Genomic DNA, 72,089 nt, shown 5'->3' on the forward strand with positions numbered 1-72,089 from the left:
GGGTTTTGATAAAACCCTAGCCATGTAATAGCATTTTTCATAAGCTTTGATTGTGAATCAGTTTGAATCAATGTATGGATGATTTAGAAGTTTTTAATCATTGTTCTTTTCATCTCTTCAAATATTTTACTCTCTGTGATTGTTTAATGCTTTCTATACATTAGTTTATTTGTGTTTGTATTCAAAGCAAGAGATGAGTCATGCTACGAGAGACGGGTTGTGTTGCTACCGTAGTTTAGAGCAAACGCCTCGTGCTACTTGGGATGACTCGTGCATGTACGTTGAATGCAACAACCCTCTTGATCAATATTTCAAACTTGTAGTTGTGAAATATTGGGTATTTCAAATCGGATTACAATTGATAGCCGATGTTTAATCTCATTTATATGGTTAGTGGTGAATTCTTTGCCCTATGATTTTTTTCCAAAAATTAATATCTCAAACCCTAATTTTAATTGTCAATTTAATTTCTCAATTTTATTTAATTCCTATTTAGTCATAAAATTTCTCAATCTTTTTAATCAAAATTAATTTAGGAATTTAGCAATTGAATTAGTCTAATTTCACATTTGTCCTTGTGGATCGATACTTGGACTTGCCATTATTCTAATAGAATTTGGTATAGTTTAGTGTTTATATTTGGTGTGTGTAACGATCCATTAAATTTTGGCGCCATGGCCGGGGACTTCTGGTGAAATTAGTTAATTTAAAGTTACATTCTTATTTTAATTTTTAGTTTAGAATTTTATGCTTTCATGTTGCTAAGTGTGCAGAGCATTTGAAAGTGGAACTATCACCGAAGTGCAAGTGAAGCGCAACCAAGATCTATATTAAAAATAAAAAAAAAAAAGAAGAAAACCATAGCACTAAAGTGCTTAAAAAGAAGCAAACACTCGCAAACAAAGCACCAAAGTGCTAAAAAGAAAGACAAAGCTCAATTGGAGGTTGGAGACAACGTCTACACGTCAAGCACCCGCAAGACGAGTAAATTATTTTCGTTAAATCGCTGTGAGTATTTCTCCCTTTGGTATTTTGCTTTCATAACTTAGTGCACAAAGTCGGAACTTAGTGTATGTGTGTGTGAGTAGTGTATGCATGGGCGCCGTTCTTGTCGCCCCGAATTGTGGAGTTTGGAGCTTAAACTAGAAAGGATTCTTAAGAAAGTTAGAGCCTTTGCCCGTGTTCCTAGGCTTGAATATTCATATCCACACTTTGAGCCATTAGAGATGGAAAATTCAAATGTCCCGAATGGGCCCAACCGGACCTTTAAGGATTATTTTACACCCACTGCATATACATCACCATCATGTATCCAAGTACCCGACACCACTACTGCTCATTATGAGATTAAGTCCAGCACCATACAAATGCTCCCATCATTCCATGGACTAGCTCATTATGATCCTTATAAACATTTGAATGAATTTCTGGAAATTTACTCTACAGTGAGGATCCAGAATTTCACAAATGAGGCCTTAATGTTGCGATTGTTCCCATTCTCATTAAAGGACAAAGCGAAACACTGGCTGAACTCCTTACCTGCTAATTCAATCACAACTTGGGACCAATTACAGCAATGGTTCTTGAAGAGGTACTTTCTCATCGATAAAACCAACCAACTTAGGCGAGCCATCACCAATTTTGCTCAAATTGATGGCAAGCAATTTCATGAGATGTGGGAAAGACTTCGTGACCTTCTCCAACAGTGTCCCCACCACCAAGTGCCTGATTGGCAACTTGTGCAGACCTTTTACTATGGCTTAACTGAGCCTCACTGCCAAATGGTGGATTCCTCTTGTGGTAGGACTTTTATGTCCAAAAATGATGCCGAGGCATGGCAATTGTTTGAGAACCTAAGTGATAATTCCCTTCACCATGCCTCTACAGCCCGACAAAGTCCAGCAACCAGTAGTTGGAGCCCCGAAGAGAGGGGGCATTTATGAGGTTAAGCAAAACCTAGAGTTTGCCCAACAAGTAGAGGCATTGTCCCACAAAATGGACCAATTATTAGCTGCAGGACATGCCCCTACATAGCAAGATCAGCCTCAATTTCACGAGGCATGTGTTATTTGTGTGAGCCCTGCTCATGACTTGAGTGAGTTCCCTTCGGCATCACAATTTTTAAAATTAGTCCAAGAGCATGTGAATATGACTCAAGGATTCTCCAATTTGGGTAATGACCCATACTATAACATATACAATCCGGGATAGAGAAATCACCCTCATTTTTCATGGAGACCTCCTTCACAAGGCACTTCTTACATCTCTCTACCACCAAGGCAAAATTTTAATAATTTTGCCAACCAATCTTCCTACGGACCACCACAACCTTACTGACCCCCACAACTTTACCGGCAACCACAACCCCCGTCTGTTCCTCAGGGAAACTTTGCCTTTGAGACTTAGGTGTTCGAAGTTCTCTCAGAACTTAAGGGGTTAGCACAGGTAGTTCACTTCCATACTCACTCTATTGTCAAGCTAGAGGCCCAATTAGGTAAAATGACTAACAACATGAATAGAAGGGAGGAAGGAAAATTACCAAGTCAGACTGTAGCCAACCCTAAGAGTCAATACGCCGCAGAGGGGTCAGGTGGGAATGGAAAGCACCATGAGCAGGTGCAAGTGGTGATTATTTTGAGAAGTGGGAGAGAAGTAGAGCCTCAGTTAGTTGCGTCTGATGCAACTAGGGCTAAGAAGGGTGACCACAGTGTTACACCCAATGCGAGAAAGGATGAGGGAGAAACACCTAAGAGGGATGACTTAGTCCCTAGCACTTCACACGAGCCTAAGGCACCATATGTGCCTAAGGCACCCTTTCCCCAATACCTTGATACACCGTCCCCTTTTAATAAAAAGGCGACATCCATGGAAGCGATAATAGAGGTCTTTAAACAAGTGAAAATCAACCTCCCCTTATTGAAGGCAATTAAACAAGTACCCTTCTATGCTAAATTTCTGAAGGACTTTTGTACGCAAAAGTGTAAATCTAGGAAACAAGTGTACCAAAAGGTTATACTCACGGAGCAAGTAAGCTTCATCTTGTTGAATGACACACCCCCTAAGCTTAAAGACCTGGGTGCCCCAACCATTGCATGCATTATAGGGGACCATTTTATTGATAGGGCCTTGTTAGATTTAGGGGCTAGTGTCAATTTGTTGCCATACTCTGTGTACGAAGAATTTGGGCTTGGCGAGTTGAAGCCCACTACTGTTACTCTCAAGGTGCCACGTGGCGTGATTGAGGATGTGCTAGTTAAGGTCGATATGTTTTATTTTCCTATTGACTTTTTGGTCTTAGATATGGAACCGGTAGCCAGTTCTAAGAAACAAATCCCAGTGATCTTACGTCAACCTTTCTTGACTACGGCCAATGCATGCATAAATTGTCATACTGGGATTATGGAAGTTTCATTTGGGAATATGCAAGTGAAACTTAATATTTTCCAAGCATCCCAACAACCTCATGAGAGAGAGGAGTGCTTATTTGTGGATGTTGTGGATGGGATTGTGGAGGAATCTTTACTCTCCATTCTTGTAGAGGACCCTCTAGAGGCCTGTCTAGCTCATTTTGGGTTTGAAAATTTTGATATTAACGGGTCGGTTGAGAAGGTGAACGCTTTACTTAATGCTTTTTCTACCCTAGATTTTCCTTCGTAGAAAGCCCAGTTTGAGTCACTTCTTCCTCTGTCGTGAGAGCCTGCCATACTATCTTTAGTCACATCACCTACACTTGAGTTGAAGCCACTCCCGGCCGCACTCAAATATGCATTTTTAGGGCCAAAGGATACTTTACCTGTCATCATTGCATCTGACTTAACTATTGAGCACGAAAGTCAATTAATGAGTGTTCTTGTGGCACATCGGAGTGTTATAGGGTGGTTTGTGGCCTTCTCATGAATTGCAACGGAGGCTTAATCTTAATATGAAAGAGGTGGTGAAAATGAGGTATTGAAACTGTTAGATACGGGTATTATATACCCCATCTCGGATAGCAAGTGGGTGAGTCCCATACAAGTAGTGCCCAAGAAATCAAACATCACTGTTGTTGAGAATGAGCGAGGAGAGTTGGTCTCCACACGAACCACTATTGGGTGGCGAGTGGGCATTGATTATAGGAGATTGAATTCCATGATTAGGAAGAACCATTTTCTTTTGCCATTTATTGATCAAATTCTTGAGAGGTTAGCAAGATAAGGTTTTTATTATTTTCTTGATGGCTACTCGAGGTATAATTAAGTCCCGATGTACCCTGCTGACCAGGAAAAGACCACATTTACATGCCATTTTGGTACTTTTGCTTATAGGCGCATGCCTTTTGGGCTATGTAATGCACCGGCGACTTTTCAACAGTGTATGATGGCTATTTTCTCTGACATGGCAGAGAAATTTTTAGAGGTTTTCATGGATGACTTCTCTGTATTTGGGCCGTCTTTTGGAGAATGTCTCCAAAACTTAACTAAAGTCCTTATTCGTTGTGTGGAGACAAATCTGATTTTGAGTTGGGAGAAGAGTCATTTTATGGTTCGTCAGGGGATAGTGTTAGAACATATTGTGTCCCCTCAAGGTATAGAGGTTGACAAAGCTAAGGTTGACCTCATTGCAGGCCTTCCTCCACTCAATTATGTGTGTCAAGTTAGGTCTTTCCTAGGGCACGCAGGTTTTTATCGTCGATTCATCAAAGATTTTAGTAAAATATCTCGTCCTTTGTGTAGTTTACTTGCTAAGGACGCACATTTTATCTTTGATGAGGCTTGTATTAAAGCCTTTGAAACATTGTAAGCGGCTCTTTCTACTGCCCCTATTATGCAATCTCCTGAGTGGTCCCTTCCTTTCGAAATCATGTGCGATGCATCTGATTTTGCCATCGACGCCGTCTTGGGCCAAAGCGTGAATAAAGTGCCCCATGTCATATCCTATGCTAGTTGTATTCTTTCTGATGCTCAATTAAACTACACTACCATTGAGAAAGAGTTACTAGTTGTTGCCTTTGCCGTAGATAAATTCCGATCCTATCTCTTAGGTTCTAAAGTCATCATCTTCACTGATCATGCCGTTTTGCAGTATTTACTATCAAAGAAAGAGACCAAACCTAGATCGATTAGGCGGATTTTACTCCTTCAGGAGTTCGACCTAGAAATCCGAGACAAGAAGGGATCCGAGAACGTAGTTGTGGATCATCTATCCTGCATCTTTATTGAGCACACGAGTGATCCCTTAGCCTTGCACGACTTGTTTCCGGACGAGCAACTTCTTGCGGTTTCACACGTGACCCTCCCATGGTTTGCTCATATAGTGAATTACTTGGTAGTTGGTCAAATTCTGAAAACTTGGTCTAAGCAAGACAAAGACCGATTTTTTTCACAAGCCAAGTATTATTTCTGGGAAGACTTGAAATTGTTTAAGTATTGTCCGAATCAAGTGATTCGACGTTGTGTGCCTGAGAGTGAAACCTATAGCATTCTCACCTTTTGTCACTCTCATGCATGTGGCGGCCATTTCAGTGGGCAGAAAACGGCCGCCAAGGCTTTACAATGTGGGTTCTACTAGCCCTCTATCTTCAAAGATGCCCATAACTTCTGTAGAGCTTGCGAGCGTTGTCAACGGATGAGCTCTATGTCACGGCGAGATATGATGCCGATGACCCCTATTTTAATTGTTGAGATTTTTGATGTTTGGGGCATTGACTTTATAGGTCTCTTACATTTTGGTGGCTGTGGACTATGTCTCCAAGTGAGTAGAGGCAGTGGCAACTAGAACGAATGACCACAAGGTTGTGGTTAAATTCCTCCATGAGACTATTTTTTGTCATTTTGGGTTTCTACGTGCCATAATTAGTGACGATGGCAAACATTTTTGCAACCAATTCTTCGAGGCAATAGTGCGCAAATACTTGATCACGCACAAAGTTGGCACTCTCTACCATCCCCAGACTAGTGGTTAGGTAGAGGTATCTAATAGGGAAGTTAAACACATCCACGAGAAAACTATGAGGCCCGATAGGAAAGATTGATCCACTAGGTTAGTTGATGTACTTTGGGCCTATCGTACTGCATATAAGACACCCATTGGGATGCCTCCATATAGGATTGTGTTTGGAAAACCGTGCCATCTCCCTGTTGAGTTAGAACACCAGGCTTTGTGGACCATTAGGAAATTCAATTTTGATATGGCCAAAGTCGGTGACCATCGAAAACTCCAACTCAATGAGTTAGAGGAGCTTCGCAATGATGTGTATGAGAGCTCTAAAACTGACATGGCTAGGACTAATGCCTTTCATGATAAACATATTTCTCGTAAGTCCTTCAAGCCTCACTAAAAAGTGTGGTTGTTCAATGCCAAATTGTGGTTGTTCCCGGGTAAACTCCGGTCTCGATGGGATGGCCCATATGAGGTTATAGAAGTCTTTCCGCATGGGGTGGTTGAAATTAAAAATCCACAAGATGGTACGACATTCAAGGTCAATGGCCAAAGATTGAAAAACTATGTGGATGGTATTGAGAAAGGGAAATGATTGAGGTTGTCCATTTGACGGACCCAATATATCTTCTGTAGTGATTACTTTGAGTCTAGGAGACTTTAATTCCTCTAAAGGTGTAATTCCTTTGGTGTTTGCCGTGCCTGAACGGCATCTGACGGTCTGGTATAGCCACCTAACTGTGTTTGTAGTGAATTCCTAGGAGACCAACTTAGATGGTGAAAACTAGAGTTCGAATGGAAAAGCCTAGAACGCAAAGGTTTGGAATTTCCGAGACTAGAGTCTGGTTTAAATACCCAGGGGTGTGGAGATTGCTTCAAAACCAGCCCAACTTGAACTCTGTATGGCAGCCCCATAGGTTGAGTTAGCTTTATGCGTCTCGATTCTAAATACCGAATCAACCTAGTCTGTCACCCTGTTGGAGAATAGGGACAGTTACACACACTATTAGGGAGAAAAGTAGTACCCCGTGGTTTTCACGTGAAGATTATAGTTTTGTTGCGCATTTTGATATTTTTGATTTTTTTTTTATTATTTTAAATGTGCATTGAAGGTAGAAATTGTTTAAATTTTTATTTAAATGGCGATTGGGTTTTTATTAAAATAAATATAAAAAAAAATTTGGGTTGTACTTGGGTTTTTTTTTTTTTAAAAAAAAAAAAACGACAAACCACACGTGCAGCCCAAATGGGCACACGAGCGGAGGCTCCAAAATGGATCGCACGAGCGGGGTGGCTGGGAGCACAAGCGGCCCAAGCCAATTGCCTACTGCTTTCACGCCGCAGGAGCGGCCCAATTTTGTCGTTGGAGCAGCCCAAAAATAGGCGCTTGAGCAGCCTAATTAAAAAAAAAAAATCCACTGCATGAGCGGAGGCCATGGAAGCATGAGTGGCCCAGGTCCAAAAACATTCTACGCAAGAACAGTAGGAGCGGCCCAATCCCGCCGCTAGAGCGGCCCAAAAATAGGCGTTCGAGCGGCCCATATGGGCACACGAGCGGCCTAATTTTTTTTAAAAAAAGGAAATATATATATATATATATATATCAAGCTGCAGATTTTGTTTATTTATGTTTATTTACTTATTTTATATTTTTTCAAAAAAAAAAATTGTTGACAAACCCTAGATCCTCTCTTTTGACCATCACTTTCCCCAGGACATTATCTCTTTACCTCTCTTCTTCTTCTTCTTCTTCTTCTTCTTCTTCTTCTCTCTCTCTCTCTCTCTCTCAACACCACACACGCACAAACTCCATCCACACCACTATCACCAACTTCTTCTTCTCCTTCTTTCTCACCACCATGTCACTCTGGTGCCTTATTTCCTCTCCGTCCGTCGAATCTCCGGCAACCACCATTTTTTCCGGCGAATCATCATTCTTTCTCCCTCTTTCTTCGCTTTTTCAAGGTAAACTTTCCTTTTTGTTTAGATTTGTAGGTTTAGGAGTAGATAAGTATAGTTTTGTTTTTATTTTTGTTCAAATCATGATCTATGGTTCATCCTTAAAAAAAAAAAAAAAACCTGGGCGAGCAACAAACAAATCTACTGCACGTGTGGCCCTCTTCGGCACACGTGCGACCCAAAAAAAAAAAAACCCCTCAGAAATAAAGGTAATAATCATAATAATAATTTAGCTTATTTTTATATATTTTAGTTGTTTAGTTTAAATTGTTTAATTAGTGGTTCTTGTTAGTTTAATTGGGTAGTGGGTTGTTTTTATTTTTATTTTTGTTTAATTGTTAAGTTAGTGATGTAGTTTTATTTTTATTTAGTGATTTAATTGTAGTTTAAATGTTTAGTTTTGATTTTTATTTTCTGAATTTTTATTTTATTTTCTTCTACTAACTTAGATTATTTTATTTTATTTTCTTATTTATTTATTCATTGTTGTTCATATGTGTGTTTGTAAATTTGTCTCATGCTAACTTAGTGTAAGTTAATTTTCTATAGTTAATTTAATATCATATTAAATAAATAAATAAATAAAATTTGGTGGTGTGATGACAATGAGGTTTTGAGTAATTTGTGCATACATGTCGTATTTGATGAGTGCTAATATAATGGTTCCACATTTTTGGTTGTGTTGGTTGAATTATTTTGTGCAGATGTCTTCATCATCCTGCCGAGCACCCAAACGGCCTCGCAATGCCAACATTGCATTTAGGGATGTGCCAACCGATGCTTGGGCCAACAAACCAGTTGCCTGTGATACATCCTTTGATGTGGAATACTTCTGATGCCATCAATCCACAGCGTGGAGTGTCCGGCAACTTGAAGACTGGGGCTTCTTGGGCATCTGCACCGTCACTGAACCGGCATATCCTTGCATTGTGCGAGTATTTTATCAAAATATGTACACCAGTGACGAGGCCCCGGAAGCACTTTTATCCCTTATTGACGGGGTGGAGTTAGCCGTCACGCGAGCTTCCATTACCGAGGTCCTAGATTGTTCTATGGATACTATCAATACAGAACAATTCCTGATATTCACTCGGGAACTCACTATCCTGACACTGGTAACTGAATTTTATGAGGGGCGACAGGATGATGACAACCGTACTAGCATCTGGCGGGCTAACTTACCACGCCTTATTCTCTTCCTCGATGTGGTTCTCAAAAAGAATATCATCCCTCTAGGCCACAAGGAAGAGCGGCGAGGGGACTTCATCCGTGCCTTGCATCGATTTGATTTCGGGTTTTGGGTTGACATCCCTACTTTAATCTACAACCAGATGAACCGAATCCTTAATGAAGTCAAAGTGCGCAACACCCGGTTCTACATAGGCCCTCCCTTTCGCTAACCTCATCACTGCGCTTATAAAATCCCAAGGGGCAAACCCCCTCAAATCCAATGAGGTTCAGCTTCTATTGCCCACACTTTATGGAAAAACCCACTGGCGGCAAACCACTGCTCACCTGCCGTTTCCACTACTCCTTTCCGAAGCCCCAGCCAATCCTAATGATGCCCCGGTAGAGCCTGCCACCACACCAGCACCAGCGCCAGCACCATTCTGTATGACGAGGGCGCAATATCAGGCTCTTTTGGATAATCAAGCTGTTATTTAGCAATCGGTGGCTGATCTTCGAGCCGACTATCAGGCCTATCAGGATTACTCACAGACGGCATTTGATGGGTATCAACAGTCAGTTACATCTCTGCAAACTGACTTCTACGCATACCGGGACTTGAGCAAGCAACGATTTGATCAGCTTGGCGCTAGGGTTCATGATGAGGCGTTCGAGACCCGGACACTGATGCATGCCCTATTTGAGCAACATTTCCCATCACCGCCGGATCCACATCAGTGATATTTGTATATTTTCTTTGTTTTATTTCTTTATTTATTTTTTTTGTTTTATTTTATTTTTCTTTTCCTTTTATACTGTACAGTTCCAAAAAAAAAAAAGTGTGTGTGTGTGTTTGGGTGTCCTCGCCTCGCTGGATGTGCGCCTGTGTTGTCTGGTAAGATCCGCTCTCTCATTTTACTATCTTATGTACAATTGCTTACATTGAGGACAATGTTGTATTCTAGTTGGGGGGTTAGGGTATTTATAATAGCCATTCATGTTTGTACTTGCTACACTTGATTGCACCACTTCACTTAATGTTCACTTTGTACAAGTATGGTAATGATATGAGCATATGTTAATTGGGGAACATAGTGGGCTTGTATGAAAAGGGTTTATTGGGTAAATACTCACATGTGATGTTTGCACTAGGATAGTTGTTTGTGTTTGTGGTATTAGTACACTTGTCATGAGTATGCCTTGATTCATATGAACACACTATCATAGCAGTGACCTCTTTATTATAATCCCTAGTGTACATCATTGATAATGGCTAGGATTGCAGAAAAGAATAAATAAGTAGCCAAGATTCTTAAAAAAAAAAAACAAACAAAAAAAACACAAACAACACTTCACTTGTTTAGGTTCGTAGCCTTTTTAACTGGAGTTATTAAGCCCGTAGGGGTGTCTCTACACCTAGTGCCCTAAAACCGTCTAGTTTGGGAGTCATTGGCCCAATACTTGCTACATGGGTTAATTAGAAAGCTTAAGGGACTTAGACATTGCACAGTTAAGGAAAAATAAGGAGAATGACTTGTTCGAATTCGTAACCTTTTCAACTTGAGTTATTAAGTCCGTAGGGATGTCTTCACACCTAGTGCCCTAAAACCGTTTGGTTTGGGAGTCATTGGCCCAATGCTTGTTACATGGGTTGGTTAGAAAGCTTGATGGATCAGGACATTGCACAGTCATAAAAAAATAAAAAATAAAAAATATATATATATTTTTTAAAATCTTGGTTGCAACAGTTTAGTTTTTCTATATATATTGGGTGTTATTATAAGTTACACTGGGCTATTATAGTGAACAATTAACTAATATATTGAGATTGCACTTTACACCGAGGGTACTGATGATGTGTCTACTAGCATGCACAAGTACAGGGGACTTTACTTTTGTATTAACTGTATTGTGGTTTTGACTCAATAGATTCGTTTATGCTTGTCCGCTGTGCCTTCAATAACGCATCATGTCTTCATATTACACTGTAGTGGCACATAAGTTGATTGTTAGGTGGAGTAGTATGGTTAATTGTTGTTGAACGGATATGAATATGTTGATATTTGTGAGTATCATTTCTGAAAACGCTCACGAGACTATACTCGTCCACTGGAGGTACCCTTGTGATTTAAAGGTTTGTTGCATATGCTAAATGCAATCGTGATCCCTACGAAAGTGGCTTAGAGTTATTTTACTTTTCTTATTTATTTTGTTTTGCTTGAGGACTAGCAAAATGTAAGTTGGGGGATTTGATGTAGGCCGAAAAGTACCCCATTGAGGCCACTGAAGTTACATTTTTAGTCTTTCAATATTGGTTATTTAGTGGAGATGATGTGTTTTGTGCAAGTAACACGCAAATTCAATCAAAAAGTGCGCGAAAGCAGATTCTCCAAGTAAGAAGCGAAAAAATCCGAGCCAGCCAGACCACCGCACGTGCTCTCAAGCCCCACCACAAGTGCGGCTCACTACTGCTCGAACGGCCCACCTAGGGACGCATGTGCATAAGTTTGGGTCTTTTTTTGCTGAGAATAAAAGGAAGAAAAATGGGCAAAATTATGGTTTAATATTTATTCTGGAGAAAAGGGAGACTAGGGTTTTAAAGAAGTGATTTCTTCTCAAGCTTAAAGGAGATTTCCATGGGGGCTTCTTCTTCATCCTCTTCCTTTTCCCACTCCTCCATGAGTGGCTAGACTTCTTTTCTAGGGTTTTGATTAAACCCTAGCCATGTAATAGGATTTTTCATAAGCTTTGATTGTGAATCAGTTTGAATCAATGTATGGATGATTTAGAAGTTTTTAATCATTGTTCCTTTCATTTCTTCAAGTATTTTACTCTCTGTGATTGTTTAATGCTTTCCATACATTAGTTTTCTTTGTGTTTGTATTCAAAGTATGAGACAAGTCATGCTACGAGAGACGGGTTATGTTGCTACCGTAGTTTAGAGCAAATGCCTCATGCTACTCGGGATGACTCGTGCCTATACGTTGAATGCAACAACCCTTTTGATTAATATTTCAAACTTGTAGTTGTGAAATATTAGGCATTTCAAACCGGATTGCAATTGATAACTGATGTTTAATCTCGTTTATATGGTTAGTGGTGAATTCTCTGCCCTAGTATTTTTTCCAAAAATTAATATCTCAAACCCTAATTTTAATTGTCAATTTAATTTCTCAATTTCATTTAATTCCTATTTAGTCATAAAATTTCTCAATCTTTTTAATCAAAATTAATTTAGGAATTTAGCGATTGAATTAGTCTAATTTCACATTTGTCCCTGTAGATCGATACTTGGACTTACCATTATTCTAATAGAATTTGGTATAGTTTAGTATTTATATTTGGTGTGTGTAACGACCCATCAATCACGAAGACCGCTCAAATGCACACTTCAACACTCGAGCAGTGTGAGTAAAGGCTGTGCAAAACATATAGGCTGACTGCTCGATCGCAATGTTGACCGCTCGAACAGTAAAACTTGTTTCACAGAAGTTCAATTTGTAAACAGAGATACTGGATGCTCCTCTTCCTAGAAGTTCAGCTCAATCTCCATACATAGTCAGTGAAGTGGCGAATATGAAAGTCTTAAGATCATAAATTCCTTTGCATAGGCACAATTTGAGTTAGATTCGGATCTAAACATTCACATCCTCACTAAAATATAACAGCAAATAAAATTACAACTAAAAAGATTTTTGTTAAACGGGATTGCCAATTACAAAAAGCTGATTACTGAAATCGGTTGAAATATGAACAGAAAATGAAAATTTCAGTTATTTATTGCTTAAAGTTTTGTTCATATTCTGTGAGATTTTCTTTAGAGTGCTTGAGATTTGTTCAAATTGTTTCAAATTTGTTTGAAATTGTTTGATTGATTGTTGTTGAATTTGCTGAATTTGAGATTTGTTGAAATTATTTCAAATTTGTTGAGATTTATTGATTGTTGTTGATGGATTTTGTATAATAAAAAATTAAAAAAAAAAAGTTGTTGAATTTGGGTAAATTAAAAAAAAAATTGAGTTGGTTGGTTTTACAAAAATTTATCTGTTTTGCTAGGAGGGAGGGAGGGAAACAATTGGTTTTGGCTGAGTTGCCACAAATGGCAGCTGCCAAAGCTTGTGTCATTGGAGTAGGGATGGCCACGGGGTGGGTTTGTCATCTCACCCCCTGCCCCCTTCTACAGGTGGAAATTTCCAACCCCATCCTCACTCCCACGGATACTCGTAGATATCCGACCACATTTCAAATGGCCAAAAAAATTGAGAATCATTTAAATCTTTAACACGCCAAATAATTTCTCTTGTTTCTATATATATATAGTGAGACTTTTAGGATTATTATTTATTTATATTTAAACAGAACCACAAACTTATAATATTTCTTTCTTATATCTAATTATATTATATAGGGCGAATTACATTAACAGCCTCTGTAGTTTGGGGTTTGTGTCACTTTGGTCCCTGATTTTTCAATTGTGATACATTTGACTCTAAATTTCGAACCTTATTCCAAACAAGGACAATCAAAGATATTTTAAGGGCAAAGTCATTATACAACTTATTTTGTGTTGATTAACTTGTATGTTGTTTGAATTGTAGTGGCCTTTTTTTTAATGAATAATACTGAAACTTTCTTGATTATAAAGTTTTGTTTGGTTTATTTTTTAGAATCTATTTTCAGAAGAAAAAAAAATTAAGAAGCTAAAACTTCAATTAGTGAAAAAAAATATTAAACACATTGTTTTCTATATAATTTTATCTTTTGGGAGGGTAGAAAATAATTTTTTTGATATTTATTTTTATTAAATTAGTTTCAAGTTTTTCAAAAGTCAAACTTGGCGACAATTTCGATATCATTATTAAACCAAACTATTAAATCAAAAAAATCTAAAACTAAAAACATTTCATATATGAAACATATCAATTACACATTAAAAGACTAATAACTATCAATTACATGATAACCATAAAAAAATATCAACAAAACCAAACACACATTACACGATCATCATCCAAACACATATTTGATAAAATAAATAAATAAATATGTAAAAGATTTATTATTTTTATATAATTTTATCTTTGGTGGATAGAAATAATATTTAAAAATTCAAAATTAATTTTTTGACATTTATTTTTGTTAAATTAGTTTATATTTTATCAAATTGACGACTTTGCCCTTGAAATGGAGCAACAATATCTTCAATTGTCCTTATTTGAAACGAGATTCAAAATTTAGGGTCAAATATATCACAATTAAAAGGTCAGGGACCAAAGTAACACAAGTCCCAAACTATAGGGATCGTTAGTGTAATTTTCCCTATTATATATGTACACATATATTTATATATATTATTAATTATATCGGATTGGGTTTGGATCGGGGGAGGCAATACCCGACTCCGCCTTACTCCCATTGCAGGTGACCAAAATATAATCCACTCCCGCCCCACATAAGTGTCGGGTCGGGTAAAATCCACCCCATTCGGGCATGTATTGGCGGGCCCCCGCGGATCGGATTAAAATGGTCATCCCTACATTGGAGCACCACTTTTCAAAACTGCTGCTATATTATAGCAATGGTAGCTCCAATGGCAAACCATTGGAGATGTTTTAAGGGTCTATGGTATGTATATGGTTTTAAAGTTACATACGGTTCGATTGTAATCCGGAATCATGAACTTAAATCTAGAATAGATCCGCGGAGATCGATTCCCTAATTTTTCAAGCCAGAACCAAATCAAGGATTCAAAAAATTAATCCAAGCTTACCGGATTTAACTGGACTTTTTCAAATTGCGAATTTTTTGATTTCCTTACTCAATCCTAAACAAGGCCATTGAAGCAAAGGATGTCATCCATTTTTTATTGTTTGCATTAAATAACACTCAACAAGCATAAGCTTGCAATTGCAATATAGGTTTAATTTGATTAATTTATGTACTAGTAGAAACACCATCGATAATAATCTCCACCAGCAAGATGGATCAATATCTCATTATATATTCACCAACTTGTAATTTATGTTAGTTTACTTATTTATTATTTTATTTTGGATGAAAATTGATAGTGTTTTTGTGTTAGAAGAAACATACAACATTGCCACCTCATTAGAGTGACTTGCATTATTCCTGTTGGCTATATATTTTGTATAGGCCAATCGTAACTTAACACGTGGCTCATAAAGGGTAATTTGGAGAGTTAATACAAGCCTCTAGTCAGCGACAGACACCTGGTAGTCTATATTGCTAACAATGGATTTGTGCAGCATTGGTGCAGTTAGAAGGCGCAAGATGACGTGCTTCAACGGTTACTCACAATTTAAATTCAAATTCAAGAAGGAAATCCAACTGCAAGAATGGCGTAGTGGGAGCAAACTGTTCAAGGCCATGACCAGTGATCATGAAAGGGTATTTCGACGGTTAGAAGCCTACTTCGATGGTTACCATTAGAGAGTATAAATAGAAGATAGGGCCAATAGAAGGAGGCCCAGACTCAAATCTAGAAAATCAGTTATTTACTTTATATTTTTCTAATTTTTACATATCTTGTTCTTCAATTCCTGTACTGCACGTTAATTCTTAGTAGTAGTTCCAAGTAGTCTATTGCTGTAAAAACCTTCAAGGTTGTGAGAGTGCGAAGATATCATTGTAAGTTCATATCGTTTAATAAAATTCCGTTCATAAAACTATTTTTATCTATTATCATCTTTAATATCTTTAGTTTTCTCCTAAGCAAAAACTACCAGTAAAAGTTCTCTTCATTGAGACTGAAAGAACTTCAACACAATCGTCTGATAATTAGTTGGCAATTAAAATTTCTGTAAAAACTTATTGATCATTGCTGGCACGCTTAAAATTACATTATTAACCTTCAAAAGCCAAAAATCCAACATATATTTTTTGGCACGCCCAGTGGGACCATAAAAAATGGCTAGATGACGAGTAATTAGAGAAAATAACCATCTCAAAGAAGGGGTAGAAGGAACTAATATAGAGGAAAATATTGAGCCACATCTTGAAAATCTGTCTGCTTCAAACAATCCTTCACAGTTGGTTAAATAAACCATTACTTCAGGGTATATAACCCAAGTCCAGAATATTGGGCAGGGCTAAGAAGCTGGCCTTTCGACTGTCTCATCCACACCACTAGTTAATCAACGGGAAAGTTTAGTGAATATTATGGGACAACAGTTAATGTATACAATGGAGAGGTGGACATTATCCTTTTTGGATTGAATGCATACATATCAACCACCCATCATTAGACAAGTTGAAGAAAACATAAATCTGCTTCAGTAGCAATTGGCTTGAAATAGACAGCCTACACAAAATAATGGACAAAATAATGGTCAAACCAGTAATCAAACACCTTAAAGACCAGTACCAGTGCCTCAGTCATGGTATGAGCCCCATCATAGAATTCTAATAGGCCAAAACATGTCTATACCTACTAACAAAGCCATAAATATTGATGGAATAGGGTTAACATAAGGGAATGGAAAAACATATACTAATCCCATGTTCGAAGCTATACCTTGGGGGGTTGGATAGGATTTCTGCAATTGGAAAAGAAACAATGCTAGTTCCTCCTCTAGCGGTTCCTTTTTGCAGCGCCTTTTGTAAGCCAGGCACCTACCCAAAGGGGTCAGCCATATCCTTAGGCTTACCAGGCACAACAAGGATAACCAGCCCTAAATATGTCTTTACCTGGACCAAGGTACCCCTAAGCACAAGTGGTTCCTCCAAACCCAGTGTTTGCTCTCCTAATAGTGGCTCAATTAGCACCAAACATAGTAAGAGAGAACATAACTCAAATTGAGATGCCCCCCTTTATATAGGTGGGGGGGTGTGATATTTGTTTGGGCTGGACCCATTGTAGGCCTTGTTTGGGTTAGCCCCAATAAGCTGATATATTTTTTTTTCTAGCTCCCACAATTACCTCAAAACTTTCATTGTCTGCGGTAGAAGGAATGAGAGTTTTTCTTACCGAGTTACACTGTTCAAATAGCTATTAGGTTTTTTTTGATAAAGAATACTTTGGATAAATGAATAAAATGTATGAATGGATGATTGCATGAATGCATGTATGCTTGAATGTATGTATAAATATACGTATGTCTTGAATGTATGGATAAATGTATATATGTCTATCATAAGATAGGGGAGTGAGCTAAAACCTAGGAAGGAATATAGTATAGACATGTTAAATAAAGGATGGCGATCATAGGACGAATTATGTCACATGAGTTCCAAACAAATCATAACGATGGGCAATAGTATTGCTACCCCCGGACAAGAGCCGTAGGCCGTAGTATTATGACCACCGAGCGAAGGTGTAGGCCACAGTATTATGACCCTCGGGAAAGGGTGTAGGCCACAGTATTCTAACCCCCGAGCGAGGGTGTAGTATATTGCCAAGTGCGAAAAGCGCTTCAAATATGGACTTTCGTGCCGAGCTAGAAATATTTATATGTGCCGAGCACGGAAATGATTGCCTGAACCACATAATGTAGATTAAATAAGGTAGATATATCAGCTAAAAAATTGACCACGGTATTATACCCCCAGGCGAGGGTGTAGACCTGCAGTATTATAACCCCCGAGTGAGGGTGTAGGCCGCAGTATTCTAAACTTTGGGCGTAGGTGTAGGCCGCGGTATTTTAACCTCCAGGCATGGGAATAGGCCTTTACTGATGGCGCTCCGTGCCGAGTGCAAAGATTACGTTGGACTCGGAGACTTTTGCTGATTTTAAGTGGCAATCAAGTGCCAATATTGCAAGGATTTTGAATAATGCATCATGTGTCAGTGATGGCCTGTACCGAATGAGGTAGACGTGTTAATCACAAATAATATTGTTCCACTTGTAAGGAATTTTCAAGTAGATATCCTTCCAACTATTTAATTGTCGAGTAAATTGTGGGCCAATTAGTATTGCTGGGCCAATTAACATTGCTCGGTTTGCGTTTAGTCCAATGTAAACTTGCTCCATTGCTTTTGAACGACAGGTGTTAGTCGAAAAGAATGCAGATTGGATGTGCCCCATTGCCCTATGTTGCGGGGCAAATTCAGCTTTGGTAAAATGGTGATGTGCAAATATATGCAAATTGCCGACTGCCAAATGCGAACTGCCGACAACCAAGTGTGTAATGTATTGCCCCAAAACTGGCGCTTGCTTAGAGCGGTGTGAAAAGGAGTGGGAGTTTGTAACTCAAGTAAATGTCGTTGTAATGTTTGGACCAAGTTGGCCGAGTATGCATGCAGAGCAGAGGTGTCGAGATGATGATCGGCTGATATGCTCCAATTGGAAAGCGAAAAATTGACTGTGGGCAATAAATGGCCAAGGTAACGAAATGAATGATCGGGGAAGACAAAAGATTATTTCCTCGCCCCAAGACCTTGTTGCTGAAATTGCATGCCGATTGGATATGATTTGACCGTTGATTTTTCATTTAATGTTCCCAATTGGCTGAGGTATTTAGCTCAATATGCAACTCAAAATTTGCAAAATTGGACCATACGAATGTGTTCAGAAGGGTCCAAGTAGTTGGAAATGACTATGGGATCGCTATAATCAGACTCCTGATGGCGTAGTTGTAGCCAAAAATAGAACTGATGGTTCAAATCAGTGGAGACTAGTGCTTCGCGAAGCACTGGATAATTGCTCATATATTGCTGAGTTAGATGGCTTGGCTTGGCATGACATATCCTTGTGTATATATTTTGCACATTATATATTTGAACTTGATTGTGCTACTATGATAGGATGTAACTTAGCCGCAATGCGTGGAATAATTTCCTAGGTTGGCCAACTTATGTCGTTTTCTCCAGCAGAATGGTGACATCGTTGGCCAAACTTCGACAGGCTCGTATGGCTTCATTTTAGCTCTGATTTTGATGCGATTTGTGGCGTTGGACTCGTCTTGATGAGGACTTCACATTGGGATAGTCAAAGCTTGAGTTAGACAACACTAAAAAATGTCAATTTCTGGACATTTAGTCAGTTTCGCAACTATTGGCGGCCTACAATTAGTTCTTGGCATTATTAGTCGGTGTTTGTAGACTCTGCTAGTCAACGTGAACCTGCTGGTAGGCCACGAAATTCTTGCTCGCATTGAGAAAAATGTAGACCCACTTGCTAGAGAGAGAAAATGGGTACGTAAACGCAGTCGGCGACACTTTGGTTGGCCGAAGCACTTGGTTCTCGGCAATGTAGTTCAGAAGGGTGTCTGAAATGGTTTGAGAGACGAATTAATAAACAGGGGAAAAGGTCGTGATTGAATGGCTGGTTAGTGTGGAATGGTTGCCGAGTAGTGTGAAGGTCCATACGTGGACATGTCGAATAGGCTCTACAAGTTACGCCACCACGACTGGGTTGTAGGGATATCGAGTTGTGATGTACCGATGGGCAGCTTGGGTGAGTTGTACTGATGCTGAGAAAGGTGGAAGAAATGCCGAGTAGCCTTGTACGAGGTATGGCACTGCCGAGCAGCTTTGTAGCGTTATAGCTTTGCCAAGTACTCTTCTAAGAGTTGTGGTACTGCCGAGTAATGTTGATGAAAAATGATGAATTAATCATGGTGCTAATAATGATGCAAAATAATGTTGCCAAATAAAGTGGATGCACTACCAAATAATGTTGATGAATTAAATAATGGCCCAAATGGTGCAAAGCCGAATTCTTCATGCAACAGGTCATGAAATGCAGAATTTTGGATTCAAACTCCTAACTTTGAGCCCTTGTATCTCTCTCGTTTTAAGTCTGATTGGCCTCATTTTTGCAATGTTGGATTCATCACTTGGCCTAGTGTTCATTCCACTATTCAGACACGTCATTCCGCCTTGAATTGGATGCAGTTCGACCTCCGAAATTTGACAAAAATAAGATTGGTCTACTCTCTCTCTCTCTTTTTTTTTTTTTGGGTGTTTGTTCAGCTCTTCAATGTTGCAGAGTAATAGTGGTGAGCATAGTTGCGCAATGTAAGTAACTTGGAAAACTCGTTGTAATTATCACTTGTCAAACGGGTGTTGTGGTTGTGAGAACGACAGTATTGCAGTTGTCGGTATGGCTTATGGGCTACTAGGCGATTCAGGGCATTGGATTCCAACTGTTGAAACAATTTTCCGAATGAGAAATACTTCGGCTGTGTAGAAATTTGGTGCTCCATTCTACTCAGTGTGGTTTAGCATTAGTGAGCTTTAGCTTTCCTCATTGAGCTTGGTCAAGGTGGCCAATGCCTTTGCTAGACAATGGGTTTTCTTGCGGGATGACGACATCACCGAGTGACATGCTTGCCGAAGAACCTTGGTGTTAATTAGAGAGAATGTTCAATTTTACATGTTCGGCGAGTTTATTGATGCTGAACAAGCCTCAATCTTTGCTGAGACTGTTTCACAATTCCGTTTGGTGAGTTCGACACATATGGATAATATTATGTTCACAAAACCCGATTTCAAGGATGGGATGTGATGCGAATTTGGGTTTGGAGTACATTTGGCATCTTATAATTCTGGTGGTGGTCCGAAGTAGTAAAGCAGTGAATGAGCTACTCGGCTTTTTGGTTGGCAGTGTTTTTATTTATTTTTTAGTAGCTTGCCAAGAACAATTTTAGAGAGAGAGAGAGTCAAGACTCAATTGTAGAGCTACTAACTTTATCTTGTTTTGACAACCTTTCTAAGCAATATTAATATTCAACAAGGGTTTGATCAAATCCGTGAGTATGAATAGATACATACATAGACGTGTATATATATGTATGCTTGAACTTTAGCACAAAAAAAAAAAACATAATCAGAATGAAAGAAGCCAAAACCCAGTTGTGGGTCTCCTTTTTTAGAAAGAGAATGGTTAACCTTAGTGCTCATCGGTCTGAGTACCTTGCGTGTCGTATTGATTCTTCTCTTCGTTGAATTCTTTAGCTCTTTCCCACAGACGGCGCTAATTGTGAGATCATGAAATATCCTCTCACATGGATTGTAGAGATCCAACGAAAAGATGAACTTTGTCCTTGTAGACCTGTAAAGATGAACGTGATCGGCACAACCCAACTGGGGTTGCCGGCTGGAGACACTCCGATGGTGAAGTCAGTCACTTGATTGACAAAATGAAGGTATAGAAAATGAAAGGTGTTGGTGTGTAGTGTAGAGAGAGAAAACATACCTCAACTAGGGATGCCCCCTCCCCTTTATATAGGTGGGGGTTGTGATATTTGTTTCGACTGGACCCATTATAGGCCTTGTTTGGGTTAGCACCAATAAGCTCCAATAAGCTGATATATATATATATATATATATTTTCTGGCTCCCATAAGACCCTTTATTATAAAAGTGTAAAGAATTGTCATATTTTTTACTTTTTACGTATTCTGAAAATATTCTTCCAAACTTATTAAATATTACACAACAACCACTACAAGAAAAAACACTTTTGGCGACCACCTATTTTTTTTGGTCGCAAATAGTCCACTTTCTGTGACTAAAATTTAACTTTTGGCGACCATAATTTTTTGGTCGCGAAAAATCACCTTTTGGCGACCAAAAAAAAAAGTTGGTCGCGGAAAGTATACTATTGGCGACCAAAGGCTTTTTTGGTCGCGGAAGATCACCTTTTGGCGACCAAAAAAAAAGTTGGTCACAGAAAGTATACCCTTTGGCGACCAAAAAAAAAAGTTGGTCGCGGAAAGTATACTATTGGCGACCAAAGGCTTTTTTGGTCGCGGAAGATTACCCTTTGGCGACCAAAAAAAAAAGTTGGTCGTGGAAAGTATGCTATTGGCGACCAAAGGCTTTTTTGGTCGCGGAAGATCACCTTTTGGCGACCAAAAAAAAAAGTTGGTCGCGAAAAGTCTACTATTGGCGACCAGAGGCTTTTTTTGTCGCGGAAGATTACCCTTTGGCGACCAAAAAAAAAAGTTGGTCGCGGAAAGTTATGGCGGGATAAATTTTAAAAAAAAATGATACTACAGTAATTACATGCTATTTTTCTATTTAGGCATTAAAAGTTTTATAAAATAATATATAACCCAATTTTTATGGGTTATATATTTTTTTGTCAAATATGAACAAGAAGTATGTTAGTGGCAGAGTGGATTGAGTGCATGGTGACTCCTTGGTCAGGAGTTCAAGTCCCAGGGAGCACAAAAGAATTATTTTTTTTTAGGTCAAGGCGCTGACTTTTGGCGACCAACTTATCTTTGGTCGCTAAAAGTTTACTTTTGGCTAATATGAATTGGACTTTTCGCGACCAAAAAAGTTGGTCGCGAATGGTCACTTTTAGCGACCAAAGGCTTTTTTGGTCGCAGAAAACTATATGTGACGAGGCTTTAGCGACCAACTCGCGACCAACATATTTTGGTCGCGAAAAGGTTTTAGTGACCAAATATGGTACTTTTCGCGACCAAACATGTTCGTCACGGAAAGTGTTTTTTCTAGTAGTGAACTTACATTTACCGAATAACCAAATATCTTCTAAAATTCAAACACTTTCAAATATCAAACACCTTCAAATATCATAATATGATTATTTTTTTAAAAAAAATAATAATTTTACTATTGTGGCATATTCAATATTTATTTCCTCCACTACCTTCTCATGAACAGTGAGCATTCAAATATTAACACCTTCAAACATCATAATATGATTATTTTTTTAAATAATTTCACTATTGTGGCATGTTCAATATTTGTCTTCACCATTACCTTCTCGTGAGCGGTGAGTGAAAATTTTTGTGAGATTCAAATAAAGAAAAATTATGAAAATATATAAAGAAAATAAATATTTTTGTAATTGATCTACTTTGAATGAAAGGTGATGATTCAAAGTGATCTTACTAGCAAACTAATAGCATTTCAATTGTCTTTTTTTTTTTTTCAATTAGGTTTTGGGTATTAATAATAAACTTTGTTTCAAAGGGTTCGTGAAAAATTTAGAAATCCCCTAGAAGTTGATTTGTGATTATGTATCAATTTTAAGCAGTAAACAACAATCCCAATCAAACAATCAAGACAAATCGACACAATGATTTTACGTGGAAAAACCACAATTGGACACCTCCAATTGTGATAAAAAAAAAACCACAGGCAACAGCCACAAAACAATCTACTAAGAAGATATAAAAGAATTACACAGGTATACTCTTAATTACCTAGCGAATCCACGCCCGAATTGAACCAACCTCTATGTGTCTCTTCCAACCCCGTCTTCACCTCGGAATTGTCTTGACGATGAGCCACTCTAGAACCCACCAAAGCTTCAGGCTCGTATTCTTCAGAATCCACCGAAGAACAACTCTCTCTTTTGTATAGAACTAAACAAACAATTATTTGATGTAAACTTTTTAAACCACGAGTTGAATACTCAATCAAAACATCAAAGAAAACTAGCAAAATATCTCCTGATATAAACCTTAGAACCCAAAAAGAAGATCTGGAGAAGTAATCATAGATTTGGAGCAACTTGCGAATTTATAGAATCTGAAATCGCGAGGTCCGCTCGAGCGTAGGAATTGACGCTCGAGCGGGGACACTATATGAAATGCTCCAAACAGGATGTATGCTCGAGCTGGGATTTCGACTCTCGAGCTTGAAAACACGGATTACAGTATTTTTGCAGATTCACCAAACTTCTGGAACCCAGCATTCTCCGCTCGAGCGGGAGAATGGATGCTCGAGCGGGGAGGCAACTTTGAATGTATTTTTGCATTTTGCTTCGGGGGCGCTGCCCCTCGACCCCGCAAGCTGACCGGGCAGCTCGACCCCCGTCATAATCAGCAAAGTGGCAATCTTGAAAGCATTAACATCACAAACTTCTCTGTAAGGCACAATTCGAGTTGGATTTGCATCTAAAAACTCATAAGCTCACTGAAATAAAAAAGTGTGAAAACAAATATAACTGAAAGGAGTTTTGTCAAACGGGATTGCAAAGAATAAAAACCTAACAGTTCGGAACAATAGCTGGTCACAATCCATAGTAACACTTTCACAAATAATAATTGACTCTGCTTCGAAGGATTATGAACAACCATGTTTCGCAATCTAAAATAGATTTTATAATCAGTATTATCCACTCTAAGGTGCTAAAACTTGCTTTTGAACATGCATACATATTTTTTTTCACAATGTTAAATAAGATGAATGACAAGGATCAAACTAGAGAAGAAAACAAATTCCTAAAGTTTAACGGCAAAGAGGATAAACTATAGAATAAATAAATTTTATAAAAATGCTTTAATTTTCAATTTCCTTTACATATTTTATTTCAAAATAATAATAATATTACAATATTAGTTATTTCTTCACCTTTAATAATAATATTATTACTATCTTAGTTGAGTGTTTTATTTTTTCACCTTTTAATTTTCGAGTGGTTACATGCATATACATAACAAAAGTAAAATAATTTAGTGAACTATATATTTAATAGTAATAAATCTAACCATGTGATATGAATTTCAATTATTTTATGTGATTTGTTTTGATCTACTTTCAAAATTTTAATACTTAAACATTAATAAAAAAATATAAGATAATATATGAAATGTTTATATTAACTTTTCTCATACGGTTTGACTAATGCAACTATTTAAAAGGTAAAACATAAAAGTTAAAAATTATTATAAAAGCTAATAAAAAAACTAGAAAACAAAAAATAAAAAATAAAAAAACAAAAAAGAAAAAGAAAGAAACAAAGAAAGAAAGAAAGAGAAAATTTACCACGTGCAACGCAGGTGCTACTCCACTGAGTGCATATATGTTTCTGAAAACTATGTCCTTCGTTGGAACAAGCAGAACAATACAAGAAACCACCCACAGATTTGTAATTATAATAAAAAATGCCTTAGACTTTACAAACTTCTACAATACACATATAGGTCGGTTTATTTTGGGTTATAGGAGATGAGATTAGATTAAAATAGATATAGAGTCTACTAATATTATATTTATTTGCAAAATAAAGAAGGAGATTCACAATATTTGGAGATTATAATAAGACTTCATGGGTGTGAGTAGTAGTCCCCGTGAGAGAATGTATTAAAAAAATAGTCTTTTAAGATTACAAGGGGATTTATTATTTTCCCTCTATTACTTACTTAATTTACGTACTCTACTTGACTAGTATATTCTTTTCTCTCTCATTTTAATTATTCTACCATTTTTTACTTCACCATTCTTTACATAAAAATAATTTAATATAAAAATATACTAGTATAACAATATTTATACCAAAAAACTTATATTAAAAAAAAAATAGCACCAAAAAAATATATATTTATGAAATATATTTTTAATATTAAAATATGTAATGTTTTTATTAGTTGGTATAAGTCCAAATTTGATAATGACGCAACAAGGGTATTTGTAAAATTTTACACGGTTAATCTCATTCTTATCTCAAAACAAACAAGAACTATTGTTAGTCCACTGGCTATCAAACAAGTATTATTTTTCTTACTCCCTTCACTAACGGTCTCCTCACTAATAATCGTCTCACTAACAATCTCACCCAACCTACCTCTGAAAACAAACGGGCCCATAGACACACGCGCGCGAAGAAAGAGAGGAACTCAGAAACTTTGGGGTAGAGAGCATTATTATTCAAGTCTAAAAATTAGACTAATTTTTCAAATTCAATAATGTGACAATCAATTAGGAATTTAAGGCAACACTCTCTCTCATACTTTTTCTAATCATCAACCAATCATATTACTTACATATCGTTGGGTCTAAAAAATAAGTTTAGAAAGTGAGCTTGTATATCATTTTCCTTAGGGAAAATATCACATCAGTTAATTTGTAAAAAAATAATTATCAATTAGTGATAAATTTAGATTCACTTAATTTAAACTATTATAATCACCAAAACTGATTATAATTAACGATATATCTGTTTCCAAGAGTCTTATATAAATATAAAACAACTGTTTTCCTTCTTATAAAAAACATAAATAAAAATAAATAAATAAAAAAAGAAGAAGAAACTATCCTTCTATTTTTTATATTGATGATGACTGAAGAACAAAAAATAATTACTCTTTCTTATTTCCTGTGTCTACTTCTATATTGCTATACATAATATTCACAACTGTCCATCATGGATCAAATCAATATGAATAATTTTGGTTAAATTTTAAAATTGTATGCATTCGTTTGAATCTGAATAGAGGAAAGCGTATGCGTTTTTAAAACAAAAATTTGTGTTATATCTCAAAATTTCTTATCTTTATATACTTTCTTTTTGTTTAAATTATATTTTATGAATTATAATATTTTATATGGTACTTTAATAACCAAAGTATGATGTCAAAATTCTAAACAAGAATCGCTTTTGTTGGTTTTATTTTTTAAATATGTTTTTCAATTTTTTATTTTTCATATTTTCTTAGTTTTGGTGATTAAAGATACTGGAATTTCTTCATATTTTATATTTAAATTATACTTTTTCATAATTTTTTTATGCATCATAATAATTTTTTAAAGGTAAATTAAAAATACATCCTTTGAGATTAGCTTAAAATACAAATTGTCCATGTGGTTTTAGAAATTGCATCCTACCCAGAAATTACATCCTACCCCCTGAATTTTCTAATTTCATAACAAATAGCATCTTTTATCAATAAATGATGTCAAAAATATATTTCAATTAATAATTCAAGCAATTTTATTATTTTGTAAGAGAACATTTAGGAATTTCATTTATCTAGTTAATTTTGTTAAATAAAGGATTCTTATAAGAAGGCTTTGTAATTTTTTAAAAGAGAAGAAGCAATTCGTATTATAAGTATATTTCAAGGATATATTTATAACCTAACTTTTTTTTGAAGTAGGATGTGAATTATAATTTCTCTAAACTTTTTATGAGGATACCACATTAGGGTGCTTTTGTGAAGGCAAGGGCAGCCCAGTTGACAGCTTATTTCATTAATTTATCTATCTAAATATACCAACCATTTTTTGTTTTTTTGGGTCCTTTGGGCCCAATAAAAAAAAGTAAATTTATCCTAGCAGTCTCTAAATTTTACTTCTTATATTATTTTAGTTTTTATATTTTTAATTAGTTAACTTTAATCCTTAAATCTAAATTTTTTTTTGTCAGTTTGGCCTACTTTTTTTTTTTTTTTGATCAGCAAAGAATAATTTTATTGATAAAAGGATAGAAAAGAGGGACTTGACTGAAATGCATCATAGCTCAAAAATACATCCCAACTAGGTTGGCACCTATAATTGAGCCCAATCATATGCAAGCCAAGGCCGATACAAAGGTTGATGAGAACTCAACCAAAACTGGGAATGAAAAATAAAAGAACAGAGGACTATATCCTGCAGGAAACTACAATTTGTGGCCCTTCAATCCAACCAAGCAGTACATGAAATCATGGATTGTGTAGGAAGGCAAATGAGTAGAAAACTTCACCCATGTGGCCACTTTGATCTTGATACTATCCACAATATTCCCCCAAACAGGAACTATAGAGTTAAAAACCAGGTTGTTTCTTGCAATCCATAAACTCCAAACCACAGCCAATGGAATTACTTCCCAGATGAGTTTACCCAGGTGTTTGTATTTTTGACCATACCACCATAAAAGTAAGTCTTGTAAGGAACTAGGGGAAACCCATTGGGAGCCCCACCAACAAATAATTTCAGCCCAAACCTTCCAAGCGAACTTACAATGCAGGAGCAAATGCAGGGCAGATTCGTTATCAATACCGCAAAAAGCGCAGTGATTGATAGCGGGGATAATGAGCCTGCGAGCAAGGAGATCCGAAGAGGCGATTCGATTCCACCAAACAAGCCAACCAAAAGCTTTAATTTTGGGAGGGGCTGCTGATTTCTACATCTTCATAATCGGGAAAGGGGTTAAACGAAGAGAATTTTCAAAAATTCCATAAAGAGATTTAACTGTAAAGGAGCCTGATGAGAGAGGAGTCCATAACAGGTGATCCACACAATTGTTATTAATGCTGAGAGGTTGAGGCAATTTACTAATCAGCTCAAGATGCAACTCATCTTCCCAAGCTCTCAGGGTTCTCCTATATGTGATATTCCAATGAGTTTGATTACCCGCAGCCTGATACAAATACTGGTGGACGAAAGAATCTTGGTTTGTAGCTAGAGAGAAAAGTCTGGGATATAGGTTGGACAAAGGAGTACACGAGACCCAAGCATCCAACCAAAATTTAATTCTTTTACCATCCCCTAGCTTGAACTGAATGTTTTCCAAAAATAAAGCAATTGCTCTAGATCCATACCTTTCCAAAGATGAGATACTTTTCCACACTGCAGATGAAAGTCTGAAGCTTGAGCCATTAGGTAACCAACAATCTTCATTCACATTGTTTTTGGCACAGAGAACTTTCCTCCACAAGGAACTTTTTTCGGTGGCGAATCTCCACCACCATTTGCATAGGAGAGTATCATTGCCTTCCTTAGTCTTTCTGAAGCCCAAACCTCCAAAGAATTTGCTAACAGAGCATGCCTCCCAGTTGAGAAGATGTAATTTCCTTTTGGCATCACTATCCCCCCATAAAAAGGATCTCTGATATTTATCAATTAGGTTTGCCACTTGGGTGGGGATTTTGAAAAGGGACATATAATAGATGGGAAGAGAAGAGAGAACAGATTTAATCAAAGTGATTCGCCCTCCAAGAGAAAGATACCTTTTCTTCCATGAGGCTAGCCTTTTCTTCACTTTGTTAATGATAGGCTCCCAAGTAGACAGTCTTTTTGGGTTGGCCCCTAGAGGCATTCCAAGATAATTGATTGGTAACGAGCTCACCCTGCAGTTAAAGAAATCGGCTACTTGAGAGGTGAAGTCCCTGTTAACCCCAACACCACAAATTACAGACTTTTGGTAATTGATCTTCAGACCGGAGATTAATTCGAAGCAACTGAGAATTCTTTTCAGATTAATAAGCTCGTCCCAATCTGGATTGCAGAACATAATAGTGTCATCTGCAAATTGCAGATGTGAAAGGTTCAATCCCGAGCTACCGATATCCACTCCCTTGATAAGATTGAGATTTTTGGCTCTTTGGATGAGAATATTTAGCCCTTCAACCACAAGATTAAAGAGAAATGGGGAGAGAGGGTCACCTTGCCTTAAGCCTCTCTGAGGGGGAAATTCTTGAGAGGGGGAGCCATTCACCAAAACAGAAATATGAGGGGAAGAAACACATTCCTTAATCCAAGAGATCCACTTTGCACCAAAACCGAAATTTTGAAGAATATGAAAAAGAAAGTTCCAATTGACACTATCAAAAGCCTTCTGAAAATCCAATTTGAGAAGAAGCCCACCTGAAGAGTTGCGCTTCCACAAATCAACAACTTCATTGGCGATGAGAATACCATCCAAGATTTGCCTCCCTTTTACAAAAGCTGATTGAGTTTCATCGATCAGATTTGGCAAAACCGATTTCAATCTACTTGATAAGACCTTGGCTAGAACCTTATAGATACAGCCTAGCAAACTGATAGGCCTGTAGTCAGATAAAGAAGATGGGTTTGGAATTTTTGGAATCAAGGTTAAGAAGGTGGAATTCAGGCCTTTCTTAATCCTGCTGTTAAGATGGAATTCATTGAAGAAGAGACAAAGATCTGCTTTTATGAAGGCCCAGCATTTTTTGATAAATTTCATATTGAAGCCATCAGGACCAGGAGCCTTATTACCTTCGCAATGATTTATTGCATCCAGGATCTCAGTCTCAGAAAAAGGTTGCTCTAACAGAGATGCATCCAAATCAGAAAGGGAGCGCTGAAAAGGTTCTGAAAATGTGGGTCTTGAGGGCCACTTTTCGGAGAAGAAATTCTGAAAATGAGACCTAACTGCTCTTTTTATTTGCTCCGGATCTTCTAAGTGAATTCCATTGATGAATAGATTGCCAATAGCATTTTTCCTCTGCCTTGTGCTTGCAATCATATGGAAATATTTGGTGTTTTTGTCTCCATTCTTGAACCACACTTGCCTTGATTTTTGCAGCCAAATGCTCTCAATCAACCTTGAAGTTTTCCAGAATTCGAATTTCAGCTTCCTCTTGTCTGTTGACTCCTCCTCAGATAGAGAACGAGTCTCTTAAAGGAGATCTAGCGAGTGTAATTGATTACCAATGGAATTGAGTTTTTCATTTTGATCACCAAACTCCTCCATATTCCACTGTTTGAGAGCTGATTTCACTTCCTTGAGCTTCATAAAAATTCTGTGCCCAGCCCAGCCAAGGTGAAGACTCTGATTCCATGCGCCTTTGACAACTTTTAGGAAATTAGGATGGGAGGTCCAGGCATTGAGGAATCTGAACGGCTTTGGACCCCAGTCTCTATTATCCACCATGAGGAGAATTAGACAATGATCAGATAATAAGCGTTGAAGACCCCATTGTTTAAAATCGAATCTGTCCAGCCATTGTGAGTGGAGGAGAAACCTGTCTAATCTGCTCCATCTGTCAGCCTCTTGATTATTAGACCAAGTGAAGGATCTGCCTTGCAGGGGGAGGTCTCTAAGCTCCAGATTGGCCACTAGATCACTGAGATGTTTCATACTAGCAGAGGTTGTAAGGCAGCCTTTTCTTTCCCCAATTCTAATAATTTCATTAAAGTCACCCCCAACACACCATGGTAAATCATAACTATCTCGGAGACTTAATAATTCATCCCATAGAATTTTCCTTGCCCTGGCTTCATTAGGAGCATAAATATTAATCAAAATACAATCAAAGTCCGGAGAGATCGTACCTTTAAGAAGGATGAAGTTCGGTCTCTGAATGCATTCACAAACTGAAAATACTGATTTATCCCAGACGCTAATAATACCGCCCGAAGTTCCCTCGGCCTCCACTGCTGCAAAACCCGGGTCATTGTGGGGCCAAATAGAGTGGATGAGTTGATTTGTGATAGTTGCTACCTTGGTTTCTTGGAGGAGCAGAAAATCAGCTTTGTGCTGAGAGATAAGATTTTTAACACCTCTTCTTTTCTTCCTTTTCCCTAAGCCCCTTATATTCCAGGAGATAATCTTCATGGAAAAAACAAAATTAAAGTCCATGGATAGGCCGAGTGGGTAGAGGATTAATTCCTCTCACCTTCTGTACCGTTATGTTGAAGCTCATGTTGGCCATGGAGCTCATGAAGCTTACTAACGACCTCTTCATCGTCTTCATTACTTTTTAGGCCAAGGAGCTTCCCAATTTCCCACACTGCCTGGGCTTCGTTGAGTATAATGCGATTACGATTAGCTATGGCCCCTGAAGAAATGGATAATGAAGGTGTTGCTGCCGCTGATCGGACTGATGCAGCTTTTCCGCCCTTTTTCCTGCCCCCTCTTCTGATGAATTTATTAGCTGATACATTACCAAGCACGTGCTGCAGGAATTTCCTTTTGCTCTTTCTTTTGGAGAGGCCCACTAGCGGTTTAGAGGTTCCACCGACTGGATCAATCCATTGATTCACGGAAGCTCGGGGAGCTGGTTCGAGAGAATCAGTTTCGGAAAGGAATGAGTCTGGGACGATTGACAGAGAAGGATTCACAAGAGAGTCTGGATGGGATGGAGTGGGAGGGTGGGGGGATGGAGAACGATGGCAGTGGAGGTGAGGACTGAAGGTAGGAGAATGGGGGTTAGGGATGGCTAGAGGAGCATGACTGTGGGTTTGGGAGATAGCTACAGATTGAACATGGGGTGGGTCCTCCTGTTGGATCATTTTTGTATGTGATGGGCCGGCCAAATTTGAAGAGCTCAATTGGTTAAAATGAGGCTGAGGGTTCGCAACTGATGGGAATAATAAGATTGGAGAGGATGGGCTTAGAGGGAGCAAAGGGTTAAATGGGCTAGAAACAACCTGTTTGAATTTGCATATAGAGGTGTGGCCCAAGTCCTTAAAATTAGAGCGAGAAGGTTTAACAGCTTCCTTAGCGGCAAGGCTGCTAACAGGAGACGTGCTCTGACAACCCCGTTCCCCGACATGGCTGCTAACAGTAGGCGTGCTCTGACATCCCCGTTCCCCATTCACAGAGTGTTGTCTCTCATCTGTCGGAACTCTGGCTTGTGAGATCAATTCCTTTCCGTTTGAAAAATGGGTGCCATGCTGTTCGACGCTCATTGGATGTACATTGGCCACATCCACTGGGATAGCCACGTCATCGTCTTCTTTGCCAGAGAGTTCTCCAGCAGCCTTTGGCGTATGAGTGCTTGTAATCTGTTCCTCTGTAACACGGATAATATGATCGTCATGCTTACAGACCAAGGTGATGGCGCGATTAATGACCTCAAGCTGATTTGTTGTAATCAGAACTCTGCCACATTCAAAAGATAGGTGCTTCAACGTTGAGTCATCCACCATGATCACTTCACCCCAAACTCTTCCTATGCTCTTGAATGTGTTGAAATTCCAGAGATTCAGTGGAACTCCATAGCAGTTGATCCACACTGTTCTTGAGCTAAGATTGGATAGTTTCCAAAGAGACCATTCTTGTGCATCCTCAAATCTTGAAGTGAACCAGTCCTTGTTTTTGTGGATTCTGTTTCTCATAGCTTCTTGGGAATCAAAAGTTAGAACATATGATTTACCCCCCATAGCGCGCACCTGAATATTCTTGGCATCCTCAGGAGAGAAGGAGCTCAATATGGACTGATCTGCAGTTGGAAGGCTTGCTTTCACCACCACACTCCTATAGAGCCATTCAATATCCGCTTCCGTCGCGTGTACTTTGATAGAAGGTTCAGAAGCATGTGCCTTATTAGCTTGGTCACTTACTAGAGCATTGCTTTTGACAATGTCCGCATAAGAGGGTTTGTTTAGATTTTGCACACTTAGCAGCTTGAAGGTGTTGGAATAGCGAGCTTCATGAAGATTGGATCTCAATTTATGTTCTGCCTGAAAGTGCTCAGGATATGGTGGCCTCTCAAATCTTGCAGGCTTGACAATAAGATGATAATCACCATACCATGCTCTGTTGAGTTTCCTAACTGCCTCCTCTGCCGAAGCTGGCCTCTCGTAACGGATGAAGCCAAATCTTGAGTTGAATCGCTTGGTTCTTCTAATTGGAATTGAGGCGTGGACTACACTTCCAAATCTTTGAAAAATGCCCTTAAGGGAATTCACCTGCATCTGCTCTGGAATGTTGGCTATGAAGATGGTGGGAGATGCTCTAGGTTTTCTATGCTTTCTAGAGACGGTTGTCCAGTCATGGTCGGTATCTCCTCTGTTGTGGCCAGCATTGTTGTGGCCAGCCATCACAGATATTGTTCCCTCCCTACCTCAAAGAAGTGCAAGTTCTCAGTTTGAAGCCATAGCTGAGAAATGGAAGAAGAAGAAGAAGAAGAAGAAAAAGCGAACCAAATGATGATGATCAAAGAGCCACTTCTTTCTCAACAACCACCTTTCTCTTCTTCTCTTCTCATCTATTTGTATGTTGGCCACTTCTTGGCCAGATGGGGTGCCAGGTCTCTCTCTCTCTCTCTCTCATCAGACCTCGTTTCCTTTCTTTTGTGACATTCCCTCTTTAGGGTTTTGGGGTTTGTGTGTCAGTTTGGCCTACTTAATAACGATGTTAATATTTTTGATGAAAAATTATCACTGAATTATGTAAGATTAAGTCATTGAATTAAGCAACTTTATAATTTTATGTCTAAAAGCATGATGCATGCCATTTATGTATAGAATTTTCATTGAAAAAAAGGTTAACAGTTATAATCAATTAGACTAAATTGAGATAAAATTATAAATTCATTGTAAAAATCTAAACAATTGACATTACAGAAACCAAAATGATAAGAATTAAAATATAGAAACTACCAATATAATTTATCAAAATAAAAAATTGTAAATTAGCCCCATGCCAAAGTATTCAATCATCAACGCCCCCCTCCCTTGCATTGTTCATCAAAGCAATGAAAGATCGTCTCAGCAATCCTGTGATATTCTCAGGAAAAGAATTTAAAAGATAAGAAATCTAGGTGCATAAAATTAGAACACAAAAAGGTACAAAAAATACGTTGTGTGATTGGCATTTATTTCGAAGTGTAGCCCAAAACACTCAAGATAGACCTCAACAACGTAACACATTTTTATACAATTTTTATATTTTAATTATGTGCATTTAATTTTTTTTGTATATATATTTGCTGAAAATACTTTAAAAAAAAGGTCAAAATTTATAATATGCAGGTCATGATCATCCTAAATGCAACACATATACACCAAATTTAAATTGTATCATACATCTAAATTCTGAACAGTTTTTTACCTTTTTTCTTAGTTACGTAACATATTTGCATTTGTAATCCAAGCTCCATACCCAACTTTTATGAACATGACCTAGTTCTATGGCATGAAGAAAAAAAGCTCGATTAGGAAACGTACTTTTAGCTCTCCCAGCACTACTTTCTTTGACAAAATGCCTCTCTCTCTCTCTCTCTCTCTCTCTCTCTCTCTCTCTCTCTCTCTCTCTCTCTCTCTCTCTCTCTGGGTGTATAAATATATATATTCAATGATAATAAATAGAAAAAAATTGATGAAATTAAGTAGTTAGTAAGGGGACACAATAATGCAAGTAAATGAGAATTCAGATAATCTATCCCCTTTTTTATGCATCAGTTCTGTTCTCAAACATTTTTTTGGTTAATAAGACTATGAATCAAACAGATTTAGTGGGACAATGAAGGATACATGGAATGGGACAAGTGATCTGAATTCAGTATAAATGATAATGTTGTTGTGAAAATGGTATTAGTGCTAGTATTTAAAGACATTACGATGGGTATGAGGTGCTGGCGAAAGTATTTTATGTAACAGGTGTGTCTATTATCAATCTGAATCACTTATAATTGAGCACTTATTCACTATCGTTAATAGCACTGATGTGGTAATGTGACAAAGTGATCTCGACTCTCAATTTGTGTCAAGCCTGCATGGGACCCACACAAATGGAGAGCTGAGATTAGTTTGAAGCCGCAGGGAATCATTTTTCCTCATAAACATTTTATTTTTCTTAATTACAACAAATGATTGACATCTGTGTGAGCTATTTTAAATCTTATAGAAATTAGCTAGATGTTGAGTGTTAACTAGAAGGTAAAGAAGCTCAACTACTATAAAACAACAAGACCTGGATGTCAAAATTGAAATTCACACTCAGCCCAAGTACTGAAATTATTAATAAGCAAAATACCATTATCACATCTACAAAGATCTTTAAGATCCATTTCTCACCAGAGAGAGAGAGAGATGTCAGAAGTGGGTCAGATTGATGAAGAAATGTAAACCAAACAAAGATTGTAGGCTAACTATAATGTCCTTTTCAACTCCCAACATTCAAATAAGGAATAAAAAAGGTCTATCAAGAGGGAAGATATGGGCTTTCACAGTTCCAGAGAGAGAGCATATTGCAATGCCTGATTACAAGGGAAGCTTTGGCACAACCTTGATTGTATTCTTCTGATTATAATAACCCCACAAACACATGGGAGGTGGATGCAACCAAAAGAATCATTAACCAACCTCAAATCCCCATTTCTCCCACAACTGCTCTCTCTCTCTCTCTCTCTCTCTCTCTCTCTCAAGCTCATACTCATACATGCAAGGGAGCGTCTGCAGATTTCTCGTGTGCAATATTCTAACGTTATTGATTGATACCATCTAGGCTTTTTGTGTCCAGTTCCTAACGGATTGGGGCTCTTGTGACATTGCCCAGGTAGAATTGCTGAGCACTCATCTATCGTGTAGTACACCTATATTACTAGGCCACTCTAGGTTTCTCATGTCTGACTCCCACACGGGGCTCCTATGTTCACATTTAAATAGGTTGCTAAGCGTTTATTGCCTCCCCCTGCCTTCTGTCAAAAAAAAAAAAAAAAAAAAAGAAAGAAATATATATATATATATATATATATATTATGGTCTATTTTGGGAAATGCTTTTTTTTTTTTTTTTTTGATTTTTTAACCAATAAACTAAGGAGTTGACTTTTTTTTTTCTTTTCAAAAGGGGCCTATGTATATATATATATATATATATATATATATATATATATCAATATTTATACAATAACAATGCTAGAGACCTCCAAAAAACACAACAGCCACAACCCTCACTAACCTGTGATGGATCCAAGAAGGAAAGAAAAAAGAAAAAAACAAAATGATTGGTTTATATCTTTTTTGATGAGAAGACAAAACCAGAGAACAGAAAAAAAAAAAAAAACGAGAACAAATATCTATTTTATATTTTGTTCATTATGTAATCTATACAGTCAGGTTTGATATTTATACACAAAAGATATTTAACAGAGATCTAACTAACATCTAACTGAAGGTCTAACTGAATTGAAGTTTGATACAGAGGAATTGATAGGATGTAGCAGCAGCTCTATTGTCTTGTGATGTGTCTGTCTGCAGAACTAGACTCAGCAGTAACTCTATTTTTAGACTGAGACTTGGCCTCTGCTGCTGTAGAGCCAGTAGAGTTATCAGACCCCCTCAAGCTGAAGGGTGGAAGACCAATTATGATGAAGAGCAATACACAAGAACACCTGACTAAAGGTATCCAAGAAATCAATTCCAGCCTCTTGATTATAACCTTTGGCAACAAGCCTAGATTTGTATCTAGCAATATTGCCATTAGAGTCCTTTTTAATGCGAAAAACCCATTTGCAACCCACTACATGTTGATGAGCTGGAGCAGGAACCAGTGTCCAGGTCTGTTGTTTTTGAAGAACCTAAAACTCCTTTTGCATAGACTGAAACCAGTGAGGACTGTGAAGAGCATGTTTATAAGAGGTAGGTTCAGAAGTGAGAAAAGGAGCAGAAAGACAAGCAGCCTTAGATCTAGTAATCATAGGATGAGAATTAAGAGAAGATTGAGGAGGAGGTAAAATAGGAATAGTTAAATGAATACCATGAGGAGAATGTGGAAGAGGAGAAGATAGACTAGCAGATTCAGAAGATGTAGAAGCAGTAGAGTTAGCAGAGGTAGAACTGGCTGAAATTTGAGAAGGAGAATCAGAAAAAGAATAGACAGAAGGAGAAGAACCCCAGAAAAAATTTTTAGTAGCAACCTTAGAAGAAAGAAGAGCTGGAGCAGGAGAAGAAGCAAAAGGAAAAGAATGTTCATCAAACACCACATGTCTAGAAATATACACAATGCCAGTGAGAGGATCCAAACAACTGTACCCTTTGTAACTAGAATGATAACCAAGAAACACACACTCTTTAGACCGAGGTTGAAGTTTGTGAGAGATATAAGGTCTTAACCATGGATAACACTTGCAGCCAAAAACTTTGAGAAAAGCATAATCAGGAGGTGTATGAAAGAGAACCTCAAATGGACTCAGATGGCCTAGTTTAGGACTGGTCATTCTATTAATCAAATAAGTTGCAGTAGCAAGAGCCTCAAACCAGTACTTGAAAGGTACAGAAGATTGATCAAGCAAAGCAATAGCTGTTTCAATTAGGTGACGATGCTTTCTCTCAGCCACTCCATTTTATGAAGGAGTATAAGGACAGCTCATTTGATGAACAATACCAACCTACTTTAGAAAATTCTAAAAACTTGTAAAGAGGTTGAGAACTGTCTTTCAGCATAGGCCTTAAACTCAACAAACTTGGAAAACACTTCACTCTTATAGGATAGAGGATACAACCAAGTAAAGTTACTAAAGTCATCAATAAAGATAACATAGTAAGTATAAGAAGCATTAGTATGAGCAAATGGACCCCAAACATCAGAGTGAATTAAAGCAAGAGGTGCAGTGGTTTTATTATTTGTCAAAACAAAAGGAAGTCTATGACTTTTTGACACACAACACTGATGGCAAGAAGAATTACACTCTTTATGAGAGAATGAAAAACCACATTTATTTACAATATTATGAAAAACAGCAGGAGAAGGATGCCCTAGTCTCTTATGCCAAAGATGAGCAAGAAAGCTAGTTCCAGAGAAAGCTTTAGGAAATGTAGAGACAGATGGTTGTAACTGATATAATCCATTGTGATGATGACCTCTACAAAGTACCTTGTTGCTGAGTTTGTCCTGAACAACAAAGGACTTACATCAAATGTGACAGTGCAGTTATTATCAGAAGTAAGCTGATGCACAGACAACAGATTAGAAGAAATTTGAGGAACATGAAGCATATGATTAAACTGGAAAGTAAAATCAGGTGTGGGCAAGATACCAGTGCCAGAGTTGTGGATAGGAAGAGTGTTTCCATCTCCAATCAATACTTGATCCTGACCTTGATAAGGTTGATATAGATGCAGGTTATTCAAATCATTAGTGAGATGAGAGGTAGATCCAGAATCAACATACCAAGGAGCAGAGAAAGTAGAAGGCATAGAGGAAACAGCAGATTGAGCAGAAAAGGCTCTAGGTATTGTAGAAGAAGGACCCATAGTATATGATGGAAATACTGGTTGGAAATTAGTATTCAGTCTATGCCTTCATTCCAAAGCTGAGTGATTGTTCTTGCCACAAATTTGACAAACCAAACCATAGCTCTATGGTCTTCCACCACCTCTTCTACCTCCTTTGTAACTGATATATCTGCCTCCTCTAGTCTGGAAATTTTGACCACGGCCACTTCTATTAGATGAATAATTTCGAGCAGAGTTGATACTACCATAGACACTTTGTGATGATCCACCAGAAGAAGTGGATGAACTGTTTTGAGAACCTGTAGTAATAGCATTAAACACTACTGTGAGATCTGAAGAAGCTCCTTGCTTATGACTTTGTTCAATATGAATTACTTCTGAACAGAGCAAAGCACACAACTCATCCATAGTTAGAACTTCAGATTTAGCACGTATAGTTGTTTTGAATGCATTGTACTCATCAGGTAGTCCATTAAGAACAAGAAGAATAAGATCTTCATCACAAATAGGAGATGAGGCTAGGGCTAGTTGATCAACAAGATCCTTGATTTCTTGAAGATATCCTTCCATTGATTTTGTTTTCTTGGACACAATACTCAATCTATTTTTGAGCTGATGAATATGAGAACGTGAAAGAGATGTAAACTTCTTTTCGAGTGCAAACCATAAATCCTTACAGTGCTTCAAATGAAGTACGGAAGAGAAAATCGAAGGTGTGAGTGTGGCTGTTATACAACTAAGAAGACATGAATCTGTAAGCTTCTATTTCAGAAATTCAGGATTAGCAACTGTCTGATTTTGTGCATTCAAGATTGTAGCAGATGGACATGCAGATGATCCATCAAGAAATCCAAAAAGCTCAGTAGCTTCAAAGAAATTTTGGATTTGTGTTCGCTAGATAGAATAATTTCCAGACTCAAGCTTCACCGTGATCAACGAAGTTAGATTTGCAACCAGTAGAAGAACATTGGAAGGCAATGAAGCCTTTTCAGATTGGATCGCCATTGTTGCTCGTGAGAGCTCAGACTTGATGCTCTGATACCATGATGAGAAGACAAAACACTACAAGAAATTACATTTTTTGCGACGCAACAAAATATGTTGCTAAAAGGGAAAATTCGTCGGCAAAGAGTTTTGCCGACACACAAAGCTACGTTGGCAACCCGTAGGCAAAAGTGAGTCGGCAAAAGTTTTTGCCGACAAAATTATCATTGCGTTGGTAAAAGTAATGCCTTTAGCGACGAACATAGTCGTCGATAAAAGCCTTCCTCCATCGTCGGCAATTTACCTTGCGTCGGTAAAAGTCATTCAAATATGATAATTGTGTGGCACTTTTCGCGACACAAATTTGCATGGGCAAAAAATATACTTTTAGCGACAAAATATGCGTCGGCAAAAGTAAACTTTTGGCGACACATTTACGTCGGTAAATGTTGTCATTTGCCTACGATTTGTTTGTCGATAAAACTTCACTTTTGGCAACGACAAATTAGCATTGGCAAAATATACACTTTTGGCAACACATTTACGTCGGTAAATATTGCCATTTGCCGACGATTTGTTTGTCGATAAAGGTTTACTTTTGACAACGACAAATTGACATTGGCAAAAAATACACTTCTAGCAACACAATATGAGTGGACAAAAATAAACTTTTGGCGACACATTTACAAACAAACATAATTGAAAATAATTTATATATTTTTATAAGATTTACAGATTTACAAGAGGCATCCCTCAGGCACCACTATTACAAACTAATAACATTGATATGAAATCACCTAAAGTTGATGTGCAAGCAAAAAAAACACTACTGATACTGCTTTTAGAAGCAATGTATAAAACCTAAAAGTGTAAAGTCACTAAAATACCCAAATACATCCAAATTGTGAACCCACATTATAAACAACAGATAACAAAATGAAAACATGAAACTAACAAAGACAGGCAAAACGACATGAAAATCACCCATAAACTTATCCAGCAGATCAACATCTAGTAGCAGCCGCCTCACAGTAACATTGCAACAGCAACAGTTGCCGCCCAGCAAGCATCAGCCACGAGGGTAGCAGTAGACCAGCAGATGCAGCAAACTAACAAGCAACAGCCGTCAGCCATTAGCCACTAGCAAAAAGGAGGATCTGGTAGCAATCTGTATTGATCAATGACAAGTTTAAAACAAAGTCCATTAGCTTTTTTATTGATCTGGAAGCAGTCTTTGTGTGTGTGTGTGTGTGTGTGTGTGTGTGTGTGTGTGTGTGTATTAATAGATATGCAAGTGTAAGTACTGGCCAAAACATAAAGCTTTTACCATCATCCGGTAAAATATAAAATAAAATAAAAACCTTCAATTTCCAACTATATTAAAACAATCAGTCGTAGTAGATCCAATGCATTCTACACTCCAGTGAAAAAAAATGTTGTCCAAGTTACAAATCATTCACTTGCAACAATGGCAATAATTTACACAAGGCAAACTAATTTCAAATTCTCTACTAATATTCAGATAAGGTCTATTTCAATGATTTCTGATATGGAAGGCATATGCATTATCTCTGCGATATGTATAGAGGTTTCAGATTCTCTGTAGTCAGACAACAATATGATGATATTACAATACAAAACTACTAATCATTAACAAGTTCACATCATTCAATAATTTGGCAACAAGAAGAAAACAAATAAAACGATTGCATTCACTAAGAAACATAAACTTAAAAACTATAGGTAAGAGGCAACCATACTGGTGATCAGCTAGTAAAAAGTGGCACCCACAATGAGCTACATCTCAGCCTATCTGTTATCTCTTTGAGTGCTAATGCGAGCAGACATGCCTCCACACCCATGCAAGAGAGAGAGACTGAGACCGATCTTCCTTATAGTCCCCTCAACACAACCAAAGGACACTTTTTGAAGGTACTAGAACTATTCAGTAAGATTCAAGCAGAATGGTCATTTCTGACATCAGATCGTGGTGGTCATTGCTGACAAAGGCAACAGTATGAATAAGGGTCATTGTGATATATTTGTTTCCAACAAAAATGTACATGATGTTCAGTGGGATTCAGGTAGGCAAAGATGATGTCAATACTGCTGCAGTCCTGGTGATGATCATGGTGAATATGGTAGTCCCCCAGTGTTTATTGCCTCTGATTGCCTGCACCAATACGAGTTGGTTACAAATTTATTTTGGGTTGACAACGACAGCAATGAAATTGTTGCATTGACATCATTTTTTACCATTTCTTCCTTCTTATTCATTGAATTTACCCCTCATTTCAGTTTTTCCCTTTTCCTTGTGAGATTCTAATAAAATGAAATGTGCATGGTTAATGCAATACTTTTCAAAAAAACTGTATGATGGAAAGCAGAAAAGAAGAAGATGATAACAAAAATGTTTTCAATATGAGAAAACTAGGATTTCAAGAAATTGAAGGTTTTGAAATGGTCCCCCTAATGCATTCACTTACTCGAAAAACCCAATAAGAGACCAAAAGAAATCAGAGAGACACATAGAAAGAGAGAATTAGTATAAGCATTACTATAGTAGGCTTAAAATGACACGATTTAAGTGCAGAAAACAAACCACATCAATATATTGTAAACTACATACTTCTCAAGCAAATCCTAGCAAACTGGGCACTCACAAAAACCTAAGGAAAAAGGAATCAATTTCCTCTATTGTGCCAAATTCAATGTATTCAAAGAAAAACTGAGATATCTAACCCTTGCTGCAAAAAAGTGGCTTATATGTTTTGGTTTTGGTAGCTGGCTTGGATATCCCTCTGTATTAGTTCTGCTGTGATGGCCTCATATCATTACATCATTATAGGGATTCTAGGAGGTCATCATATGACTTTTTGTTTAACTATATGATACACGATCATACAGTTTTCCGCTGGCAAAGAACATTATATGTATCTTTATAAAATCTCTAAAGACTCTAGTTCAGAATATGAAGAGTCTATTTTATATATAAACTTTGATTTATAAATGAGCTCTATTTTGATACATGTATATGATGATATCCATGTAGATTCTTTTGTGCACTTGGTATGCTATTATCGCTGAGCATTGGCTCACACCATTCCATCTTAAAAGTTTTCAGGTGATGGGAGTTCAGAAAAGATGTCAAGCGTTTATATGTATTTATGTACAAAGCTAAGGAGATCATTTCATTGATCTAGAAAGTAGAAACCAAGATAGAAGACATTGTGCATGCTATGATGTATATATGTATGGCCAATGGGTCCTTCAAATTGATCATGTCATATGTATTGAGGTCTTTGAATTATGGCCACTTATGTACAAAATCTACACCCATTTTGTACACAGCATATAAACGACATTTAAGCATTTGCTCTGATGGGTTTATGGTACCACTACGATTACACAAGTTTTATTCCAACATGCTTTCGGTTGGTCCTTGAAATTGATTGTCAGGTCATATGTATTGATGTCTTTGAATTATGGCCAATTATGTACAAAATGTACACCCACTTTGTAAATAGCACATGAATGATATTCTGACGTAAGCACATGCTCTAATGGGTTTATGGTATCACTAGGATTACGCAGGTTCTATTACAGCATGCTTTCGCTAAAGAGAAATTTTCAAATGAATCATATATTTCCAAATGCACATTTCACTTGATATAAGTAGGCCTTTGGTAGCTCATGGCTATCTACTGGTCAAATCCCTTATCCGATGACGGTGCAGTTTGCGTCATGAGTGTCACACATAATGCCTCCAATTCAGTATTGAATAAGCTTTAAATCACTTCCAGTGACTACTGTAGCTCTTTGGTATTGTGTGATGAAATTTAGTAGTACATGCAATGCCTAAAGGATTATATAGAGTTTCTTCTTCCCTTTTTTTTTTTTATTCTAATTTTTTTACTCTTTCAAGTCATTAAGAGCCATAACCAAACCTTATTATGCCTCTACCAAGATCCAAACTTCATTTAACAAACCTAAATAATCTAAAACTAGCCAGGATACTGTTAACAGAACCCAGAACAGCCCTAAAATTTACCTTGCTTCTTTAGACTTCAAAATCCTAATTCCTTTGTTACATCCGTTATAAACCCTAAAACCCTACAGGCCTAAAATCCCATCAATCATGTTGTCCTACATCAAAAAAAAAATAGTGAAGATAGCAATAATTTAAATTCAATTCAATACTGCTCTAAGAGAAAAAGAACTATGATAATTAACAGATGGATAACAGTCATTTGATCCAAATTAAAATATCTTGTACCATGAGAAAATAGATCACTGACTACAGCATAACAGTGATATGAAGCTTACAATTTTTCATCAAAATGTTCATCATATTCAGCATATTTCAGAAATTTTATATAAATCGAACACTTCATCTATAACCAGAAGTTTCTGGACAAAAATTTGCTCACCTGCTCCATGTACTTCCACATGACATTCAAAGCGAGGAGATTTCTTCCCATGAATTCCTAAATAAACAAATGTACATAAAATATGTGAAATGGAAAAACATGGTCTCAAAATGACTTCAAGGGATCAGAATAATAAATAGAAGATGACAAAGCAAAAAATCGAGTCACCTTGACATCAACTAAGCCACAATTGACACATTAATCAATATGTAACTCTGAAAAACTTTAAACAACATTCAAGAACCTCCAAACGACAGAAGTTCCAGAATTTCACCAAAAAATTTTACAAAAGAGAGAATGGTGCATAGTAGTGAAGCTCTTAATGATAGAATATGAAGGATAAAACTGATTTCGTTCCCAGAAAAAAGATTCCTAAACCAAACCAAAACCATTAAATAAGTGAAATCATTAATGATGTTCCCCAGACCCTATTATTCAAACTGGCTTTGAGAATTGACAAAACTGTGTAATCATTTGTCAGTTGTAACAATTTGTGTTATTATAAAAATCTAACCATTTGATCAAAATCAATCAAAACAATAGATAATATCAACCTACGTAGAATATTTATACACTTTTCTTGGTTGTTTGAAACTTATACATTTGGCTGCAAGCTATTGATGACACTTTCAACAAGAACAAAATTATTCATTTGGTTATAGCAAGGGCTACACTGAATTAAATTACCAGCATTTTGATTTTCGCTAGAATATTGTTAATAGACTGCTTTAATGATCAACCTGATATGTATTTAAAATATTTTAGAATGGATTCATAATCTTGCCAAAGGGAGAACTTGAGATTCAAGAACATACGAAGTGGTAAAAGCATATTAAAAATAAAATTTAAACTGCATGCTTCTGTAGAACATTAGGGGTCTGTTTTCAAGTGTGAACAAGAGTCTAAAGGACACTATGTATCAAGTGTAGGCCATTAATATAGTGGCCTCAATTTTCAGAAAAAATGGAATGCATTGATTGCTGGTCATCTTCAAATGGGGGCACTGAATGTTTGATTATTTCAGTTACAACTCTCTTGTTAATTTTGTTTTCATGGCATTGACATGTTGGTGGGAAAGCTTTGGTCCACCACTACAAATTTTGATGTTCATAAAAAAAATTTCCTTCCAAGTCCATTTGTGATGATACAGCCAACGCAATGGTTGTGCACGTGTTATAAGTGAGGTTGTCAAGAAATTGGGTTATATTGGTGGACAATCATAATTTTCATAGTTGAAGCTTCAGAATGATGAATGAGTTCTTTCCCCCCCCCCCAAAAAAAAAAATTACTACACTAATCAATGTAAAAAGCCCAATGCCTGAGAATATTCATCGATTATTTCATTACTTGTCAACTAAAATATATAAAAAAAAATAAAATAAAATTTTAGCAAATGTAAAAATACCAAATCTGTAAGAGCCATGAAAGATTGGAATCAGAATTCTGAGAGAACCAAACACAGAGAAAAGAGGGGAAAAGTTAGAGAGAAGAGGATTTTACAAGAGGGACGATTTCAGAGAGAGAAAATAGGGTTTCAGGAGAGGGAGGGTTTCAAAAATAATCAATTGAGAGAGGAATACCTTCAGATTTTCTGATTGTTCTTCAAATTCTTTTCTCTTTCTTTGTTGGATTAGGGTTTTAGGTAGAGTGAAATTACCCACAGCCACTCTAATCACACAGCCAACTACACCGAATGCGAGAGTGAAAGCGAGAGAGAGCCGAAACAAGGGTTTTAGGAACAAGGAAGAGAAGAGAGAAGAGATGAGAAGAGTGCCTTACCGTCGAATTAGTCTTGCCGCCGAAAAGATGAGAGTACCATTTGCCTCTCACAGCAAGATCCTCTCTTTGTTTCGTGTACGTCGACACAGCATATGGCTTTGAAGAACCTCCAAAGGGCTTCGAGACTACCGTGTTTGCCTCTCAATCTCCACCGATTCAATTGATAGTAGAACTTTGAAGAACAAGGGTTTGAAGAACCCTTTCCCCTTCCAACCAATTCACTGTCTTTCTTCTCCCTCTGTTTCTTCTATGTTACTTATGATTAGAACCCACTATCAGCGTCGTGTAGGTCGTCGACGTGGTTTGGTGAAAAAATCAATTTTATTGTAGTGTATGACCTAAAAGATAAAATTATATAAAAATAATAAGTATATTTTTTATTTTTTCACCTAAATTTTTTTTTTAATAGTTTTTTAGGAAAAAAAAATTAAACTAATTTATGAAAATAAAACCAAACATAAAACCACAATGAAAAGAATCTGAAAATAAAACCAAACATATTAAAATTGATAATCTAACCACATTCTTTAGAAAAGTTTAAATTAACTCAAATTAGCCATCTCAATTTAAGAGTATGTTTGGTCTTGATGGGTTCATTTTGTGATCTAATTCAATGATCACTTTGATTTTACAATTCAATAACTAAAATATTTAAAACTCTTTCAAAAATTATAATAAAAACACAAATCAACAAATCACCTGTTTCACTAGTAAAACTTTTACCGACGAACAGTGTTATTGTCGCTAAATGTTTAACTCTTTACCCACACCAACTTATCGTCGCCAAAAGTAAGCACACTAATAGCAATGCTTATTGTGTTGGTAAAAAATAAGCCTCGTAGCTAAAACTTTTGAAATTTTGGCGCCAACAAATAATTTTGGCGCTTAAAGAATGTTATGCTTTTTTAGCGACGATAGTAAATTGCGCCGGTAAAGGTCTACTTTTACCAACGAAATTCATCACTGTGTCGCCAAAAATATACTTTTGGCTATGAAAAATTGATGTCGTCGCCAAAAGTCGTTGCCAAAAGTGCAATTTCTTGTAGTGACCAGAGAACAAAGAAAAAAGAACGAGAACAAATATCTATTTTATATTTTGTTCATTATTTAATCTATACAGTCAGGTTTGATATTTATACACAAAAGATATTTAACAGAGATCTAACTAACATCTAACTGAAGGTCTAACTAATATCTAACTGAATCGAAGTTTGTTACAGAGGAATTGATAGGATGTAGCAGCAGCTCTATTGTCTTGTGATGCGTCTGTCTGCAGAACTAGACTCAGCAGCAACTCTATTTTTAGACTGACACTTGGCCTCTGCTTTGGCCTCTGCTGTTGTAGAGCTAGTAGAGTTATCAATTTTGAAGGTCATAAGGGTATCCAACTTTAGGGATCCCAAGTTTTTTTTATTTATACAAATAGCATGTTCTTACTTAAAATGAAATTTTTAATACTATATATTTTTTTAATGGAGTTACAGTGGCTAACACATAGAGGAAAGCAATTCCATAATTAAATGATGATCTTGATTTCGCAACTTATAAATATATATATATATATATATATGAATCTGTCATTGTAATTTTTATTATATATTACTATTCGTATTATCAAGCGATAAAAATTTGAAGATAAATTTAAAATCTTGAATTCGAGTCACTTGAAGTGTTATTAGAGATTTATCTGATTGTTAATTTTAGAGTTCTAAGAATAGTCGACATGCATGTAAACTAGTTAAGACACTCAATTAAAAATATAAAAAAATAAATAAAAATACACTGCTACCCATATATATGTAGTTGCAATACCAATCATAAGTACGTGACACAAATTGAGAGTACTTGCAACCCAAATCTTCATCATAAAATGATTTAACTAACACCAAAAACCGTGAAATATTGGGTGGTTTTGGAAAATTAGTTAAAAGTTCACTTTTTGATTTTTTTTTTTTAAATATGTAAAAAAAGGCAGATAGGTAATATGACTCAAAAAAATCAAAAAGTCAAAAAACTAACTTTTAATCAATTTGTCAAAATAGGCCATTATATATAACAAAAAAATCAAGTAGATTCGTGGTGATTTAGTTGTCAAGATTTTTGACATGTGTCCAAATCTAGTTGTAATTATATGAACCAATGGGCCAATCAATCATTAAAGGGCCCACTCCCATAGAAGATACAATCTATGGGGCTATGAACATTGATCTGTCTAACTTCTTAGACTATCCACCAACAAGCTTAGATGGTCCTAACCTTTAAAGTTTTGAGATTTTATATAATCATATGATCGGTAAGGTTTTAGAATAGAAAGACAAAAAAAATAAAAATAAATAAATAAATAAAAATTAGACAAAAAGATTCGAGAAGTAAAAAAATGTGATCTTCAAAACGACTACTTTAGCCAACCATTTCAAATTTCCCATAGGCCACACAAGTTTATTGATTCAAATTTTTTGGATTCTCTAAATTTCCCAAGGAAGAGCTATTGATATTCGTATAATTGCAGGGAAAGATGCATCTCTAGGGTTGAGTAAAGTTACTCGGGCTGAAAAAATAACAGACAAAAATTTTAGTTACGAGGTGATCATGAAGATCTTATCCAACAGGCTAAGTTGCTTCTTCCTGCAAAATAAATTTAGGTTCGTGAATTATCCTTTTCCCAACTTAAATACATTAGAAGTTGAGAAGTGGCCTATTTAGTACCGTTTTTATCGTTTATTTTTATTTTTAAAAAATATAAAAGCTTATTTAGCGAGTTGATTTCAAGTATTTTTTTTAAAATTATTTTCATACAAAAAATGAATACAACTTCCATTTTTAAATTTTTCGTTATTTTTATTTTTAAAAACACTAAAAAAGAAAATAGAAATAATATCATATCATATGATTCTACCACTTGGGATTGTTTTGGAAATTGACTCTTTTTAATAATTTTTTAATTTTTACGAAAAGACATAAAAAAATAAAGAAAAATTTTGAGTCCTTTTGTAATAATTTTTTGACTAAAATATTGTCTTTCCAAAATAGGCCTTAACACCACATCAGTTTTTCTACCAAGTTCTATGAGGACATGCTTACATGCTTGCATAGCATTGTCCGTGGAAAATCATCCAACCATCTACTATCCAAAAATTATAAAATACTCTTAAAATATTATGTGGAATTTTTTTATAGAAAAAATTAGTGATAAATTTAATCTAAGAAATGCAGCAGACAATAGGTCCAGTAGATATTTTCTATTAGTGAGAGGTCCAGTGAAATGGTTTGGTGAGAAAATCTTATGCTTGTTTTGAAGGACTTTTTTTTTTTTTTTTAACTTTACCCCTTAATTTATCTGTTAATTTTTTTATTTGTTGACTTTCATTGACTATCTGTTCAAATTTGTATCTATCTGTTCAAATTTTTTTACTATCTGTTTAAATTTTTTTATCTATCTGTTCCAATTTTTCTTCTTATCTGTCAAATTTTTCCCCTATCTATTCAAAATCTTTGGGTTTCTCTCTCTATCTGTTTAAAATCTATAGATTTCTCTCTTTATTTGTTTAAAACCTGTCCTAATTTTTTCTAGTTGTTTAAATCTATATGTATTGAACAGATCCAATACAAATTCTTTTAAACATATCTGTTCAATCCAAATGTGTTTTTTTAATTAGTTGCAATATGTTTCATCATCATCATCTTCAACAACAACAATAAACAATCAACAATAAAAAAAAAAATTTAAATCCACCAATCTAAAAATAATCTTTGTCCAAAGCCTAACATAAAATCGGAAGCATAACTTTTGTTGAATCATAACATCATCCTAGGGTTTATTTGTTGAGGCATAACTTCCATTATCAACCAAAGATTGAAAAGGTTCCAAACACAACTCTCTTTCTCTGTCCTCAATCAAATCTCTGGTCCTCTTTTGCATACACATGAACAAAACTCACATATCTTTAGCACCAAGTAGAGAAGTTGCGGAGATTGATTTGCCAATTTTCTCAGTTAGTGAATGTGATCTAAAAGAAACTGCAAAAATGTTTGAAACAGATGCTGTTAAAATTGAAAATTGAAAGAAGATTCAAAATAAAATTAAAAAATATTTCACACTTTTTAGGTAGTTGCAAAGAGATTTCTGTATAAAATTCAAGAATCAGAAAAGTGAAATTAAAAAAAACACTCGAGATCTGTGAAGTTATGTTTCAGACATGGTTCTAAATAGCGGTATCGGGTAACGAAACGGTATCGGGTAACATAATGGTATCGATCGTGGAGTATCAGTATTGGTAGTATCGGTCAGTATGTATCAGAAATCAGGCGTCGCAGTGGTGAAATTTCAAAAATTATTTCACAGGTCTTTCAGTTTTTTCTTCCCTGTACCGATTCTAACCGGTGAGTACCGGCCCGTCGCAGCTTGTGTAACGATTACAGACAACTACGTACCATGACTCGGCCGATTCTCTTGTGATTTTCAATCTCAACGCTATACCGACCTGTATCCGTCACGGTGTTATATTTTTTTCATACGAACCGGCCAGTACGTAGCGTATCGGCCAATTTTTAGAACTATGGTTTCAAATTTGAGATCATTGGGGCGATTTTCAAGCAGTCTCTGGCAACATTGTCATGATCAAAAACACCACAGCGGCAACATCGGAAAGAGAGAAGAGAGTGTAATAATCCTCACTTTGCCTTAGTCATGCTCACATGCATTTATATGATTTTGTCTTGTTAAGTTGCATTCATGAAATCCTATTTTGTTTTATCTAAGTGTTGTTGCATGCTTTGTTCCTTGTTTAGTGTGTGTTTAGTCGAGGTCATCTTAAGCCTAGGTTACACTTTTGAATCTCTTATACCTAGGACCATCTTGGAACCACTTTGGTTGACCTCCACCTTCACCCTGGCATATTGACCGAGATGTCATCATCTAGGCCGAGGTGTGCATCACCGAGGCCGAGATATGTATCATCAAAGCCGAGATGTTATTCTTTAGGTATTTTAAATCTTTGATCCCTGTACCTGGTGATCTTGTTCCGAGACTGGTATGACCTAGACCGATGTGTGGCACATCTAGGCCGAGGTGTGGCACAGCTAGGCCAAGCATTGTCCTTCCTAGCCGAGATCATTGAGACCCTACTTGCCGAAGCTTTGTCCTAGCCGAGATCATTACCCGCCGAAGTGCCCATGTTACCTTACTTGTTGCTTACACTTTGTCATGCTCTTGTCTTATCAATCTATCACCTTTTTTAGGAGATCCAATCAGCCATTGCCACATGTCCCAGCAGAGGGTTAAGTCAGTCGGTAGAGTTCAAAATATATCATTTTGTGTCATATCTCTTGCATGGTAGAGAGAGAAGCTCCAGGAAGTGGAGAGGAAGTTGGAGTGAGAGAGCTAGATCCCAAACTTGATCTTTAGAGTTTGAGCCGTTTAATCCGTGTTTTGAGGTTAGAATCTTGATTTACTCTTGTTATTCTTTATGTTGATCCGATTGCATTGCATGATCTAAGATGATTCATGAGCCATGCATTGATTTAAAGTTGTTTTAGAAAGAGAAAATGGTGTTCTTCTGTTCTTGAAGAAAAATCATGTTTTGATCCAAAAGTTTGTATCAAGATCCATGTTTTTGTGTTTGTTTTCTTAAGATCTTCAAGTATGGGTACCAAGGTCCATGTTTTTGAACTCATAGCATGAAATCCCAAATTTTGTAATAACAAGTTATGGTTTTAGCATTCATGTTCTTTATGTTCTTCATGTTCATGTTCTTCATGTGCTTCAAGGAAAGAAACCCAGATTTCCAGACTTCACCTTTCCCTAGATGTGGTCACTGAGACTACTCTTGCCTAGATCTCACACTTAGGCCAAGCATCGTATCTCACCTTGGCCTACCTTGCATGATCACCTACACTATTAGTCTATCTTGCATGAACACCTCGGCAGACAGCCGTTCGCCGAAGCCTTGGTAATCACACCTCGGCCAAGAGGTGTGGGACCTCGGCAAAGGCCTGGTTGGTACCCAGCATGTTTTTCCGAGATGAAAAACAGTGTTTTAACTTCCAGCATGTTTTGTTTTGACTTGACCTAGTCTTGAAGGAAATGCCGGGATCATTTGCATTCATGTGAGGCTTGTCTTGAGAGTGCATTTCATATCCATCTTTGAGCATTCTTTCTTGTCTCTTTGAAGTGCGGCAACATCAGAGAGAGGAAAAAGAGTCTCCGGTGACAATGGTTGTGTGGCGACATCAGAGAGAGAGATGAAGGTCGACAGCGACAGTGGTTTTGTCATCGATTGAAGAGGAGGGAGAGAGAGAGAGAGAGAGGCGTGCGATATGACTGTGTACGGTTTCTATAGAAAATAACACACATATATATATACAGAGGTATTTTGACCATTAGTTTAAATTTATTCTTTTGGACAAAATATTTAAGCAGCAGTATCTTTAGTCAAATAAAATTGAGATTTGGATTTATAAACCAAGTGTCTTTATATATATATATATATATATAGAATTATCTATATAGTACTATTGTTAATGAAAAATCACAATACATACTAAGCCTCTGTTTGGCAAGTTAGTTTTCAGGCTTTTTTGGCTATTTTAGCCACAAAAAACAAAATAGGTTATTTTAGCCATAACAAACAAAACATCACATCCAACCTATAATCATTACATTCTTCTCTCACAAAAAAAGTCCAAAAAGCCAAAAAGCCCTTCCCAAACCAAGCTTTTTAGCCCAGGCTAAAATAGCCAAAAAAGCCAAAAAGTCAAAAAGCCAACCTACTTCTAAGTAAATTATCATTTATCTCTCAATTATCTAACAAAAATAAGTTAACATGTTCTTCTATTCATTATAATTTTCAGTACCACATTGATTAAACTTTGCTTCAGACCCCCAGTGGGAAGCACCCCAAGTGACCCCCCAGTGCCACGTGTCGGCCTGGGGGTGGCTGAAAAAAAAAAAAAAAAAACAGTTTTTGCTGCCCAATCACAGCCAACCCCCAGCACCCCTACTGGGATCGAAAGCTAATTTATTCCACGAAAAATGACTTAAACCCCCAGTGGGGGTGCTGAGAGTCTTCCCTAATTGGCCAAAAAAATTGTTTTTTCTTTTTTTTTTTTTTTTTTGGATTTCAGCCAGTGACAGACTGTCACGTGACACTGGGGGTCACTGGGGGTGCGCCAGCTGGAGGTTGGAAGCACTGCTGTTATTCCACATTGATTTAGCACCAAGGATCCTCTAGAGTGTTTTTTTCCTAAAGTTTCCTAAAATGGTGTATTGTGTGGTTGAAATTTAATGCTGAAAAATTGATGTGACTTGTCATTAAATCTCAACCACACAATGCACCACTCTAGAAAACTTCAGGAAAAAAAAAACTCTAGAGGATCCTTACTCTTGATTTAGAACACATCAATACGACATAGTGAACACCAACCGTAGATTTTTGAGGGTCTAAAATTATCTAAAAAGAATCACCATTAAGTACAACCGTACTTGTTAGGATTTAAGGATCACACCTTTTATGCCCTGGTTCCATGTTTTAAGCAAATACACTCCCAAACAAAAAACCACTACAATAAATAAATATCTACATGGCCAACATAAATCTATGATGTAATTTTTTATTAGTTTGTTGTCTTTCTTGATTTAAACTTCTTTTGTTTTTCTTTTTCTTTCTTTTTCTTTTCTGTTTTTTTTTTCCTATTCAATGGCAAAATATATGTGAAAGATTTATAATGCAGTTATGTTGCAAGGGTGTAATTGTACTAATTAATCATAAATTGAAGTTGATGAGGTTTTTGAAATAAATTTGACGTTTGCCTTGTATGATTCTGCCAACAACACTATTTATGTAGGTAAAAAAATTAAAATTATTTATAAAAAAAAAAAAAAATTAATGTGTAGTATTGTTTCGTTTTAATATGTTGTGGATCACACTTCAATTATGTGTGCTCTTCTATATATGTAAACTGAAAAAACACAGATTATGCAGCGGATTAAAATGATCAGATCATACCTTCTTGATGATAGAACCTTCTTGGATAAATCACGTGCTTCCAAGAAACTTCTTGATGAACCAACCCAGCAGTGGAGTGATATCACAGATTGAATATCACCCACACTAACCACAGTGTCAAAGACTTGATCGTTGTGTTTATGGGAGAGAGTCAGAATGTGGGTAGAAAAACAGACTACGTTGTTTTTTCTTTTTTTTTTTTTTTTTTTTAGATTACCCATAACCATATCAGATATTTAATATATTATAATATCTATCCATATCAGTTAAGATACAGATAATATCTAATATATATTATATCTATCTATATCAGTTCAAACTGATAACGTCTGTTTCAAGAGTGGTTATCCTAAATAGGTTTGATTTCAAAATCAAAACCTATTTGGATAAGGATCAAATGTTAAATTTAAATGGTCATGCCACATGGGCGCCCATTACTAACATCTCTCACTCGCACATGAGTTGGCATGACACTGCCACATCTCTATCTCAATCTCCCCAAAAACGAACAATCTCATACTAGCCAATGCACCGTGCGACCGCTGAGAACACCTGCAAGTGGGAGCTCTATACTAGAAACTCAACATGAGTCAGCATAGAGACATCAACCCAAAAAGAACATAAATAGTGTCTCATGTACCCAGACCCATCTAGCTACATCAGTCCAAAAACATCTCTAATCCCTCAAAGAGCATGTTTGACTTTCCTAGGTCCCGCATTATATTCACACCCAATCAGCATCCTATAAAGAGCGATGTGAGTTGTCGACAGTGAATATAGAGCAGAGATGTAGAACTAGATGATCTTCCCTTCACCCTCATATCATTCAATTTGAAATTGACCGCTTTCCCAGTAATGTCCCTTAAAGCCGAATCATACATGACCGCAGGCAACATACCAAAGTAGCTGAACATCAACTCCTCATCTTATGACATAGTCAAAGGTCACAAAAGGCACAAAGTAAAGTAAAAAAAAAAAGACTTTTAGGACTCACACGGTGAAGAAGCAGGGATCCATTCTTTCACCTCGCTAACGGGTCGATAAGCACATGCAGTATGAATGCATGTTATAGTGGAGTTACTCTTCCAAAGAGTGATGTTAAACTCACACACCATACAGATCTTAGTCTAGTCGCTCTTAAGCGCACGAGTCGCTTCCTAGCGTCTAACTCGAATTCTCTATTTGCTCGCCTCTCAGGCATCAAATGAGATCTCGCATCTGGCTATCCATAACAGACATATCATGGAAAAGTGGGTACTCTCATATCCATGGTCGGTCTCTAACAAGACCTCATCTTGGCTTCAACCAAGGCGACATAGCTAGTGGATAATTTAGCTTCTAGTCTCATCCTTACTCGCTACCCAGCGCTAAGGGCGATTGCTCGTGTGAGTGAGCCAATCTTGCCTGCTAACATCAATTTAATTGTTTTGTGTATGCTAATTCACAAACCATTACTAAAAGTAGTAAACATAAATGTGTGATAGAAACAAGTATGAATACTAATGGCATTAATATCCCCAAAAAAAAGAGTTCAACTGAATACACATAAAAAATCACCACCTACGTAGTCCTAAAGCCCTAACATGAGTAAGATAAACATCTCTAGCAATGGGCTTAGTCAAAGGGTCCGCAACCATGCGACTTGTAGGGATGTGCTCCAGGATCACTTCTTTCTGCGCCAAAATATCTCTGATAAAATTAAACCTCACATCAATGTGTTTGGTTCTGCCATGGTATTTAGGATCCTTAGCGTAAGCGAGTGCAGCCATGCTGTCACAATGGATAGTCACAGGATCTGAAGTGTGTGTGACAACATCCAAATGCTGAAGGAATCTCCTCAACCACACGGCTTCCTGAACGGCAGATGAACAAGCCACAAACTCAGCCTCCATGGTCGATAAGGCGATGCAGGATTGCTTCTTACTGCTCCAAGAAATAGCACCATCGCTAAGCATGAAAGCATATCCTGAAGTAGACTTACGCTCATCTAGGTCTCCTCCCCAGTCAGCATCACAATAGCCAACTAGATGTAGATCTGAACTCTGGTAGCAAAGTGTGTAATCTGCAGTTCCTCTAAGATATCGTAATATCCTCTTAACTGCTTTCCAATGAGCTGGTCCTGGGTTGGATTGGTAACGACTCACCAATCCGACTGCATAACAAATGTCAGGACGTGTACACATCATAGCATACATCAAGCTTCCAACAGCATTTGCATAGGGAACACGGGCCATCTTTTCATTTTCTTCTTGAGTCTTAGGACCCATATCAAGGCTTAGGCTCTCGCCTTTTGCAACAGGAGTGTCAATGGGTTTGCAGCTCTGCATCTGGAACCGCTCTAGAATAGTCTTAATGTAAGTCTCTTGAGACAAACCAAGAAGTCTCCTAGAGCGATCCCTGAGGATCTTAACACCGAGCACATAGCTCGCCTCACCCATGTCCTTCATTTCAAATGTAGAGAACAACCACATTTTAGTGGCGACAATCATCTCCTTGTCATTTCCAGCCAATAATATGTCATCTACATATAATGACAATATCAGAAAAATGTCCTTGGACCGCTTAACGTACACACAGTGATCTTCATCAATCATCGTAAACCCATTTGAAATAATGGCTCGATGAAATCTCAGATTCCACTGTCTGGATGATTGCTTTAAGCCATAAATAGATCGTTGAAGCTTGCAAACTTTGCGCTCCTGACCTACTGCCACAAAGCCTTCTGGTTGATCCATATAGATCTCTTCATCCAGTTCTCCATTGAGAAATGCAGTTTTAACGTCCATCTGATATAGCTCTAAGTCCAACTGAGCTACTATGGCCAGGATTAGGCGAATAGAGGCAAACCTTACAACTGGTGAAAAAGTTTCCTCATAGTCCACACCCTCTCGTTGGGTGTAACCTTTCGCCACTAGGCGAGCCTTATACCTTTCTATGGAACCATCCGCCTTGCGCTTGATTTTGAGAACCCATTTGTTCCCAATAGTCTTGCGCCCTAGCGGCAAATCAACCAAGTCCCAGACATGATTTTTCTTCATAGACTCTATTTCTTCTTCCATTGCAGTACTCCATTCTTTACTAGCAGGGGATGAGAGAGCCTCTTTGAGATTCTTAGGCTCCATCTCATCACTCGGAGCAATCATGAATGCTTCCCCTTCAATCTCAAAACGACGACGGGGTATAGCTCCACGTTTGCTTCTACGTAGTTGAGAATCCTCATCCATTGGATCCAATCCATGGGTAAGTAGATCGCTCCCACTGTCCCTAGGAGCTTGAGGAATTATTTCCTCATTCTCTACTAAGCTACTAGGTGCGCCTTCAAGTAGATCCTCCATCTCGTAGAATTCTACTTCTCTAGTTACCTCACCTCTGCTAGGGAAATCCTCCTCTAGGAAATCCACATCTCGCGACTCAATTTCAGTCACACTTCCATCCGGATGCTCCCCAACAAACACATAGCCCTTAGAATGCTCACTATAGCGAATGAAGATACACTTCTTTCCTCTAGGGCCCAACTTCCCAAACTTATGAGAAGCGTTGTGTATGTAAGCTGCCGAACCCCAAGGCCGCAAATTGCCCAAATCAGGCTTTTTGCCAGTCCACATCTCATATGGGGTGGAAGGAACTGATTTGGAGGGCACACGGTTAAGGACGTAGGCAGCAGTCAACAAAGCATCTCCCCAATAAGAAATTGGAAGATTAGCTTGCGCCATCATTGATCTAACCATGTCAAGCAATGTGCGATTCCTTCTCTCCGCTACACCATTTTGTTACGGAGTCCTAGGAATTGTCAATTGCCTGATAACTCCTTTTTCCTCACAGAGCACTTTAAATTGCTCAGATAGATACTCACGTCCTCGGTCAGTCCTTAGAGCTTTAATGCTCTTGTCTAATTGATTCTCAACCTCATTAACATACCGTCTAAAGCAATCCAATGCTTCTGACTTGTGAGAAATCAGATAAACATGACCAAAACGTGTGCAATCATCTATAAATGTGATGAAATAGGGGGCTCCATGCCTTGCCCTCACATTCATTGGTCCACATATATCAGAATGAATAAGTTGCAATGGGATAGATGCCCTTATGGCTTTCCCAAATGGTTTTCTTGTTGCCTTTCCAGCAAGACAGTGCTCACAAGTAGGCAAAGTGACTCTAGCGAGTGGGCCTAAAAGACCTTCTCTAGCCAATCTAGCCATCCTGTCTTGCCCTATGTGGCCTAATCTAGCATGCCATCTCATAGAATCATTATCACAAAAAGATGCAATATTAGAAATAGAGCCATTGGCATTTTTATTGATACTAGAATCATCCACATCCAAAACTAAAAAACCATCTGAAAGATAACCAAAACCATAAAAAATTGTTCCCAAATAAATGCTAACACCATTATTCTCAAAACAAAAGCTAAAACCAAGGCTCATCATGCTAATAACTGAAACTAAGTTTCGCCGAATATCCGGAGCATAAAGAACATCATGAAGATACAAGGTGCGCCCTCGTCGCATTTCCAGCTTGAATGTGCCTATGCCAAGCACCTCCACACTGGACTCGTTCCCCATGTAAACTTTTCTGCTCCCAGCAGGTACTCGACGATACTCAACAAACCCTACTCTGTCCCTCGCGATGTGGTCTGTTGCTCCGGAGTCTTCTTCTGCTCAGGGCAATCCCGAGCGAAGTGTCCTTCTTTGTTACAGTTAAAGCATGTCAATTTAGCCTTTGCCTTCTTACCACCTCTCTTGCCCCTACGCTTGAAATTTCTAGCGCCATTGGGCTTAAGCGCAGCCGCTGCTTGCTTCTTGGGGGCACCTTTTGCTTTTCCACGTTTGAACTGAGAAGTCCTACGTGAGCTTGACTCAACCACCATAGCAGAACCATCAGACTTAGCCGCCTCAAGGCGCTCAGCCTCTAGCTCCAAATGACGCGATATGTCTTCGAATGTTTTCACACTCTCATTATGCATCATGTTCTGCTTCATCTGCTCCCAAGAATTTGGCAGAGAGCGTATCACAGCCTGTACTTGCTGCTCTTGAGTCAAATTATGCCCAGCAGCCGCAAGCTCACGTATCATGGCTGACATGACTCTCAAATGCTGCTTCATCGAGTGATGCACCCTTTTCTGATATGAGTCAAACTTCATAGTCAGCCCACGTAGCTTTGCCAAAGAGGTAATACCAAACTTTTGCTTGAGAGCTTCCCACATCTCAAATGCAGTCGGGCAATGCTCAAACTCACTAATCAAGTCGTTGTGCATGCTGCTCAACATAGTAAAGCGCGCACACCGATCTTTGTTACGCCAAGTCTGAAAGGCTTCAAGATCACGACGATGTTGAGCTGTATTGCCCTGCTCTGGCTCAACCATCACTTGTTCAAGTGTGGTCAACACTTCTTGCTCATTGAGGAGGTATTGGATCTTACGGCGCCATATGTCGTAATTGTCGCCATCCAATTTCTCTCCCTTAGTTAAGTCTGCCACCACTGACTTAGCAGCCATTTCTACATACAGAGTAAATAAAAATGCGCAGGGGATATTAATGATAGCAACACAAAACAAAATATTTTGCAGCAAAAAAAGAATCTAAATTAAATAATGATAATTTTACACATGTCTCAAGATCGAAAATTTGCTATGCTCGTAATCATCTCTTGCGCCTCTAGTGATAATTATCAAAATTTAATTTCATTCCATGCGCAAAAAATAATCAAACAATCTCCCACTATTTATGGCATATACAAAGCATGATAAATTCCATACAATAGCATCTCAATATAAATTTGCAAACAACTCATGCTATATTTATTTAATGATGGAATTCAAATAAATAAATAAATAAATAATCATGCTTTAATTGCAACATATTAAAAAACCAAAAAAAAATTGTATTTAATATGCAGATTATGCCATAATTAAAGTGTACATCATTTTTTTGAAATTTTCTGGAATTTTCTGAAATTTTCTGGAATTTTCTGAAATTTTCTGGAATTTTAAATAACTAATTAAACACACATAAAATTAGAAATAAAAAATCCAGAAACTAGTAAACAGAAACAATATTCAGATTATGCCATAATTAAAATGTACATTGTTCTGAAATATTCTGAAATTTTTCTGAAATATTCTGGAATTTTAAATGACTAATAAATACACATAAAATTAGAAATAAAAAATCCAGAAACTGATAAAATGAGACAATATTACCAGTAAATAATAAAACCTTTCAGAAGTCTACAATAAATATTTCAGCCCCAGAAAATTATTTATGCAATACCAGAATCATTTTAAAGCATAAAAAATGAATTATTAACACAGGAAAAATAATTTATATTTTCTGAAAATTTTCAAAATTTTACAGAATGTAGAAAACTTAATTCTGAGTCTAACAGTATAAGCCACGCATAAAACAAATATGTAATGAATTAATTATGATCATTTAACGCAGTTCAGAATTAAAAACAAAACAAACAGTGCCTAATCGCCAGCAGCCAAGCCAGCCGAGGAAAACGGCGCGGCTCAGCACGCGGCTCGGCTCGAGGCTCGGCTCACGGCTCGGCTAGCGGCTCAGCGCACGGCTCGGCTCGCGGCTCGGCTCGCGGCTCAGCGCACGGCGCGCGTGCGTGGCGCGGAGGGCGCGCGCGTGACTGCGCCGCTGACGCGCGCGTGAGAGCGCGTGCAAGCGCGTCGGGTGAGCAGCTGGCGCGTGGAGGCGCGTGGCTGCGCGTGGAGGCGCGTGGAAACGGCCCACGGCGTCAGGTGGCGCGTGCAGGCCACGCGCCGCCTTCCAGGGTGTTTTCTGGTCCGATTTTTGTACTGCCGGACTCCTTTTTTCAAAATAAAACTATTTATGATATGAAAAAAGACATTAAAGAACATAAAAAAAATATTTTTATGCTCCTAATCTGAAAAAAAAAAAATTTCTACAAATATTCATGTGTATAATATATACATATACATATAAAAGTATACACATGAGGAAAACACGAAAATATCCATTAACAGGCTCTGATACCAATGTAAACTGAAAAAACACAGATTATGCAGCGGATTAAAATGATCAGATCATACCTTCTTGATGATAGAACCTTCTTGGATAAATCACGTGCTTCCAAGAAACTTCTTGATGAACCAACCCAGCAGTGGAGTGATATCACAGATTGAATATCACCCACACTAACCACAGTGTCAAAGACTTGATCGTTGTGTTTATGGGAGAGAGTCAGAATGTGGGTAGAAAAACAGACTACGTTGTTTTTTCTTTTTTTTTTTTTTTTTTAGATTACCCATAACCATATCAGATATTTAATATATTATAATATATATCCATATCAGTTAAGATACAGATAATATCTAATATATATTATATCTATCTATATCAGTTCAAACTGATAACGTCTGTTTCAAGAGTGGTTATCCTAAATAGGTTTGATTTCAAAATCAAAACCTATTTGGATAAGGATCAAATGTTAAATTTAAATGGTCATGCCACATGGGCGCCCATTACTAACAATATATGTAAAGGGAATAGATTCTCCGTAGTTGGGATCTAACTTGAAAGTTTATGTTGATTTAGGAGGATCGCACTAGAACCTAGATCATCCACCAGCAGGCTTGGGTGGTTACCCATTCTGTTATAAGATTATATATTGATATTTTTGTTTCAAAATTTTCACATAATCATACTGTTGATAATACATTGGAATAAAGGAATATAAAAATTTAAGGCCAGAGAGATCCTTAGACTGTGTATGCATGATCTTCTTCAGGGCAATTGCCATGAGCAACCATTGTGAATTTCTTATAGGCCTCATAAGTTAAAGATCAAATGATAAATAAATAGGTCAACATTGTTGAACCATAATATGAATTTCACATTGGTAAGCCGTTTAATGCATGATTGATTATATATATTTTAAAGGTATTTCTACTACTGGGTGTCATAACATGTTTAAATCTGTTAAGTAACTCCCATCCAATTGAATAAAAAATATAAAATATATTTTTGGGATAAATAGTCTTTTTGTTTTTCATTTGAGATAGTTTGATATCTCTATTTACTATTTTAGAGTCAATATAGTAAACAAAAAATAAATAAATTAAGACAATTTAGTTTTCTAAAATTGTAGAAATGAAATTGAGTTGGTATTAAACATTGGAAAATTCTAAAAGCAGTCATTAGGGCTGTCGTTAGTGTTGGAAAAGTGTGTCAAAGTGTTTTGAGATATGTGAAAAGTATATTGCAATTATAAATATTTTGACATTTTGTGGTGCTTATTGACACCCCTTAGTGTTGTCATTAGCACGACCTTTAAACATTTTCAAGAATAATTTCATCTAGCAGAGATTAATTTCATGGTATTTAACTTGTGAAGAGAAAAATTTTGATTCCATATATTAAATATTTTTAACTAAGGGCATTTTTTATTTTTATTATCATTATTTTTATTTTTGACATGACAATTTGTTTTTTTTTTTAAATAAATAATTAAACTTTATTTGAAAAGTATCAAGGATATACAAAAGAACACATAAAAGAAACAACCCGCAAACAGGCCCAGCAAAACTAACTAATTAAATCCTTCACAAAATTTACAAAAACCAAAACATCAAAATCAACCAAAACCTCTAACCCGTAATAATACCAACAAAAGCCTATTCTCTAACCAAGAAACTAAATAACACACATTCCAAAAGACTTGCCTATTACGCTCCAACCTAGTCAACCATAGCAAACAGTGAGAAGTAAGTAATCAAAACTTTTGACGCCACTTCTTAACCCTAACCCCACCAACATAAACCCTGGTTGCACCCAAACCAAACAAAGCAACATGAAAAAGTTAACACAGCACAAACTCGATATGAACAAAAAATGACACCTTACGATAACAAAAAAATAAAAATAAAAATAAAAAGGTTGAGTTAGTGTTGAGAAAATTATGACAAACTCAAGATAATATGACCTGAACACTTCTAACACGACACGATTCCCACCTCTACTTACGATAGCATAAGCTAAGAAAGTATTTGTCCAAATTTGTAAAAATGTGGATTTGCCAATAAGTTATGAAGGAGTTTGTATATTGATTGTGATTCTATATGTGTGTACATTTGTATGTATACATTTATCTAACAATTTATTTATTCCTGAAGCAGGCTGGGCCATAGATGGGCTGAACCCAGAACAAACTAAAAGCAGATTGAATTCATCTATAGGCTTAAAATATGTCCAGGATACAATCTGGGGAATATCACTATTGATTGATCTAAGACCATCCATCAGACAGTTAGGGTGGAGTGACCCAACAACTAGGCCTAACCCTCAGGAGTTCCCTTGGTTAATGTTCACAACCAAAGCTAAATATACATTTAATTTAATTTTTTTGATTTAACTACAAAATTAAATACATATTAATTAATTAATTAAGAAGTTCATTTTAAAGTAATCGAATATATAATTTTAAGACAATTAAATAAGTTTTTAGTGATTGAAAAAAAAAATTAAAAATTGTATAATTATATGAGTGTTTTCACCTGATGGTGCCATATTAGAACATTTTAAAGACAAAAATAATAATAATAATAATAATAATAATAATAATAATAATAATAATAATAATAATAATAATAATAATCTTACAAGAATCATGTAAAAGGGAGATTTAATATTTAGATGAAATCAATAACTCAAATGTAATCAGACCCAAATTTCTTAAAAAAATTTCAATCGAATTTCATTGACATCTATATTTACAACACACTAATTCAACTAAAAGCAAAAGAAAAAAGAAAATAAAAAGAATAAAAAATAAAAAGAAGAAGAAGAAGAAAAACAAGAGTTAAAAGTTACAAAAACTCCAATTCAACAATGCACATTCTTTGACATTTCAACTCTAACTTCTTATAGCAGCAACACTCCAACAACAGTGGCAACACTCCAGTAATAGCAGCATTTTATCAAGACTAATCTGTGCATAAGCTGTGCATAAGCCCTAGCAAGATCTGTCTGCACCAATGCTTCACTGCTCTAATGTTCACTCTCTTGTGCTTTTGCCTGTACTTACCACACACACAGACACAAAAAGAGAGAGAAAGAAAAAGGAAAAGAAACTGGATTAATTACATATTGGTTAAAAGAATTACAAGTTACTAAGACTGAAATTCTACTCCTGCGATCTAGCAGAAGAAATGAATAACAAGAGGAAAACAAATTCACAAATAAGAATAAAATCAATGTACTAGAGGCATACCCAATGCAAAAGAAAGATCAACTCTGATTCACATCCATATCATCATATATAGCGGCGTAACCAACTGATTCCAATGTTGAATTTCTTGAAAAATAGGGAAAAAAATTAAGTATTGAGACTATTCAATGAAAATATATTTATTTTAAAAATAAATATATGTTGATTTATTTAAGTACCTTGCATCTCTACAGCCCACAATTAACTCTGTGCACAAATCAATGCTTCCAAAGTATCTGGCTAAAATCTACTCCAATACGGGCTCACCAATCTACCACTAGTGCTAAATGCATACTCAGAAGCAACAGTGGATACCAGAATAGCTAAAAAATGTCTGACTATTGCCTGAAAGGTTGGATATTTCAATGCATTTGATTTCCACCAAGTCAACACATCAAAATTGGAGGTTTTTGTCACAACATCCTCTTCTAAATAATGGTCCAACTCTGATGTTACATTGTTGAGTTTTTTTCTTCGCTTTCTACTAATAAACAAATCATAATCTGAAACTACTTTTGAATCCCCAAAATTTGAATTTGTAGAAGATTCAACATTAGCATTAGTCCCCAAACTAAGTTTTCTTTTATACTCTTGCAACAAATCATAACAAAATTAGCAAATCTTTACAATTTCTTCTTCAGTTGTATCTCCATAAAGTTTATCAAAATAAAATTCCAACACACTAAGTTTGTACTTAAGATCAAGTACAACAACAACTCCTATAAGACCATGTATAACAACCCAATATTTATTAAATTTCCCAACATTTTTTATGTCATTGATCTAACCGCCTCAATTAAACAAGAGAGCCATTGCGAGATAGTTATCCTAATCTTAAATAAATTTGGAAAAGCAATATTAACTGTGGGATATTTAGTTCCAAAAAACAATTCAGTTACTTTATAAAATATTTTGAATCTCCCACAAATTTTTCTAGCAAACTCCCACTCCTTCTCACTTGGCAATGTTGTATATTGGGTCTCTTTATATTTCAAATGGTAAAATATATCCTTATACAACAAGGCAGCTTGAAGCATTAAGTATGTTGAATTTCACCTAGTTGCACAATCAAGTCCCATCTTTTTAGTATTCAAAATTTTTACTTGACGAGCTATTTTTTCATATTTTTCTACTCTTTTACGGGTTGTTGTCCAATAAGTTACACTATCCCAAATTTTCTCTACACCCAATCTTCTCACATCCAATCCATCATTGACAATCAAATTGAGAATATGAGCTCAACAACACATGAAACAAAGTCCCACCCAAAAGAAGAGAACTACTATCCAATTTATCCAACAAAATGTTAATCATCGTATCATTGGTGGAACAATTATTAATCGTGATAGCAGATACTTTTCTATCAAGATCTCAATCAATTAAACAATTAAGCAAAATATCACAAAGAACTTCTTTTGTGTGTTGACATGGAACATGAATGAACCTAAAGTGATAATAAATAAATAAAAAAAGGAGTTATCGTATTAAAATCATGGAAGACTTAGACACCACATCAATGATATCCTACCTATAACAATTTAACCACATCATTACTAGCAATTTCAAAAAATACCTATCAAACAAAAGCATTGTAATTGTTCAATACCAAAGTATATCAAGACATGTTTTTAATAGAATACATATAATATATGATGCAACAACAATCTATAATAAAACATAAATTAATTTATATATAAAAAAATACCTCAAAATATGACTTTACAATGACCAATAATCATTAGTAAATGATACCGTAACCGCAATGAACCCTTTCTTTTAATTACTACAAGTTCACATATCAGTTGTAATTACGGCCCGGGGCTATTCGCCGATGCTCCCGATTACGGCCTGTAATCAAACCCTAACTTTCTCTCTCTAAACATACCCACACACACACTCTCTCTCTTTCTCTCTCTCCAATTCTATCCACTCGACCTCATTTGACCCCAAGAATCCCGTGGTACAAAGCTTTCGATTCTCATCTCTCATCTCTCTCTTAGATATATGTTTCTGTGTATGTATGATTTCAGGATATATATTTTCTACTGTTTTATTAATATTTCCTTTTTAATTTTGTATTTCCCATATTAAAGTTTTTTTTTTAAATTTAAATAACTAAATAATTTGATTTTGGATCTCAGATTGCTCGTTAATCTTCAAGGGCATATGCTGGTGATTATATAGAATTTTATATATATATATATATATATAAACGGTGTTTGGAAAGCTTGACCACAGGCTATTTTAGCCTCAATTATAAATAAAAAAAACCTTTTAGCCCCTAAAACTCATTGATTTACAAATATATATATATATATATATATATAGGGCGCAGCCTATACTGTCAACGTGATAGTGTAGGCCCAATCATTTGAACGAGTAAATGACAATTTTGCCCCTTCAAACTTATTTTGAAAAAAATGAGATTAGCAACAAATTTGTCATTTCAACCTCAAATATCATTTCAAACACATTTTTTAGTACATAACCCAAATGAAAAATCATCATTTCTTTCCAAACACAAAAATTTAAATAACATACTAAAATAACTAAAAAATCAAAAAATCTCTAAAATAACTATTTCCCAAACACCCATGCAGTTTACTTTGAGCTTTGTAAGATTCCTATTACTTTATTCATTTTCTATCTGTCTTCTCACGTGATTGTTTGCTTTTTCACAATGTTTCGTTTTTGGGTGTGACTTCGCTTTTTCTCTGACTTGTCTATATACTTACATATCTTGCATTTTGGGTCTCTACAACTATCAATTTATCTTGGATCTAGATTTTTCTCAAAAGGGTCAGGTTGGTATTGTTCTTTTCTTGATGAATTAAAGCTTAGAATCTACGAAAATTTATAAAATTTGCGCGTTGATTGCTTGTTAGCATTTCCATAGGTAGTACTGTGCAATGTATGATACATTAATTGCTCATGCTGTTGGTGTGGTAATCGAGGTGTTCAAATTGGGTGGACATGCAGGGGACATTGTGATCTGAATATGTTTCCTTTTGAACTTTTCATGAGGCTTGAGTTTTTGGTATTACTGTTGTTCTTGAATCAATTCATATGTGATGCTTATGTGGAAAATCTTTGGACTTTGATATCAATGTCTCAATGAATTGTAGAGAATTTTGTTTTATATTGTACATTTCCTATTGAGTTATCATTCTTGTTCAAAATCACTAGTTGAAAAAGAATGGGTATATCATATGGGAGAGATACAACTAGAAGTAAATAGGTAAACGTAGAACAATTCTTTACAATTTTGTTAAACATTCCAAGTTTTTACTACATAATATTATAATTCTTTGAGAAAATAGAAATGCTGCTTGAATGTGAACATGGAACTAGATCCAACATGATTTATTGTTGCTATGCCTGTTTTATTGTACTTTGCGAAGCTTTGAGTAGCCCTTATTTAGTGTTTTTTAAAAGTTATATTCCAATAATATTTTAGAAAGGCCCCATCTCAATGTTGAAGACATGGGAATGTGTCCAAATCAAGCATCGTTTGAAGATTGACATTTATTTCAAAATATCAATAGTTAGAAACATAAGGCATGCATCCAGAAGTAACTGAAAGTTGGTTTCCAAGATGGATATTTTTGTTGGATAGGGATTTATATTGCTAAACTTTGTGGTGTGAAAACAATGTTGGACCCTTTTGATGATTGTCTTCTCCCCTTCTCTGTTCCTGGAATGTTCTAGATGATGTACGTCAAATTGCACTTTTAGGCAGGGCTGGATATTGATACCCCATCTTGTATTTGCAATGTATATGTAGGTGTTTGTGCTTGTTTAGCCTTCTCTTATTTTTTTTTCGGTCTGTTGGTGTAAATTTTGATTACAATCATAGTGTGCTTCATTCAGTGTATTAGGATTTCTACCCATACACCAATTAACTATAAAAAATGTAAAATTGATCCACAAAAGCATGTTGACTTTTGTTGTTCATTATCTTCCAAGTTAGATTTTTCCCCTAGTGCTTTCATTCTCAGATTCTTATCTTTCAAGCTTGCCTTCATTAAATTAACGTCACTTCCAGGACAAAAAATGTAATCTTATTTGTTTGAATCCAGGTTTTGGAGCTTGAATCTGTTGGTAAAATGAGCCAAGTGAATATCTACGTATTGTGTTGATTGCAAAAAAGCAAAGACTGTGTGTTTTTGTTGTTATATTATTTGTGTCATTTTTAGATTATTAATGCTTTCAAGCAAACAATTTGAAGAGAGATGATTTTCCCCCATTTTGATATCATTGTCAACTATACTTCAATAGAACCAGGTAACGAGTCGGGGTTATCCTTCAGTAAAACAAAAACTGCTTCATCAATGGCTCCCTCTCTTTATGAAGCCCTTGTGTAGGGATTGAAAGATTTAATAATATTACCGAAAGATTCATTAATCGAGTGTCACAAACAAAAATAACCAAGTTGTTATCATCTAGTTTGCACTATTTATGGACAAGGCGATGATGGTATTTATTCTTCATACATTATATATGGTTGCTTTGCTGGAGGATTATATGACTTTCTGGGTTAGTTGCAATTAAATGTGGAGGGAGGTATGGATGGAAAATCTGGCTACAGGATTGGTGTAATGGATTGTAACAAAATGAATTTGCCTCATTCCAAAAAGTTGGAAATAGGCACTCCGATTTTAATCTCTAAGGTCATGTTTGTTTGGGCGGACTGGATTAGCATTCCCATGACTAATAGTCCTAGGACTACGAATCCGTTGGATTATGTATCCTATCTTAACTAATAGTCAAGTTTAAAATAATTAGTCCGTATTTCAATTGTTTAACCAAACATCAGATTAATAATTTTGTTGGACTATTAGTCCAATCCCAAACTCATGTCCACCCAAACAAACATGACCTAAATGTTGTTTTAGTCTTTTAGTATATTCGATGTTGGTGCAATCACAGCATGATAATTATGCTTAGGGTAGTAACTGTTTGTGTAAGCTCCTTTTTTTCCCCTTTTTTAGAGTTATAGTGCATTGTTGCTTGTGCTCTTTTCACTCATTTTGCTTTTGCAGACTCGGCAATGTTATCCATAAGCCCCCAAGAAATTTGAGAAGTTTTAAACCTTGACTCTGGTCTCTATCATCTGGTTTTTTCAACTTCAAAATACTAGCATATTGCCTCTTCTATGTCATCATATCCCTGAATTGTTTAATATTCCAATTGATTGAGCATGTCCCACATCCGTAGCTTAAATTTAATATATACTTGAATGAAATTTTTCTTTGAAGTCTAAACTATTCTATCACACTTGAGGATGTAGCCCTTCTGAGTGATCTTGTGTGTCATTCTTGAAAACTTGGTTTGTACTTGTAACTTTGGATGAGGATAATCACATGCCATTTTAAATTATTTGTGAAAGGTGTAATATATTTGTTTTAATTGGTTCATTATTGCTGGAAAGGCTATCATTTGATTCGCTCTGCTATTTGCATGGGCTGTTGATGGTACATGGATAATTCAAGCAGAGGGGAATAACATACATGTGTCTGCTTTCCCATGCATGTGTTTTTTCGTATTGGTAGATCTGTTCATTATGATAGCTTTTCGGTTTTGTTTTCTGGATTGTCCATCTGTCAAGCTTTAAACTCTTTTCTACAATGATTTCCAGGTTTGATTTGGAAATGGCAAAAGGTACCAGGGGACGACGCAGGATTACTTCACAACAATACAGGCCAACCCCATACCCATTGCCATCATGTAATTAGGATGTATCAATGGTCACAAACCCAAAGAAACAATCGAAAATTTTGGAGAAGAAAGACTGGGAAAATGCAACCTGTTCTGTGTGCATGGAGTATCCCCACAATGCTTTTCTTCTCTTATGTTCCTCTCATGACAAGGGCTGCCATCCCTACATGTGTGGCACTAGTTCTCGCTATTCTAATTGCCTTGATCAGTACAAGAAAGCCTACACAAAAGTGAAATCAACCCGTCATGACCAAGCCTCGCACAGGTCAGCTGATAATCCAATTGTGGCGGGCTCTGTTTCTAGTTTGCCTGTTGAGAAGTTTGAAGCAACAGAGCTCGCATGCCCTCTTTGCGGAGGTCAGGTGAGGGGTTGGACCATGGTTGAACCAGCACGGCAATATCTGAATGCTAAGAAGAGAAGCTGTATACAGGATAGCTGCTCGTTCGTCGGAACTTACAAGGAGCTTAGGAAACATGTGAGGGAAGAGCACCCTTCTGCTCGGCCACGGGAAGTGGATCCTAGTCTCGAACAAAAATGGACACGGCTCGAACGTGAGCGAGAACGAGAGGATGTGATAAGCACAATAAGATCGTCGATGCCTGGGGCAATGGTTTTTGGTGATTATGTGATAGAAGGAAGTCATTACAGGTTTGATTCAGATGAAGAGGAGGATTTTGATATGAATGTAGCAGAGAGGAATGAGGGTTTGGAACTGGGAATTGATAGCAATTTGGTTAATGTCTTTCTCTTATTCCATGCATTTGGCCAGCAGGGAATCTTGGTCAGGATAGAGGAATGCGTCGGCAGGAGATAGATTTGAACCGCACATTGGATGAAGTTGATGGGTTCAATTTGTCTGATCAGGACGGTGACAGTGACAATGATCATGGTGCCAATGAGGGTATGTCCTTGGTTGGTCGTCTTCGTCGTCAAGGCAGGGTTCTACTGGGACAGTCGGGGAGGAGGCAAAGGCGTAGAGAGGTTGTTAGTGGGGGCTAGACATAGATCTAAATGGTGATTGAAAAATAATGGAATTTGTAGAAGATTATTGGTTGTGCAGTAGAATGACTGGAAAATGGAAGGTGGAAAAGGCTGTTTTCCCACCGTTGTGCCATTCTTAATTTGTAATTTCTGTGTTCTATTCTTGTCACCGAACATTCTAGTCCGTAAGTTTCACTACTGTGAAAATCTTATTTTTACAATATTAAGAAAAACTTTGCTAGAGTATAGATCCATGAATCAATCGATTTCAGAAAGATTTTGTTCCCAAAAATTATCATTATCGTTTTTTGTTTTTTATATCAAACCAAAACTGAACACTTGATAATTTTTTTGGATCTGATTCAGTCATCTACATTCCAAACACATGATAATTTTTTTCTTTTTTCATTTTCCCTTGCCTTTACATTTCCTTGCACAAAATTTTCAAATCCTTAATCCAAACACAATCTAAATGAAAACAAAAATCACCAGGCTTGTAATTATTCATGATTAAGACACAAGTCATACCAAAGACAATCATTTTAAAGGATGCAATGCCGGAAATTAATAACTGCCGTTTCTTCTGATGGACAGAAAGTATACAAGTCATTTGCATCCACGGCTCTGAATCACAAATATTTGCCAAGTCAAGATGATCCTAATTCTGATGCAACATTCTCACCAATACAGCAAAAAGAGGACTGCAATAAACAAACCAATGGCATGTCCCTTACAATGACAATTTGTATAGATCCTCTGATTTGAAGTACATACTCAATGGAAGATACAAAATGCCATATTACATGAAGTAGAATGCACAATACAACTTGTCATAACTCATTGACATGTCAACTATTTAGGCCAACAAATAATTTTTTTCCAGTATCACCTGCAGAAAACTTGACGGCAAAATATTAACCAATTTCAGTGCAAGGAATTAGGCGGTTAAGCTGCAAATGTCAGCAGTAAAAAAAAATGGTCTTACTGGCAAATGGCAATGCATTTCCACCCGGTTGGCAGGGTCGTGTAATGTAATCTTGTGTATACCGAACACAAGAGGCAAAGGATGTGAAGATTTGAAAGGTCTGCTCCTTTCTTGCTCGGGGCATCACCAGTATGCTATGTTGTTCCAACATGCATTAGTAAGAAGAAAGATTTGTAAAAATGCCCCAATCAAGAAAGGGAGTATGCAAGCTTCTCGAGCTTGACCCATGAAAGAACCGATCTTTGGTCTGTGGTTACAACAATTATTACAGATGCTATCATCAAAATCTTGAGGCATATTTTTTCTTGATGTTTTCTTAGCATTTCCTTTAGTTTCGGTTTGTTGGATATATCCATCACCCAATGTGAGGGGTGATCAATGGAGAAAATACTTGGAGAGCACTATTAGATTTAGGGGTGTACATGATCCGGATTGGTTCGATTCTAAGAAAATCCAAGAACTGAACCGATCCTAACGGTTCTGTGATTTTGAGAACCAGACCAGACCGTTACACTTGTAAAACCGGACCAGAACCAAACCAAAAAAACGGTTCAGTTTCTGTTTGGTTTACGGTT

General features: G+C 36.7%; 1 long non-coding RNA gene and 1 pseudogene across 2 annotated transcripts; one reads left to right on the forward strand and one right to left on the reverse strand.

Moving 5' to 3' along the window:
• Positions 1-40,074: 40,074 nt before the first annotated feature.
• On the reverse strand, positions 40,075-45,860 carry LOC145792254 (uncharacterized). The gene is made up of 4 exons (XR_014331642.1): positions 45,588-45,860; positions 45,389-45,492; positions 43,809-43,865; positions 40,075-41,551 (listed from the first exon to the last, which is right to left on the reverse strand). It is a non-coding gene; the product is annotated as an uncharacterized LOC145792254 (long non-coding RNA).
• Positions 45,861-66,639: 20,779 nt separating this feature from the next.
• LOC114324134 (uncharacterized) lies at positions 66,640-70,746 on the forward strand (annotated as a pseudogene). Its single transcript, XR_014332085.1, has one exon. The product of XR_014332085.1 is annotated as an uncharacterized LOC114324134 (transcript).
• The last annotated feature ends 1,343 nt before the right edge of the window (positions 70,747-72,089 follow it).

The sequence above is a fragment of the Camellia sinensis genome, chromosome 6, assembly GCF_055761805.1.
Source record: "Camellia sinensis isolate YWXY chromosome 6, ASM5576180v1, whole genome shotgun sequence".
NCBI classification, from domain to species: domain Eukaryota; kingdom Viridiplantae; phylum Streptophyta; class Magnoliopsida; order Ericales; family Theaceae; genus Camellia; species Camellia sinensis.